We start from the raw sequence: 72089 nt of genomic DNA on the forward strand, positions 1-72089 counted from the left end.
AAGATGAACAATAACCGAAAAAAAAGAGCAACTCCAATTCAAATGGCTGAATTATTCGAAATGAAAAAAAGGTCGATTCGTTAATTCCCTTTTTCGATTTTGTGAGCTGAACAGTCTTTTAAGGTGGCTGATGAGAATTCACAGTCATTTATATACGACGAAAAATAAGTTATAAATCTTCGAAACTAATTCGAATTTGTCATTTGAGTATTTAAAACACGATATGTTTACTTGTTTATTGTTTTATGCTCATTCTTCACGAACGGATGCAGACAGACCGAAAAAATACTCTCGCACACTCTCGTTCATCCTTTGCTTGTGTGAATCTAAGTTTAAGCCAAAAGATGCGCACCACACGATACGTTTGATGTTTATTGTCAATGTGCGCGAGCGCGCTCATTCACTTCGTCTGTCTCATGTCCAATGTATGTACGTATGGTTGATTGTTGAACATTCATGTTTTAATGTCGTTCAAGTTGTCTGATAGATGAAAACATGTTGTCTGTACCATCCGATCAACGTATTCACGTACATAAAACACAGTGTGGCTCGTTTTAAATGCGTCCAATGTACGCTAGCCATTCGTTTGCGTTGATCATCGATACATTTCACAGAGTTCACTGTTTGATTTCCTTTTCGCATTAATATCTCTCTGTGTGCATCTCTTTCTCTTTCCTTCTCTCCCTTAAGACTGAGCTCTGAGAAAAGAGCCAATATTGTATAAACAAACTTGGGCTTGTTTCAAACTTTTTGTATTTAATTAATATAAATGATTTTGACTTAATGAAATTAATCTTTGGTGGGTTGATTGTTTGCCATATATGTTTGTTTCATTTTATTTCGGCATATCACGTAGAAAATGTAAAACTCAAAACTGGACCCGTTTATTTATTTTAAAAGTCCTTGATGACAATCTACATCGTCTAATGATGTCATTAAAAATGTATATACCATACCAAATTTTTTTTTTCACAAACCCGATCACATGCGACAGGTTATACCAAAATTTGGCTCTATTTTTTCTAGCTTATTGGAAGCAAAAAGTGATCGCAACAAGTCGAAATTAAAAAAAAAAGTTTGCTCGAGAGTCAATAAATTTGGTTCCAGTTAATTTACACGGTTTTTGTTTATATGATAAATGAATGTGTGAATGGAAAAGATTTCCCCTTCAAAGTCCAAAGCAGTTATTTGTTTGTAAAATGATGTACTTGTGCTAAATTCACCCTTTTTTGTTCCATTTCAAATTATTCAAATTAAAAGACTGCTCTGTTTTGCATAATTGCCTCTCGGGCTTGGCGCTTGTTAGACAGTCACTGATCTCATATATAATTGATTCGAATGCATAAATAGGCGTTGAATGTTTGACTAAATAATTGTGAGCAGTGTTGTTTTTGCTCATGATTTCACGCTCATCAAAAATGATTCGTCTGTGCGCGTTTGTTTGTCGCCAAGTAAGTTTGCTGCATTCAAAATTCGAAATCAAATATTTGTCTTCGGAAAACCACATATTGACAATTTAACGCCGAATATTAATGGTTTTTTGCGCTCTCTCACTCTCACTGGATTTTCAAAATTCAAACTTCTCGATTAATCATCAAGTGTCAACGAGCAAGCGAACGAGGGGTATTCTTCCATATGCATCAAGAAATTAATGAATAAACCAAAGAAATTCAATTAATGGTCTCGATAAAAATTGTACAGTTCAACATTGCTATCTCGTTCATTGCAACAAAATGCTTACGCAAAATATGATGGATAAATGCGAACCGATTGTTTTCAAATATATTGTGTCATAAATGAATGTAATCGATACCATTTTTTTCCTAACCTTCATTCAATTTTAAACTAAACAATGTTTTTTCTACGTTCTAATTCATATGTGGATTTTGCCAGCGGAATGCAACTTTGATTGAGTAAATAAAGTGACGGCGTTTTTTGCATTGTAAATTAATAGATCAATGGTATATTTGATCGGTTAGAGTTTATGTTTTTGGATAGTCGGGGGTAAGAAAAAAAAATCATGTCAATTGTTTGGTAACATGCAATGCGAAAACGTGCTGTACATATGTAGCAGCCCCTAAACGTAAACCAATGCACACTCACACCAATGTACAGAGACAATGTACAACAAAGCTCAGATAATAAATAAATGAAGGCTGACGTGCTATGCGGCCTATGGCACTGAATGAAAATCCATAAATACATATGAGAAATCGACAGCTGCCGGCACAATCCATTCAATTTCGAAAATGAACGAATGAAGAGAGAAATCGAATGAATTCAGAAACTATTTATCAAATGAAACAAATAAATAAATTTCTAGTGACACAACGCAAAAACCGATCACAAACACACACACACATGCGAACAAAAACGTTGTACATTTCAAGGCAAATTCTCGATTCCTGTCGACGAAAATCACATTTGAAAATTGCCAAATGAATATATTGGGCGCAATCAAACTGGATTTTGCGCGTAATGCTATTTTGAGCTCATGTCTCAAAGGAAAATATGAAAAATACCTGATTTTTTTCAAGTGACTCATTGACTTGAGTAAGTGTAAACAATATTGAAACTGAATGAGATTAAAGAATTAAAACACCAGATTAAAATGCGATCTTTTTCACCCCTTTCATCGATTTTCTTTTCGCTTTCGTACTTTCGCCCAAGAGTCATTAGTTTAATTGCGGATAAGTATCAGATTATCTTCATTAAACTGTTGTTTGGAATGATGCCGCATTTTCCTTTTTTTTAACCCATTCGTTTGCTATTTTCTTTGCCTTTCTTTCATTTTCTCATTAGAGTTTTTTTTCGCGCAGCAGACTATTTTTCAAAAATTATCCGAGAAATTAAGGTTTACCGTATTCTGTGCGATCATTTCCCGTTGCGACAAAAAATAATCGATGCTGAGATGTCCCCTAGAACTTTACTCATTGCATATTATCTCTTATGTTCACGCACTGTTGACACAAGACGCTACAAGTGCGCTTCAAAAGCAATGACCAAATCACACACAACTCAGTTGTTGTTAATTTTTTTTCCATACCTCTCACTTTTGGTATTGAGTTGGTCACTTTTCTCCCTGTCACCCGATTTCTTAAAAACCATGATAATGAAAACAAAATATGAAGAAAGGTTCAATAGTTCACGAAAAAGCATAAACACCGAACTAAAATACCATGCTGTGTGTGTTTATACGCTAGGAAAAAGAGCGTTAAGAAAGAAAAAAGAGAAAGAAAGAGAGTTGAGAATTTACTTTGATTTATTGCTCTTGCATTTCGTTCCAACTTAAACTACCAAACAATGAAATAAATGTCCCTAAACAGTGTTAATGATTTTTTACCTACTTACACTTTCAGTTTCTTCGCATCAAAATGCAAGTATATAAACAAACACTGAAACGTCTTCGGTTCAAATTCATGAAGAAAGAAAGTGAAACGAATTTCAATTTTTATTTTTTTTTATTCTCTATGACTTGAGCACTTACAAACTAAACAGTCTTTTTTGATTCTCTCCCTATATCTAAATATTTACAAAATATATTTTCTTCATTTATTTACACATTTTTTGCAATTTATAATTGAATATATGTTCTAATTACCCTAGCTTAATTCTATTTAAATTTTAGTAGTCGTATCTTACATATGGATGCATAGTTGACGGTGTTTGATATGATTGCATGTTTGGTGGTGGTGCTTGGAACTGGTTCATCGCGGTATAATTTCCAACATACGCTACAGGAGCTTGATGATATTGCGCATCACTATATTCCGATTGTGGGCTCATCGCAAGCATTGGGTCCTTTTTCGCCTTCATGCGTCGATTTTGGAACCAAATTTTAATTTGTCGCTCACTCAACTTGAGGATGTGTGAAATTTCGATGCGTCGTCGTCGTGTCAGGTAGCGATTTGTCCGAAATTCACTCTCCAATTCTAGGGTTTGTTGCCGTGTGTATGTTTGGCGTGATCGTTTCTCTTTGCATGCAACTGCTAGAAGAAGAAGGAGAAAAAAAAGCAAAATTATGATTAGTTATGAAAGTGTAAAATTGAAAAAGGGCAAGTCATATAATACAGGTAGTTGGAAGAAAAAAAGTGGAAACAAAATGTAATTCGACACTTACCATCACTTCCATTTTGTGAATCCGTTCGGGATGATGCATCACAATTATTTGACATTTGATTGACATCTTCAATGGCTGCTTCGTTCGGTGATTGTGGTGGTGTGCTAATGCCATCAAACGCAACGGAGTTTGTGATTGGCGTTGAATTTTCGCTTGTCATTCCTAATGGCATGTGACCATACTCATAGCCACTCTTCTTTGTCATTGGTTGTTGCTTTTCAAATGCAAATTCATCGAAAAAGTCCAAGTCATCGCGAAATTGATCCATTTTTGGTGATATCGTTTCAATCGGCGAAATGGTCCCATTGTCGGAGAATGAATTCTCTTGAGTTCGTTGTCGTTTCGCTGATGGTGATTGGCTATAGCTTGGTCTCTCTCTCTTCTTATTGCTAAGAAGATTACGCAACAGCGGTGAATCATCGTTTTCGGTGGTGTCGTTTTTGTTATTCACTTGTGGAAGCTGAGCATTCATGGCAGCGATAGGCACTTGCGGAATCATATTTGTTGTATTTTCCATCGGATTATACGCGTTTGGTGGTGGTTGGTACAATCCATGATTTGGCACATACGAATGGTTGACATTCATTTGTTGACGCGATCCATTGTATGACATTTGCTCAGCCGATGATTGTGCGTATGCGTAGTTACTCTGATGATACGGAACATATGAATTTGATGGTTGAGCTTGGTGTTGCTGGAGTTGTTGTTGTTGATATTGCATTGTATTTAAATTCGATGATTGCCAATTTGTATGGTCCTATAGACAAAACGTAGAAAAAAAATGAACATTAGTTTCGAGTCACACAAACATATTTCAGAACAAACTTTTTTACACATCAAAAGCACAAAATAATTGAATAGCATCCATTCAATTTTGAACAAAAAATTCTTTAAACATCGAAACTTACCATATTGTTTCCATACGATTGTGATGAATATTGTTGATTGTAGTATTGATTGTACATGCTTTCGTTTGTATTGAAATCGCCGTAGTACGTGGCTGTCATTTTGATTATGTTTGTTTTTATTTAAATTAAATTTTGCACAAAATACCGTAAATTTAATTTTTTAACAAAAAAATTCACTCGATGCACAAACCAAGGAAATGAATCTTGCACAAAACACGGAAAATGTATTTTTCTCTTAACAAAAAATTTCACTTCGGTGCACTACTGTTGACTTCCGAATTGTATCTGGCTGAAAATTGTGCTGGGACCTTCCTATATTTACGATTTTTTGAGCGGCTGCAACAATGCATCGAAGTGCGTATGTTGTTGTGAATGTATGCGTGTGCATGTATTTGTGTGTGTGCATTATGTCTAACATTGGGTCCGAAAGCAAATATTCCGTTTTTGGCACACGACCTCTGCAAAACTAACAATAGTCGCCTTTTTGTATACGTTTTATGTTGCCTGTATTTCCATTCACACCATCCCTTTCCTTTCGCCTCTGCAACACACATATTTCACTTCTTGACAATGATGCTGTTGTTTGGGGTGCACATTCTATGTACATACAGTGCAACACGAATAACGTTGCGTGAGTGAGAGAAAAATGCAGCGTACAAAGGCCAAAGAGGGCGAAAAAATATTATTTCAGTTGTTCTCTCATTTTCATTTCTTTTTCGTCAATAGTAGCATCGAATACAGTTCAAATTGGCCAATTTTGTACACACGCACACACGCATACATTGAAAATCAAATGAATATTTGTGTTTTGCATTCGAACTAACGATGGAAAAATGCGATCATATTTAAAAATAAGAAGACCTGAATGAAATGGCAGGTATAAACAAAGGACTAACTATAAAAACAATGTAAAAACTACTTTATTCCATTTTACACTTATCGCACTTCTTTTTGACTTTACCTTGTTCTGCCATAATTTATGATATGTTCATGTATTTCAACTCCTTTTCAGCTTTTTAATTTAGATATTGAACATGCAAGCTGCCATAAATCCATAAAAAATGAGTTTTTTTTGCTACTGCATACGTAAGAAATCCGCATTTTATTTCGGGGATATAAAGTTGAGTATTTGCAAAAGTTATTGCATTTGGTAAACCAAAGTTTCAGAGAAAACATTTTGAAGATTGGCCGATTCTGTTTACTTTTGTTGATCTGCTTTTATTGGTCACAATAAACATCTGTCCACAAAAATTGAATTCAAGAGCTGGAATGTTGGACTCCCTCGCATATCACACAGCTGAAAATGTCAACTGATTTTCTTTCATCAAATAAAGAGAAATCAAAATGCGTACATTTTCGAAACCTTTTTTCGCAAATGTTGTTGCTGCATCCATTGACTCTTTATCGAATTGAAACGGTGACACGTCGTCAGTGGGACAGAATTGGTGGAAATGTCAATGAAATATAGCTAATATTTCACCATTGACATCATCAACCGAAAAAAGAGCAAATGCACCATTTGGGGTGAGATTCATATAAGATGCACTCAATGCTTGCAAATGCGTGTATGTGGTGCAAATCTTCGAGATTCAACCAATATTTAGTAGTGAAATACCATGTAACCCTATGTTTCATTTGAAAATTCTCAATCAGAAATCCACATGCACACAATGAACTGAAAATTAACAAAACGGTTGGATTTGGCCGTGTACCATTCGACAATACAATCGCATGTTTTCTACGTTGCCCTTACCCTATATGTGCATTCGAAGAGTCATAAATTTATGCCATCGAGTGTCTGGATAAAAAGCCGGAGATGATCATATGAATACACACACATTCTCTCTTTCTCCCTCTTTGTCTTTCTCTCTTTCTCTATTTTCATTTCTAGTTGATTTCCTCTTAATTTTATTTATAGACTATAGTCCATATGTTCGACTTGATTTCAATTTGCGAAGTGCAAATGCAATGCGAATTGAATGTTGCGATTCGATTCAGGCGGTACTGTTGCACCGTATCGATCACCAATTCGATGCACATAGTGTGTAAAACAACGAAAAATCGACTCGTATCTGTTTAAATTGAGATATCATCACGCGAATAAAACACGAATAGAAGATTTTTCAGTCGAAATTAACCGTTGAAATTCGCAGAATTTAAGAGCAATCATTACAGTTCTCTCGATTTTTTTCCATTGCTTTCCATCAAATTTCAAAACTTTTAGAAATGGCGAAAAGATTGCCCATATATCGGCAATTGTTTCTTTGTTAAAAAGAAAAGAAAGAAAGGCGATTGTTTTCATACAGAATCAGTAGAAATAAATAGTCAAAAAGCAATATAATTGAGTTGACTACCTACTAAAGATATTAAGTCGATTGTTGAATTTAATGGTTTCAACAGAAATGCTAAAAGGTGACGAAAAAAAAACTCCGAAATGCATGGCTTTCGTTTGAACACGAAGTATCGTCTTTTGTCCAATTAAAAAATTATTGAGCGTAACGCATAGTTGTTTACGCAAATGAATCCAAATGATCGCAAAGATGAGCAACAGCAGCTTCTATTCATTTCGAGGCTAAATATTATTAGTTTTTAGCCGAACAGCAAGAACGTACAAGGTCAAACACGAACATAATTTGACCAATATTTTCTCTTCAGAATTGGACACACTTTTCTTGCGTTCTATCCATCCTTTTCTCTTTCTTCCTTATTCTCCGTTTCCACTTTACACGTTGTTGCACTGGCGTTGTTGGGCAGAGTGGCTAAAAGTGCTGTGATCCTTCTTTTAACTTGGTATCCAGTTGTGCATATTTATGTGCTTCGTTACGTTCTATTTGTGAAATGTTGCTTTCTTTTCCATGTGCCAGCAGAACGAAACAGTAACACTGCATGAAAACAAATCACAAGACATATTCATCCCGTTTTTTTTTTCTTCTCTTCAAGCAAACAGCGTCGGAAGGTTTTTCATTTAGTTTTCATACGCACTTATTATTGTGTCGATTTAATGTGTTTATTGCTCGTTCATTATTTCGTCGTATTTAGTACGCCTGCAACGATCGACACATCATCGTTATTTTCTCGCACTGTGGAAATCAGTGTTAAGGTCGTTGTAGTTAATTTCAATTTTTGTTTAAAAAAACATTCACACGTCTGCTGAAAATTTGATACGGAATATTACTAATTTGAAAATAGCTTCGTCCTCCAAAAAAGCGCTCATATTCTCGTACTCGTTCAATGCTGAAACTAATTTAATTGACATTCGAATATGTCCGTTTGACGGAAGCTCTGATGATTAGTTCCACGAAATGAGCTCATATTCTCTTCTGCCGATCGACAGTTCTTTTGCTCAAAAAACGTATCGGCCGTTCAAATAGAAATGTAAAGAAGATGCAATAGTTTACTCGATTCTAAAAAAATGAGTTGTTTTTTCTCTTTTTTTATTGATGCGCAGCATACCAATAAAAATCAAAACACTTCTCAGTGCATTTCTGCTATGCATTTCCTTCTGTTTTCTTTTCGTCAATTTTTCTTTTGCGAGCCGACAAAGTAAAAGAATCAGGCCCTTTTGAGAAATTCAACATTTTTTTTCATTTACAATTATTGGGGATCATTTCATTTTATGGTTTTATGACAGGAGAGATGTTTCGCATTTTCCATAAGCAAAATAGGCGAACAGTAGAAAACAGAAGAGATAGAGAGAGATGGAAAGAGAAAGCGAGAGAGCAAGCATGCATAGAATATTCACATTTTTTGAAGACGGGCGATAAAAGATAGCGAAAGGTAGAAAAAGTTTATTGCCAAATTGCTTTCGAAAGAAATGCTCTTTTTCCGTAGAATTTTTTTCCTTTGAAGATTTCGTTTGGTTCATATCTGACTTAGTATACTCATATCCAGTGTCTGTGATTTTTTGACGAAGAAAAAAACTTGCGATGACTAAAATTGCATAAATTCCAATAAAAAATCTATATAAAATCACAAAATCCCCAATATTTTTCACTTAAAAGCATACATTTAACTCACAATCCAAGTGAGTAGAATTTTCAATTCAATTTTCACTCAAAAAAATTTGTTCACTTGTCGAACTGAACGAAGTTGGGAAACATAAAAAAACGGACTTGACGAAAGAAAGCTTCCGAAAGGAACATTACAACAAAACAAATCTTTTCCTCTCTCTGTTGTGTTACGAACAGAGAGAACGTGGACGACGCAGTGAAATGACTGTGAGCAATAATTACGTACGAAAAGGAAACGAAAACTTGAAACTGCAAGACAATTTTCCGTGAAACTAGGCTGCAATTGACTTCTATCGACAGTACTGCTACAAAGATTCTCTCTTTTCTCTTCGCATTTTTCGTCGCATCAGTATTAGACTTAAGCTTAGTTATGCATACAATTCAGGTCATTAACTAATTTTGTAAACATTCGTAAATAAATGTTAAGCGATAGATCATAAAGCAATAAAGATACAAATGTCTGTGAACATCGGAAATGTGACGAAAAAACGATGAAGTCAACAAGAGATTTGTAGCAATGTGATAAGAAATGTATAGAGAGGAATGTATGTGAGAAAGTGAGTGTAATGTCATAAAAAATTAACAATTTCCACGATTTTTACTCTCTTTTGACTGCATTGAGTATTGTGCAAAATGCAGACGAAGGCCAGCAGTAGTACCAAGTAATTTTTTCCGTTTTATTGGTCGTCATTGAGATTTTTTCATTCTCACTTTTCCTGATGAACGAGAGAGAAAAGAGCAAGAGCCCCATTTATGACTACAGTAGAAATGTAGAACAAAACGGCTTCGGGAAATAATACAGACAAAAAAAAAATGTTCTCGACAGCAGCATATTCATGTTTATAGTGTAGTATATCGATGACAATACAATCAACTTACTGCAGATCCGAAACGGAAGGAAGTGAGAACTATACGATATGTCCTATAAAAAAAAATCATAAAATGGTTAAAGATATCGGTGCATTTGGCTCGAGTTAAATGTGTGAATTGGAAACAATAGATATTGATTCAGATGCATGCAAATTTGCATCAAAACGGTAGCAAATGACTATAACGTTGATACTCATTTATCAACATTTTTTTTTTATTTATCACAGTTTTTTTCCCTAAAAACTGTCGATTGCATACGAAAAATGTGTAACAAAATCAATCATATTTGTGGAAAAGACAGAAAAAGGCCATGGAATCAATCCATTTGCCCTACAATTATACTGAGTTCACAAAATATTCACAATTAAGACGAAAAAGTATGCACAAATGATCAAAAATTTGAGGAAAAAAGATTGTCGAAATCGATGTGGATTTCGACGTCGCCCAAATATTAATAACAATTCGATACTGCATGTCCTCCTTTTGTCCTGCTTTCGGTGTGATCATTAATTATACCGATGCGCGCATTCGTGTATATTTAAAACATTCGGAGGTCATTTTTCATTTCTGCCAACTCAAATAATACCAAACAGGGACACACAAGCGACGCTCATCTGCAGCACACGCTTTCATAAAAACGCCAATTGAGCTCGGAAATTCACAAGAAATACTGTATACGTATTGTTTTTGGAGAATCAATCGGAACATTCTGAATTGTCCCATTCATTGAGTCACGATGCACAAGTTTTTTTTCTCGTATTTTCGATAGTTTTTTTTTCTTGCATTCGTGCCACATGAATGAAACAATTCATAACAATCATTAAGAAATCATGTCATTCACTTCGCACCGCATTTCTTGCGAATTCTCTTCCGAGTTCATTTCACTTTCTCAATGCACCTCAGATGACAAATGTTTATTCGTCGTTGTGACAGCGCTGCGAGAATGACACCGTTTGATGCACTTAAGCCACATTTGGTTGTGTAATTAATTGTTCTTACATTGACTGATAAAACTTGATCATCGGTGTAAGTTTGTGTCAGTTTAGCAATGTAGGCAGAATTGCGATGCAAAATGCGCAACACATAAGTAGACATAATGGAAAATAAATGATCGTAAAAATATTTACGATAAAAATCGGCAATCATTTATTACGCGATTATGCGGAAAGTGTTTGCGTTTATTGGTTCACAATTTATTCTGAATTGACGCATGTGGCGGTGATCGCAAGCTTCACGCTGAAACAAATCATTCAAATATATCTTTTTCATCAATGTGTCACTTTGCGGCTATTTAAATGTACAACAAAGTAGCAATAAATGATCGTTTTTATTGATTTTGAAATTGAAAAAGTCGTTTAATCATTCGCAATAGCATTTACACCTTTATGAATGTTTGCCATGCATTAGGAACATCGGGAAAAGTTTTCAATGGAAAACTTTGCTTCGAAAATAAAATTATGAAGACTTTCGAAGTAACACGTGACTAATAATGGGACCGGTAACGCTAAAACATTTAACTTCAATTTGCAAAGTTTTCCACAAACCGGAAGGATAAAGTCATGGGCAAATTACTCATGAGCACGACAACTAAAATCCAAAGACCTTCTTTGTAGGGGGAAACATTGAGTTCATTTCTAAGTAAGTTGTCATTCGATATTGCCAATCAGAAACGTTTGTGTGCATAACGAGACAAATGGGTATTTTAAAAAAAGCAAAAGTTTTTGCTTCTACTGTGACGGGGTTTTGTGCCTCATGTGCTACATTGATGACACAAATTCTCTTTATAGTTTTAATTACATCGAATGATTATTTTTAAACAACAGATTGCCTTATTATATGTGATGTTTTTCTAAAAAAAAATTTGATTTGATTTTAATGAGCAAGAAATTGTTGGCATCAAAATGTTACTATGAGCGCAACAATGTTTCACATATTCGAAGGTAATTAAGACGACCAACTGAAAACATCAACAACATACTACACAAAACTATGCCAAATGTGGGTGGAATATGATCGCGCAACATTGTTGTACGTTATCTCTACTTTAAATCAGACAAAAACCTATTTCGGACTCTGATTCGGTTTAAAAAAACTTTTTCATACAACAAAACTTCTTTACAAATGCAGAACTGGACTAATTTTATTAGAACAAATCTAGTGGAACGAAAATAAGCAATCGGTTTGATAGAATTTTTTTTCAATTTTTACAACCGCATACACACGCTCATGAGCAATTTTTTTACAAACATTTTATCGGATAATTTTCTGACCAGAAATAAAAAGAACAACAAAACCGAATTGAACCAAACAAATGGCATACAAAATAACCAAGAATTATGCGATATTCACTCAGCTGTGTAAGTTGGACCGAATGTGGTGTTCATGTGAAGACAGAATGATAAATGATATTCGGTGTTCAAGCAGCAGAAAGTCATAGGTAGATGCACCCTCTAAAATGTTCTTCAACAGCTTCGAAATTTCAATAATAAAAACACAACAAAATTAAAATAAAAGTGTGCTTTAAAACACACCGTTTTCTCAATTTACCAGACTCAGGCGCAGTCCAACCAGTAAAAACGAGACAGCAATAGTTGCTTCAACACTGTTGGCTTCAAATGCACAAAAAATTTGTAAAAATGAAATACACCAAGTGAATATAGAAAATGCTCTGACATTTTTACGAGTGTAATTGCTCGCAATAAAACAATATATTCTCGGCGTTTACTTTGCGACAAGCATTTTACCTCTTGCATCTCGTCTCATTTCTATTGAATTCACAACAATTACCGTTTGTTCGTGTGGTTGTCGTTGTTCTTTTGAAATGGAAAGACAATTGTGTAGTGTCTTTTATTTTAGTTTTCGGTTATGATTCAGTTGACAAAAATGAAATAAGAATTTTTCTGGTGTTATTTATGTGGTCTGGTCGCAATCAAAACTTCTTTATTTATAATCACTACCTGTTATTATATAAACGAAACGATCAAATGCACTCGAAAACAAAACCAAACAAAAGCAATCGTATAACGTTTAAAAAGTCGAACAGCCAGTTATGCTCAACATGATATTAATATTGATCTTGAAAATTCACAAAGATAAATAAAAAGAAAGATGAAAACTTGATGGGCCCTATATATTTTGTGGTCACTAATTGATTTAAATTGATGTTATGTAGCAATAAAAATGATTTACAGCAATATGATCGCATGAAATACGTAAAGCACACATACACATGGGCATGTATTGCCATAGAATTTTGGTGTGTGCTACAAAATCTGGTACTGTTAGCAATTGAATAACTGCCAAATATAATAACAGAGAGACGAATATCGCCAGAGACGTAAAACATAGAGTCAGTGACATGCTTGCCCTAGTTGTTTGGAACCATTAGAGAGACATTCCATTTGTCGATGCAGGGAGAGAGGCAATATGATTTGGTTTCGCTTGAGACATCTATGTGCAAATAGAAAAATGAAATGTTATCCTGGATTTTTGCCTTTTTTTTCTCTTTTCTCCCAGGATACATTCAATTGCAGTATAGCTTTTGCAATGAAATCAGGATTGACGAAAATACATGTATGAAATTGTAGTTTAGATACTTTGCGCTGAGCGCATACTTAAAAGTACGGCTTATTTTCATAAAAGATTTCATGAATGGAAAAACGCTTTCAAAAGTGAGGGAAGTGCTTTGAATTATCGAAGAAACTATAAATAGTGTATTTTTTCAATTAAAAATAATAATAAATGAGAATTGTTATTTAATTATCAAGAAGCTCAGTCCTGAAAATTGGTAAAAGTCATAAAATTCAATTCGGAAGAATTTCAAAGGGTAAAAAGAGGTATTTTTAGCTCAACTGGTCATTTATTGGGGTTTAGTTTAAAATTCCATAAGTGAGGATTTGCATCGACTTAAAAACAATTATCCGAGACTAAATTTGAAAATGTCATTGATGGAAAATTGGATAAATTCCCAAAATGTGCCTAATCTTGTTTGCACATACTGTGTCAATGCGTACTCTGAAAGCAATAGGTGAAAGATAAACTCTTTTCAAAATAAACGCTCTTGTTTTAATATTCAATTGAATTTAATCCAATTCTGCAAATAAATCGCTTAGGTTTTTACCATCTTTACCATTTATGGTCATTTCATAGCACACAATCTCTGTACTATTTTCGCAGCGTGTGTTTCTTTTTTGAAAAATTGAATTGTTGCCATTCATGACATTTGTACACCTTTGATTTTTACCTCTTTCTTCAAAAAAAGTAGACATATGCAAACGAAAGGCTTGTCGTGAACAGAAATAACCCATTTTGTTCAAGGTCAAAGCAACAGTGTTTTTTTTGTCGAAGACATTCTTTTTATTTAGAAAAAGTTCCCTTTTTATCACACAACAATTCGAAACAAAAAGTATTCCATGTATTCAAAAATGGCTCTTCGCAAAAATTCATTTGCGCACAGCTAGACATTGCAGATTTTGGCACATTAGCAATTAAGAATAACTATAATATCACCTCAATGACTTTCGACTAGCAAATCGGCTTGACAGACACATGCTCTGGTTCACACTGTGCAAATGCATTCGATTCAGTTTGTAAGTGATTTTCAAAACCAAAACACATACTTTAAACTAACTTAACGTTTGGAGTTTTTTTTTTCTTATTGATTTCGATTGAAAAGTGTACGACTCGTATAAGGCCCTATAGTAATTGCATTAAGTCAATGACAAATAAAATGATATCTAGCACAAAAACCTACGTAAAATTTCAAAGTCAATAAAATACAATAAAACCAATGACATTTCCTAAGAAAAATTCAATTAAAACTTATGTGACTCTTTTCTTTCCCTCCGCGGTTTGAACTAAACAAATATATGCCAAAGTGAAATTCCAAAATACTTACATGGTTAAAATGACATCACACGCACACACAGTTTGAGTTGTTGATTTTTTCTCTTTCGTTCAATTTGAATGAATTCGTAATTAATTCAACTTAATCAATTTTAATCAAGTTCGTGCTTTTTTGGGGAGAAAATGAGTGGAAAAAAAAACTTTGGTGTCTTCTTAATTAAAACACAACAACAAAAACCACTACAGTCCACTTTTTCGATTCGAAAATAATATGTAATCAAAAGGAAAACGTCGAGTAACGGCAGACCGAGCAGATCGACAAACGAAAAACGGGCCGCATTTTTTTCTTCATCTTCTTCTTCATTACAGAAATGGAAAAATCCAAAAGAAAATAAACACAAAAGTCAAGTAAAAGAGATAAAGAAGGAACAGAAAAAAACAATAAAAATCGAAAATTTTTAAAAAGTGTCTACTGGCTACTGGCTATAATCAAAACTTCTCACACACAAGGCACACACAAAGAGTTGTTCAGTGAATATATTCTCGAGTGAGTTTTTTTTTTCATTACGCTTCAAAATAAAAACGATCAAAAAGAATTTCAGTGAAGAAAAGAGCATAAAGATAATATTTAAATGAACGAACGACCAAATGAAACGATAGAAGAAAAAAAAAGTTCGTATCAAATTCTTGATGACGGAAAGCGCGCACATGTTTCAAAGTAAAGGCGGTAACAAAATGATTGAGACGCCGCCCATTATCGTATAAAACCAAAATTTATGGCTTTTAAATGAAAATATGTGCTGCTGCGCACAGCGAACATAAACCGAAGTGTGGCAAAGCAGGCAGAACGAACGCTAGTACGCAACTCATGTATGCACACATACGGGACGAACAGAGATAGGGAACGAAAGAATGACGATAGAAAATACGCAACACAAGGCAATTGGAATGAGATAGCAGTGTTTTATGTGGTTTTCATATGTGTTTCGTCTTTTCATTTCTTCTATTCGTCGTCGTGCGATTACTTTGAATTTTTGAAATTTTAACGTACGTTGATGATGTTTTTGTTGAGAGTTTTTTGAGATATTATGATTTTTTATCTTTAAAATAACAAAGAATGATAAAAATTTGCTGATATTTGACAATTTTGCTTTTAAAAAATTCATTCATGATCGATAAAATGCATTGAATTCTTAAGGAATAGCATAGATTGTCTACCATCTCATTTCAACTCACACGCTTTGTCTATATTTTATCCTTTGCGCGGCGAAACAGCATGATCTGTCTGTTTCACATTTACGTCGACACATGGCCGTATATGCGACCGATCAACGAGTGAAACGACTGCTGGTGAAACGATTCGAGGTGATTGTGTGCGAGACAAGGCCAAACGATAATTGCCTCTTTATTGCTCGTATGATTTACGGCATTCAGTCATTTCACTTGCTCTTACCGCATCAAGATTTATGGTCGTGTATTGATGTATATTCAAATATTTAAACGGAAATTTATGGTGTGCAGCACAGCTATTGCTGTTGGTTGAAGAAAGGCCGATTATGCACACATACGCATTGAATTTTCTTAAAATAGTATGGTATCGTTGCCATTGGCAGTACGTTTGTGTACATGTGTATTTCTTATGCGCAATAGTCGAGCAATCATCGGTGTGGCATCGAAATACAATACAACCTCATAATCGAAGCCCGTTCGTTCATAACGGATGTGTGGTAGTGTCTCTCTTTCGGCATTTGTCTGTTGACTGTGTAGCTTACTAGCATATGTTGGATATATCATACACACACACATCGTGTCGTCGTGGAGGATACAGATACGAATGAAATAAAAAAACTCTCGCACATCGTAAATTGAAGTATATTTTTGTGCGCCGTCACATCTCTCGCTCTCTCGCTGGCCTCTCCATCTCAAAAACTTTGGTGTATTGTACGATTCAAATGAAACATTAAGTATTAATCGTGCGCCGCATGTGCATCGAATCGCACACTCGCAGAGACCAAACACAAAAATACCAGCGAAACCGAAACAGTGAACAAATATATATATTTATCGTGGGCAAATGGAACAATTTATATACATCGGAATCAAGAAAACATTACACATTTTATCATCATCATTCGTAATTATTGATATAAAATAAAACAACACCATCGTATTCTTGTTTCAACCACGAACGACGACGGCAACGTGAAACTGAACGAGCGCAATATTCTTTGCTAAGAAGTTTTCGTTTTTTATTTAACGCGGTGGTTTATATATTTACACGATTTTGTTCAAACAAACAAACAAACAAAAAAAACTATTCTTTTTTTGGTGTTTTTAAATCAGTGATTTATTTTATCTTATGTGCTATTGTACACTCTTCAATTGTACCGGTGTAATTGTTCTTTTTCAGTTCAATTTGTTTCGTTTATTTACTCAGTAAAATTACTGTGTGCAGTTTTTTTTAAATCATTAAATTTTGAGGCGAAAAAAAAAACAGAAAAAAATACGGAGATGATTTGCAATTAAAAAAACATTTAAAAACATTTTGCATCTGATTTAGATGAGAATCAAAACAGGATCATTTATTTTAATTGCTTTAACTACGAAACATAAGTGGAAAATCTCATTTTATATGATTACTCTTCCGTAAAAAAAATTACAATTTGGAACGATGTAAAATAGTTTGAAAGAGAAGAATAAAAAAAACATCACAGTGTGGGAAATTGAATATTTATTGAACGTTCAGTGCTCTTGTCAGCTTTTAACTTTGAACACGACGAGTGGAGTGTGATCGTATGATACAGAAAATTTGGACAACATATTTTTTGGAGTTTGTGAATTTAAATCGCAGGTGTGACACAAAGTAAAAAAAAGATACTTTTTTTGAATAAAAAAGAAAAGCGAAGAAAATCAACGGAAATCTCAATTTTGAAAAAAAGGTAGGCTGTGAAAAGCTCAATTTTTACACCTTTAAATTTTTGGCAAAAAATGGAAAAATAAAAAAATCAACAACTTTTTCCTCAAAAATGAAGATATTCCATTGAATTTAAAAAAAAGTAAAAAAAAAATGTGTGAATATTGAATATTTGCGCGACCGAATGAAAAAAAAAATATCTCCGCATTTAAAATGGCATAAATCATTCGAGAGAGCTAAATAAAAATCAACAGCGGATTGTGCCTGTGTATTGTTTCCATTATTTTATGAGGTGCTTACAAATTTTACGACTTTTTAATAGCTTCAATTTACTTCGCCTTGTTCACATTGTTAGGGAGTGCGCTCGAATTGCATTTCTTCTTCATTTTTGTTTGTTATCTTTTCCTCTCTGTCTCTCGCTCGGTTTTTCACATCGTTCTATAAAATCGTTGGAACTCATAATCACACACAACAGTAAGCACATGAAAAAGCGCAACCAACCGCACAGCATCTCTCTTTCTCTTATTCAATCTGACAAATCCATAAATGTAATTTCTGTGTGTATGTGTTTTTTTTTCTACACACAACGAGTAGGGTTTGAGTGTGGCAATAATGCAAAACGTTTGCATTAGTCACAATTTTAAATTCAAATCGGTTGTTGGTTTCGAAGCGAATGCAAAGAGAATGGGATTTAATTTGGTATGTAAAATAATTCGTCTGGTTCCAATTTTGAACAAACAAAAAAAGGTTTAAATTGAAATCACACAAATTATGAATATTTAATTCAATTTTTCCTTTTGTTTCGTCACTCTGAATGTCATGCATATTTCTTAAAGAGATACTCTTCCTTAATTCTGCTGAGATTTAATGTTAAGCAAAATTTGATCATGCCCCGAAATTGGTTCACCATATGTGAAAGGAAATCCAAATATTAGACAAAGGACGTACACAGAGAGAAAGAATAAGTAACCTTTTTACCACCAGCCCGTAGAGCTCTTCACAAAAACGATTTTCACGGTGCGTTTACCATCGACCGAACGGAGACAAATTCAAACAAAGAGAACCAGAGAAACAAAAGCGGAAAAATCAAGTCAAAATGTGTTGTTGTTTGTTGCGTATATATCGTGTGTATGTTTATCGTGCGAAATGATTTATATGACATCTCTCCGGCTTTTTTTGCTTTCTTCTTATAGTATTTTTAATCGACAAATTGAATAAAACGGATGTTTTTCAACCTGAAAATCATTTTTGTTGATCTTTTGTGGTTTTTGATGATCATAGCATTTATTAGGCTTCTGATTTCAACATATTATTTATTTCATTTGTTAATAAACAAGATATTCGAACGAAGTTTTTTTTTCTGCAGAAAAACTTCCTCGAATAAGAAATAAATTCAGACTTAACAATGAAATAATTTCACTTTAATTGAAATAAAATTCAAATTTCTATCGTCGATCTAATCTAAATCTACAGAGCAAATTTAAATCAAGTTAGACTTTGTAAGAAAAACCACAACATAACAAATAATAGATGCTTTTGCAAATGTGCATTATCGGTTTAAAAATCCGAAATCTCAAGAAAATCTCTCGAATTCCACAGACAATGTTGTCTTCCCCCCAAATTGAATGTTAAACGAAATAAAGAACGGTTACCAACAGAAAAAAACTTGAAAGTTCATGGGTACTTTATTGGATTATACGATTGCCATATTCAAATCTTGATTCAAATTCTATTCTTGAAGTTCGAAATAATTGTTGGTGTTTCATAACAATTGAATTTCGTTCCCTTTATTTTACTTTCTCGTTCCATTCAATGTGTTTGTACTAGATACGGTTCATCGTTTTTTTTAAATTGCCTACAAGAAAGTGTTCTCCACCCTTTTTTTCGTAAAGCTTAATCTCGCCATGCATCGAGAAGCTATTGATTATTTTCACATTAAATTGATTTCGCCGTCTTAAATGTTATTTAAATAAATTATATACCTGTAAATCGAATAACGGCACAATCATATGATTGTTGTGATTCGTTCGCGCGCGAAACAAAGACTTTATTTCAAGTGCATGAAAACATTGCGCTCACCATAAATCTGATAATGTTGATACAGCGCGATATTATGTGGAAATCACTTTATTGCGACCCATTTCTTTTTCGTTACTTTTTTGCCTTCTTTGCTGTTCGGCATGAGTTCGTAAAATGGACAAAACGTTTATTGATCGATATATTGCAGCGACTTTATCCACGATTCAAGTGAACTTGATTAAGTCATTATTATCGATTACCCGTTAACAATGGCAGTGTTTCATTCGATTACTTCTTTACGTTGAAAAAAAAAAAAACATTACGAAAATTATGCCCCATTGAAAATGTGATGAAAGAAACCATTTGATAAAAAAAATGCAGATCGGAAGCGCAATGAAGAATATGGAGAATTTTTTTTTTTTGAACGGATGAAAAGATGTGATTTTCAAATGAAATTGAAATAAATCGATACTGAACTGCACGAACACAAAGGTTAATGAACAATGTTTTAGCAGAGGAAAAGGGTTATTTCGAAATGAGTTTTGCGCTTCTTCCTTTGCACGCATTGCATAGCATGAATTTATACGTCACACTGAAAACTTTGGATTCCCGTTGTTTTTTTTATTTGTGTGAACATAACTGGTTCGGTTCGAGTGAAACTTCATCGCGTTTTCGTTTTGCTTATAGTAAACACTCCATTAAATTACGTTGAAAGAATAGTTTCCAATAAATGCAAAAAAAGGAAACCGAAGGGAAAAAATCAAGAATAAGATAAAACAAAAATATATAAAAAGGAGAAACATGAATGCGAAACTGGTCAAACCTATAATTTTAAGCCAATGGGCAATCTTGTGTGTGATTAACACACGATCGTCAATACAACAACAATTATATTCCTTTTCAAGCTTGGATGACCGAATGACTTGTGCGAAAAATGTTTTTTTGACTTGTGCGAAACAAAATAAAACATATACATACAACGAGAGAGCGAAAAAAAATCAGCAATTTGAAGATGATCGAAATCATACTGAACGAGTAAAAAAAAATATCATGCTTGAGCACGATGGAATGACCGATCAAAAATGAGAATAAAAGCGACCGGAATGAGTAGAGAAACGGCAAAAATTCAACCGAAAAAATTTCTTTTTTTCCATGTTTTTTTCTTTTCTTTTCATTTGCTTGTGCTCCTTTGTATGTCGAATATTTTGTTGCGTGCTGATATTTGTTAATACGCGATCAAAAATACGACCTCTAACGTTTGGTTCGTAAAATGCATCGTGTGTTCATGTTTGATTAAATGGCCGACATTTTTCGCCGTTTGCAAACTTTTATTCGGTACTTTTCTTGTTCATTTTGTTCCACCTGAATGTTGTGAACATTTTCGCGCATAATATAATTTAAAATACATAAAACGTAATTAAAATGAAATGGAAGTTCTTCAAACATTTTCACTTGTAAACCATAAAACAAGTGGAAATTACCCTTTCATATTTTGTGAAATTAATTATTTTTTTTATCTATTTTGTTTGTTTTGTTTTCTAGACAAGTGTAAGACCCAGTGTGCAATAAAACAAAGAAAAAAATAATTTGAGAAAAAGAAGAAGAAAAAGTACGACTTACTCTTCCACTCCAAAATCAATCAACATCAACGGTATCCAAAATGAATCCAGAGAATTTTGCAATGTCTTCATATCAATTTGTCAATTCGTTGGCATCTTGTTATCCACAATCGCAACTAGGACAACACGGTGGAAATAATACAAGTAACAATACATCTACCTCATCGGGCAATAATCAGGCATCAGCAAATAATGATTATTTTCCACCATCGGCCTATACGCCAAATTTATATTCGAATACACCGCAAGCGCACTATGCAAATCAAGCGTACAATTTGGGTGGACAACAAAATCCAAATGATATGGTCGACTATACACAATTGCAACCACAACCACAACGATTAATGCTGCCGAATCAACAGCAACAGCCTGCAATGAATCCAAATAGTTGTAAATATGATCCGGACGCGGTTAAAATCAGTGCAACAAACAACAATAATAACAATAATAATACAACATCGCTCATATCAAGTCCACAAGATTTGACAACTGGACGTGATATTTCACCGAAATTATCGCCGACGGTTGTTGAAAATGTGGCCCGTTCGCTGAACAAGAATAGCGGCGGTGGTGCAGGCGGTGGCGGCAATGTCTCATCAACAAATCAAAACAATCCATTAGGTTTAAACAACAATAATAATAATGTGAATCATACAAATGTACCGATGTCAATGCACAGCCCAAATGGCGGCGACTCGGACACGGACAGTGAAAGCGGCAACGAAGCAGGTGGCAGTCAAAATGGATCAGGCAAAAAAGGTACACCACCACAAATCTATCCGTGGATGAAACGCGTACATATCGGCACAAGTAAGTTATAAATCACTTTTACTACTACCACTACCACTACCACTTTTTCAATTTTCAATTCTTATTCCATTTCGGTTACACAAGTAGAATATAGTATAGATTTCAATGTGTCCATCTTTGATTGATTCAAGACAAGTACAAGTGAATGTGAATGTATGAGCGTGTATGCGGGCATGTTTTATTGTAGGCACGAGCATTATAAATGATATGTTGAACATTCTCAGACAGATCGACCAGCGACAGTTAATGCCTAGAAACGCATGAACAACATTTAGCCACACTGAATACCAATTACTGTCGATTTACAACGATATAATTATCATCGGACCAAATACAACCACACACATATAATTATGTTGTTTCTACCAATCTCAATTATTGTTACAGCTTATTTCATTGTAGCGGCTTGTTTTTTCTCTCATTTGGTCAAGTGGTCAAGATTAAGAAGAATTCATTTTCTTTTCGTTCCCGATAATTTCGTTTTTAAATTGAAATTGTTTCCGATTTGAAGATGTAACATTTTCTTTGAAACTCAACATTTTTTTGCAAACCTTCGATGATTTTCACTGTTTGTTGATCTCCTTGAAGCTTTTTTTCGAAAAAAATCCTTTAAAAAATAACTAATGCACGTTTCCAAATGAATTACAAGCGAGTAAAGCGTTTGAAATATTTAATTTTCACACTTCGCACGTCCAAATGATTTTCGGTTCCTTTTTTTTCAAAAGAATTTTTTAACTGTTTGGCATTTTCGTGCCCTACATTTATTTTGAGCGGTTGCTTTCAAACCATGCACTGCGCATATATTTCAATTGTAGCCCGTCTGCTAGTTTGAATGACAGAAAGGAATTTGATGAATGATACTTTTGAACATGAAGCGTTTCGTTTTCATCTCTATTTTTTTTTTTTAATTTTAAACGAACATTGCGGAATTTTACTCGTCTGTATGAAGAGCTGGATACGTTTGTTTCGTATATCAAAATAAAAAAAAATCGATGAGAGACTTAATGGAATTTGCCATTCCATTGAGTATATGTGCTTGTGGGGAAACAATGGAAGGGAATAATCATTATTATAATGTGTTGTCGGGTAAAATGTCGAAGTAGACAATGCGTTGACTTTGTTGACATTCTCCCTGTGTAATAATTGGTGTTATTTGTTTCATCTCGTTAACGGTGTTTGTTGCGCGCATTTTCGTTTTCGCAGGAAATATAATGTGTCGAAAATACCATTAATGAAACTGTTAATTTTCATTTGCACGCTTTTACTTACGCCAAAAGTGCAGTCAAGAACATAAGTGTTCGATTTTAAGTGGCAATTCGCTGATCGAAAGAAACAGACTCTATGTTTTTCAAAATGATTAATATTCATTTTTATTTGGGTGCAATACATCACACCGGTGGAACTATTTTCTGGCAGTTACTTTGCCATTTGGCTTTGTTTAGATCAATCGGACTCGTGGCCAATTGTACTTATTAGCTTATTATTAATACCTATTCATTACACTTTTTTTTACAGTAATGTTACACTGTGAAACTGACTTACACACTTGGAATATATACTAGAAATCGTTACTAAATTCAAATCAACCTACAGATAGAGAGAGAAAAATAGAAATCAATTAACATTGTTATTCGAACTGACACATGAATTTTCATCATTGTATCTCGGAATGTACGCCGTATATTATGCGCGATCTAGTTTTTTTATGTTCAATCAAACACCGAAGAAATGAAAAAAAAAATCTTTACTGAACACAAAAGTGAATGAGAATCAATTTACACGCGGCGCAATCACTTTTCTCTCTCGCACTAGCGGCGTGTCGCTTGCTCTTTGTTTATTGCCAATTAATTTCAATGTAGCGAGAAAAATAAAAAGGAAAACCCATGTACTTTGATTCAATTAAAAGATTATTATTCTGAAGTTAAATTTTCATTTATCATTTTTGCGCAGTTAAAACGCCATACACATTATTCGGTTGCATACTGCATTTCAAGTAAAAAAATATATGTTAAATTTTCCTTATAATTTTCTGTTCATAAATTTTTAAAGAAATAAATTTTCTTCGCAATTATTCGAATAATATGTAGAGAACACTCTCTCTCTCTCTCTTGTCGTCATTTTATGCTGTAGACTCTCTATTGATTTAATTATATTTTGGTCACGACACTTAAATTATTTTCGTTACATTAAATTAAGCAGAGAATATGAACGACCAAAAAGCATAACAATGATTGGATGCAATTTTTAATGCCATCTTTTCATTGTTGTTGTTTTCGATAATCAACGAAAAAAAAAAATATAATATAAAAATGATTGGACGGGGAGAGAGCGAAAACATATTTTTTTAAAAATATTTTTGTGAAAATTTGCTTCAAGGCAAAGCTGTTTTTATCTTCTCGTTCGAGCAATTGAAATTTGACGAGCAACGAAACTTGGCAGGATCATTTTCACTGGCTGCTGTTCACAATGAAATTTTATTTTCGTGCATCTTATTTGAATGCAACCGAAAATTATTATGTGCAAATTTATTTTTGATGAATTTTCACGAACACAAAATATGTATTTTCATCAAACGTGACATAAAACGGTTAAGCCACTGCATGACAGAGCACGCAAACTGCGTGCCGGGGTTCTCATTTTTTTTCATCGACAATTATTTGAAGCAACATAATTGTGTTGAACGCTTAGGCGAGCCAATGCGTAAACGTTTTCTTTTTTTCATTTGTGCAAACATGAAGAACGAAAACCTTATATGTCCATGGCAATGGTGCAACAACCAATATCTAAATTACATGTTTACTTCAGAAGCCTTTCTGTCTAATTTGCAGCTAATAAATACTTCCCCGGCCATTTATGATGAAATTAAATTACCAATTGGAGCAAAAGGAAAGGAAAAACACGGCCAAAGCTCATGGTAGAAAAATGCAAACATGAAATAGTCATTTACATTAGCAGACTTTTTATCGCATTGAAATCAATCTGGAAAATAGAAGGTTGTTGCAATCGCATATGCAATTTTCCAGTTGTTGTTTTTTTTTTGTAATGAATTGTATGGTTTTTTTAAGAGCCAAAGACTAACCATGGTTGTAGACAGCCGACGCTGTAATTGAATATACACATTCAATTAAACAGTAAAATTTAATCGATTTTCAATTTAAATTGATGGATTTCAATTTAAAGGTGCTTTTTTGTTATTGTCGTTTCTTTCTCTACGGGTATCATTTCATTCACTTGAATTTGATGGCACAGGTGTTAAATTGAACACCATTTTGATTTGATTTAAATTCAACCACCTAATTCAACTCGTGTTGATTCCATGATAACGAGTCATTATAAAAATCAATGTGATTTCAACAACTTTTGAAAATCTGTGCCAAGATTGATAAAAAACAAAAATATTTTTTGGTTTCAAATACATTGTTTAGATTGAACGACCAGTCAGTTTTCACCATTAATTGAACATTAGAAAAAGTATGGCCGATGAAAAATACAATTTGCATAAATGTTACCTTGAAATTCACGTTCGAAATGTTATCGTTTTTGCAAGTTGTTGTTTTTTTTTTTTGTTTACGCTAAAATTAGCATAAAATGCGTGTTTGTTTGTTGCACAAGAAATTTAAAGAGAAGAAAAAATATTCGATATAAAATGGTGTCCAAGGTATTTCCCTCCTCAAAAAAACCTACATGTATCTGATTTACATATCAAGTGAAATCATTTCGGATGAATCGAAAGCCCATTTAATTTGTTCTGTTACCAACGGCCATATTTGGTGTGTACAACGAAAATTCGCTGCGAAACAAACAAACACGAAAAGAGTCCACTCGTGAAAAAAAAATGTAAAATGAAAATGAAGATGCGGCATAATGATTTCACTAATTGTTAATTTCCAGTTAAAAAAAACTCGGTTCGATGGAATATAATCAGCATAATTTCCATGAGACAAAAGTGGGCAATTTCAGTGAAATGCAGGCATGTAAATGGCATCACAAAAATTATGTATATATTTCTCATTTCGAAACATATTATAAATATATTTTTTTTGCTTAATAAAGCAATTTTACCGAAATTTAATTTTGGTATTTAAAAGTCAACGAAAATTATTACGATTTACGTGATTGTAATATATTTTTTCCATATAAATTTTTTTTTTGATTTACACCCAAAAGCAATGCATAGCAATTATTGAGCCACATTGATTTAGTTGTTCCGTTTCACATTGCATGCCGGAAAATTTGTTCATTTTGAACAATATAATTGCACTTGTTCGTTGGCCATAACCAGCCAGCGCCATTACAAAAGTAATTCGATTTCTCGAAGCAACCAATTCAAAAAAGCCAGTTCCATGAAGTTTCAATTTTTTTTTTTTGTACTTTCTGGAGAAAACATGTTTTTCTGGCTTCTTTCTGGTGGATCTTGACATCGAAAATTTGGTAAAATAATGTCTCCCCATTGGCAAATAACGGTTTCGTTGCCAATGTTTTACGAAATAAAGTCATTTCCATTTGTGGCTTATTTAAAGAATGTTTTTTTCTACCTCTCATCAAGCAATTATTGTAATTATAAACAAGTTGAATAAAACACGATCATACAATTATTAATTGCGTCTACAACAATATTATTTACGACATTTTTCGATATTCGTTGTTTTCCTCCTTTTATTCTGAATGAACGATGGAATAACGGAATAGTCAAGCGTGTGTTTTCATTCTGCATTGACACTATGATCACCTTTTGATTTTGAGTATATGCAGATGAATTTGCGTTGCTCTATCATTGTACCTCATTTGTTGATGTTATTCTTGTATTTTTTTATCGAATCAGTTATCGAATACATTACATTCATTAATCAAAAGGGTAATTTGTAGAAGAAAAACATACACGTCAAAGATCGATATGTCGCATACTGATAGATTGCTATCGATTACTGATGCAAAAATGCAATTCGCGACAAATGATGAACATAATCACGCTTTTTGACTTCCACCCAATTCCAATAACACTGAATGAATATAACAAGAGAGTTAGCACAAGGCAAACGTGAGGCGCGTCGCACAAAACCTAACACACACTTACCTAATTCGCAGTAAAATGAACAATAAGTGTTGTAAAGCTCATTATGTTCCTATTAATAGCTAATAGGCAATAGTTGTTCAACAATTTAGCATAATTATAGTTATTTGCTGCTGTGAAAATCATTATAATTAAATTTATATGATAATTTTCTACCGTTTTCGTTTCACGTGCGTACCATTTTCCCAATGCACATTGTGGAGTCGTGGTCGTGAGCAAATCGATTTCATAAATAAATGGTTGGTAATATCAAGAGTAGGTGATTTCTGACATTGATTTTATTGATGATCTGTTTACGTTTTATCGGTGGTAATAAATGCATGGTAAACAAACGAGAACGAATACATAATAATGCATGTAAAAGATCCAATGCTAAGGTCGTAACGAGTCAACGATATTATGTGCGGTTACATTCATTGGGAAGACGTGCTTTGAAAATGAGATTTGATTCATCTTATTTTTTCCTTTAATCTTCTTGTGTTGATGCCATTCATAATTTCACCGATAAGAATGCCGTTTTCCATTTACACTTATGCCAATAAATTTTCTTTTTAATTTTCTCGAACACTTTTTCTTTCTCGCGAGAAGTTATCAAGATCGTGAAGAAGCATCTTTAACAAGTATACAAACGATAGCCTTTGAATTTAAATTTAAATTAATTTTAAATGATGTGAATGTGCGTTTCAATCGCAAGCAATAGCATTCTTATTTAGAAAATGCATTTGTTTGTATTCTGTTTCCTTTGTGCATGTGCCATTGCAACAGAAAATACCATGTATGTTGTTTGCAATGGCCGGGATTGTTTTTGTTTTTATAGAATTGCACGATTCTCGTGCGCGTTTAGATTGTTTCCACCATCAGCATTGATATACACTTCATTTTGACGCTTTATTCCTTTTTCTGTGGTGTTCCTCTTCTTCTTATTCTTCATCTGGTTCTGGACAAAAACGAAGAAAACGTTTTACAAAATGAAATTCGTTTTTAATTTATAAACGAAGCGAATTGCCATTTAGAAGCAAGCACGACGAAGCATTTGCAGCGGCGAAGCGGTAACAGCAGCCACAGAGAGAAAGAGAAAAAGACAAAAAAAAAAACATAAAATAATCAAGCGCACAAATAGCATTGGCCATGAAGAAAAAGGAAATGAAAACACAAGCCGACTATGCCGAACTGATGAACAACGAATATATTCTTGTTTTTCAATTGTGTATTCCTCTTATTTTATTTTCATTTTCATAAAATGATTGCATTTTTCGCTCGTTGTTCTCCCGTCGCAACCACCTTTTTTCCCATCGTACATACAATTTTATTTATTTCGAATTCAATGCTTTCAGTGCATTTTTGACAATAACATATTTGTTCTTTCATTTGTGGAAAATTAAAAGTCGAATAATAAATTGAAAAATCAGTTCTCGTTTGAGCATTCACAAAACATAAACATTTACTCATACACACTTACACTCGTTTGAACAATCGCACTTATACATTTATAGACTGTGTGTGTATGTTCGCTTGAGAAGAACATATGTTTTATTCCTTTGGCAAAGTCTGATACCGAATTTCAAGTGCATTACGTTTGCGGTTTGATCCAAATAGTGAAATAGCATTCGACCAAATCGGCCCCAGTTTGAAGCAAATGAGCATTTTTGCCGTTGGTCGCTTGGACTTGAACGAATTTTCGTTCGTTCGTTTCGTTCTTATTTCAAATCGTTCTCGCTTATTACAATTTACTACAAATCCTTATAGTTATCACAAATCCGTTGAGGTTAATGGCAAAAATTTAAATTCAATACTTTTGCATTTGTGGATTTTGCGCGCGCTGTGCTCGTTCCGTTTTTTTTTTATTTTGCATGCTTATGCATCACAAGTATATAGCGTGTTCAGCATAAGCTAGAATTTTTCATGCTTGTTTTCTCATTTCATGTTGGTGTTTATATATGTGCTTCTTTTTCGGCATTTCATGTGCACCGTGTATAACCGACAAACCATGGCATGTTCATTCGGCAATTTGCACACGTGAACACACGACACACGAATGTGTGAGCGCTCGCGCGCACATTTGGAGAGCGAACAGCGCAAAAAAAGCAGTCTATGTATTTCGGATAGATATCCATCCGAGATATTTTAGAATATCTGGATATTCAACGCAACTGCACAGTGCCAGAGCTGTTTGCATCGCAAATAGAATCTACGGTAGGTCGCTACGTATATGTGTATCAACTTGATACTATCAAGTGCCGCACGTACACAGTCACACTTTGTCTGTATTTTTCGTGTAGCGACATAACGTAGGTTATATGTGAGACGTACACAGCTCTGGCCCTGTGCAGTTGCGTTAAATATCCAGATATTCTAAAATATCTCGGATGGATATCTATCCAAAATACATAGACTGAAAAAAAGTGTATAACGAATGCAATTCATTTAGTTATTATTGCTTATATCGCTTCAAACGCTGTTGTTGTTGTTGCTTTTTTCATCGTCGCCGAACGGAGGAGAGAGAGAACGGGTACGAATAAGAGATGAAAAAGGAACACTTCAGCACCAACCATAACAATCTTGGCTTTCGTTGTTGTGTCATGTTCCTTTGTACAGTCAATTTATCAACAGCGCATATTTCCACTTTAATGTTGGCGATAATGAGTTTTAAAGCAACCAATCGATTCACATTATGCACGCACATAATATACTCCAAAAAATATACCAATTCTTTGTGCCAAAAGCACAGCAGTCACTACATTACCGTTCGCTCTCATTTACTTAACAGCTCTTGCTCGAATGTAACAATTATTTTTTCTCTCTCTCTCGCTCTCTCTATATGGCAATGTGTAGCGAGTGAATGTGAAAAGCGCGCCTGTGTGCGACTAATGAAGAAATATTTCCATAATTCTCGAGCAAAAACTGATATTTTCACTTCCATTTGAAGGAAGTACTTTTTGCTTAATATATACGAATTCATCTCGATAAAAGTGTTAAAAAATATTACGTACACGAGTTCACACACATTTAATCAATGTAAAACCCCGAACATCGACATAATTTAGATTTACAAAATCGCTGCTTTTATCACAAATCACACAAAATAGCATTTTTATCGTCTCCGCTAACATATGAAACGCACATATGAACTCTGTTCTATTCAAAATTGGAACTGGTACCCCGAAGTAAATAACGAACGAAAATCATATGATGGGAATTAGTGAATTATTCATTTCGATAAGAGCGTTCCATTTTGGTTTCCATAAGAAGAAAATATGCATAATTCAAAACAAATCTAAATGTTCATGTTACGTTTATCAAACACTTTTAATAAATTCAAAAAAACATCGTGTTTGAAGCTAATGTGTGGCATTCAAATGTTGAAAATAAGAAGAATTTTGACCTCGTAAATCTAGGAATAAATGCCTTATTAGTGGTTTGACCAGCTTGTTAATTACATATCGCCATTGGTCTCGGCACATCATAAATATCAATTCGACTTCTTTGTTTCGTTTTTCGTCTTTTTTCTCTTCTATTCCGGTTGGTCTGTGACCAAGAATATTCCATCTAGACTGGAATTCAACACATCATAAGTCAATGCAATATTTTTCAGAAAATATCACTGTAATATTATCACACAAAAATTAAATGAACGATTTCTGTATTTTCATCTGCTGACTGCCTTGATTGAAAACAATAGGAAACAAATTGCGCTTTAATTGCATCGTTTCTTCTTCAAAAGAGGAGATCCGAATCTGGCGTGACTTTTGCTGGTGTGTTTAAATAATTTTCCGGTAAAACATGTTTTATTTTCTCTGTTGGCCCTTAAAATTTCTTGAGCAATGTGCAGTGGATACATAATTTATTTACACGAAACACTTTTTGTTGTTGTTGCTGTTGTTATATGGATTGACGCGCGCGCGGTAGGTATACTGTGTGAGAACGAAAAAGCGAATTTCGATAAAGAGCATTACAAAGATGATGATGAAGAAGAAAACAGATTCGAAATGTGTAAATTCAAATATAGTTATTTATTTGGAATGAAATGAAACACATACACGTACAGTGAGAGAATTGAAGCAGCAGCATTTCGAGTATAAATAAAAAAAGATTCTAAATTTATACGCAGCACAGCCTAAGCACATATTCACAGAAAGAATAAGAGATGAGAAGAAAAGAGAATCTCAAAATAAGAATCTGTTTGTATGATTTAAGAGATTACGAAACAAATTTACGCGAATTTAATAGAGTGTCTAATTTATGTACTCCTATAAAACATAAACCAATTTGTTTTCTATGCATGCTTTTGTGTGTGAGTCTCTTCTCTCTATCTTACTCTACCCGGTATTTTCAATCGTATTGGCATTTCATTGAGTTCCACCGAAAATATTTGCTTGGAAGCACACTTGTAAAAATCCATGTTAAAATGCAAAGGTTGTAGCTTCTCTATTTCGAAAAATTTCGCCGGCAGGTATGTTGACGAGAAATGTGTGGAAAAAAAATGTGAACACCGTTCGAGATGAGATGAAAACACTTCAAATAAAAAAAGAGAACGGAGTAAATAAATCATTGTTACTCGCACATACTCCATACATCTTCGATAATTGGCCAAGAGGTGATGTATTCTCTACGGATATGGTTGTGACACCGTCAAAATATTCTCCATTTTACGGTGCTGCTGGAACGCATTGAACCAGTTTTGATGTGAGAATGTGATCGATTTTCGATTACTTGCATGTGTGCATGAAGTTTCGATGTTTGGCTTCAACCGGAATCGTTCTGAATATGATTTAAGCACGTGTTTCAATCGAATAATCTCCCCCAATTCAATACTTAAAAGTAAATGATTGAAAAATGGCGCCGGAAAACATGCAAAATGTCAATATAAATTTGCAAGCGATTAAAATGTGTGTGTGGTTTATAAATAATTCGGAAGCCACTTTGCGCAATGTAATTTGAATCTGATGCCAATTGCGAAATGTTGCCACAATACGGCAGGTAAAAGTTTCACTTGAAATCACAAATATTGTCCGATGTGCGTGCTTCTCTTTTTTTTTTCTTCTTCGTCATTTTATTCACACAAACGGATTGTGAATATCGTCTAGTGTCTGCTCTCATTTGATGTTTATTTATATCGCTTCGTGTTTCACATTAAAGCTATCAGATGAGGAGAGCACACGTAGCACGTATTTGGATTTGCCTGACCGAAAATGAAAATTTATGAGCTATGAGCTTAAATCACATAATACTCCTCACCGACTTCGACTATATCATATCAAAGTAATCCAATGCCAAATGAAAATGCATGCACCGAAGAGTATCGAGAGAGATTGAGAGAGATTGAGAGAGAGAGAGAGAAGGAGAGATAGAGAGCAGAGATGACCGAAACCAGAAAAGAGTTCAAATAATTCATTATTTATTTATAATGCGGGTCACCTTCGTCTTTTTCACGAAGAAGAAGTCAAATTCACCTAAAAAAGAATTCACCGTGTGGCTTTTCCGACTGTCTCGCCGTAATCATATGTTTTTAGTATAAACACTATATTGTTATTTTCGGCCGGTTTAACATACATGTGCATACACATTCACAGCAATTCACAGTTATGCATCTCGATATCCAATGTGATGAATTTATGAACATTGAATAGACGGCAATCTCGCATGGATGAATGTGAAATGAAACTCTTCCGAAAAAGATTTATGGATTTTCACAAATAAATAAACTCTCGCAATAACATTGTTGCAAAGTACACACACACACGCACACACACACACATACATGCTTGTGGAATGCGCACATTTGCTGAATGCAAGTCAAGTGTCTCATAATGAAATTTATGACAATAAAAAGTGCCATTTGGTCACACAATACGTGCAACTTTATTTCATATTTCCGAATAATTAAATCGAAATAGAGTAAACATAAAAATTATGCAATTAAAAAGTCAGCCACGACAAACAGTACAATGCAATTTTCTATAATGGCTTAAAGGGTAAAAACCGCATCTTATTGGCAACGAATGAATTGAAGCAGCATTTTTATTGCGATTATGTTTAAAGAAGCGAGAAAAAACGTGCATCAAAAGAAAGAACTTGAAATTTCAATGGTTCGAAACCGGTTTTTTCGTCGAAATTCGCCAAGAATACCGAAACAAAAATGAAATTAAAATGGCTCACAATTCAATGTAGAATGCAAACATACACACACACACACTCACGCACATCATACAGGATAATCACGAATGAGGCGAATAAAAGGAGCTGAAAATTAATATTCGTAAGAGAAAAAAGAGCCATGCACACCAAAAACAACAGCAACAACAACCGCACGCCAATAACAAATTCATATTATAAAAGATCATGGTTTGGAATATGTATGTGGTTAAATACACAAACAAGATTTTCTAAAATGATGTGCGAAGTGCATTCCAACCAAGTCTCGTCATAGAAAGGCAAGTGCTCTTCTACCACATTGCTCCGCCGATGACCGAATGAGTTGTGCGCAAAAGATTTGCAGGCAATTTTCTTATCTATATCACATTAACTCATCCTCCGAGTTCATCGCTCAACTATACTGTTCGAATGTGATGAAATGGCGTAGGTAGAAGATATTGCATGCTAAAATGAACAAAAAAATAAATTATTAATAAAATGCATTGCAACATCAAAGGCATAGATTGAGTGTAACATATGCCTTCGATTAAGAATGTTTAACAACGAAAAAGAAAAACTTAAGCGAAAATTTGCACTCATTTAGAACAATGTTGACTTTGATTTGATTGCATAGCATGCGGTGTCTGTGGTTATTGTACCGCATTGTTCATCTCCAATAAATCTCCACATACATTTCATTGTAATAACAAATATTTGACAAAAGAAACACGGCCCCATCTATTCTCGTTGTGCAAAATGCGAATGTGAGGTTTTGCCGCGCACACATTTTGTACACACTTGCAATGGAGATTGATGGATTTTTAAGTGAACATATTCATATTTGAATGCATTATTCATGCATATTCACAAAACACCCAAGCACAATAATTGAAACGTTACCCAATGTTTATGGGCGGAGTGTGTACGGTTGTTGTCTCTCTAGTGCGTCATAGTGCATCGATTAGCCCCCGTCATCAACATTATCATACACCTGACAACTTTTATGCGATCATTTGCACTGATAAAATACTACTTGTTTTTACAATTTTGATTTTATCTACTGATATATACCAAGAAATACATCTCACTCTCTCACTAAACAAATGCACATTTTTCCACGTCTTTTTCGAGATTTGCATTTGACCGATGCATATTTTTCCATTTCAATTCCATCCTGACGATATATAAATTTGCAACATAATGGATCGCCTTTCATCTTGGAGAGGAAAAAAAATAACTTAATTTTCGTGCAACGATAAATTATTGATATGAGAATTGTCTCTGACGAACAAAATCACATAATAAATAATTCAACGAAATTTAACATTTTGAATAGCTCAATAAAATCAAAATTTCAATAACAAATTTTGTCATCATTGAATCATGCAGAATAATTTATGATAAAACATATTCGCTTTTGTCAAATCAAATGAAATATACAATTGCTATGGTCAACCGACTTAATCTCTTGTACAGTTTGAGTTTCGAGATTGAAATCGAGTTAAAAAAAAATTCAATGAAAAGAATATGGATGTCTTACATTCAAGGTAATTTGAATAAAGTCTAACACTTGCTGTGACATTTTTTTTCTTTATTCAATGCTTGCTTCTGCTGTTTTTATTTTCTGCCGTGGACAGCTTAACCAAATCCCAACGAAAACCGGCATGTTATATGTCATTTATGTATGCAATAACATTATATTTTACTTTATTTGTAACAGTATATTATTTTAAAAGCTAGTCACATCAACTCGATATTGTTGTTTTGTTTTTGTTCATGTGATCAGCCGCTGGTCTCGTACAAATGGAATTTCATTGTTGCAAACACTTTTGCGCGCCACTCACTCACTTACTCATACGCTGATTTTGTGTTGTTGCTGTGAATACAATACCTCACAATCTTGTGTCCGATACGAGATAGAGTGAGAGGAAGAGAGATAGAGAAAAGGCAACGACATCGATCGATCCACAAAACACAGCAAATACGATGCTGACCTGTAAAAAAATGTATTATTTATATTGTGATGGCATCACAATGTGAAATGAAAAATGCATGTTCAAAGACAGAAAAGAACAACAATCGTCCGAGAGTAAAAGGATCGAGACGAGAGGCCGTTGATCGATTCAAAGTGATTGAAATGAGCGAATGAACGAACAAACGAACGTAGAGAAATATGTAAATTTCTTTTGGATGATACACGGTGAATGAGGTGTCCTCTACTCTCATGCCATGTATTGTATATACGCACATTCGTGGTGCGTGAGTTGAAAATTGGCCAGTAGAATAAGAATAACATAGCAGAAATTTTTTGATAAAAATAAAACGAAATCGAATTTTACATTGACTATAATCCACATTTTAAATTCAAAACGAACACTGACACTGTCAAAACCAATTTTGTGGCTGAAATGCGCACGTCAGGTGGAAACAACAGCCAAATGTAAGCGATTCTCACATGTCTGTCTATGAACCGAAGATGCTCATTCTTCTTCGTCGTTTACAATGAATAATAAAGAAAAAAAACCCAAACAACAGCAACATTCATCCTTGTGTTCTATTTTATCGACGTAGACAATTTTACTTGTCGCATATATGTGTGTGTGTGTGTGAATCTCAAAAATCTTTACGAAATAATGTAAACAAAATGATATTCACATTTATAAAAAAGAGAGAAAAAACAACAACATCGAAATACATCGATTTTCTGAATCAAACTGAGACACATCGATTTTAAAAAATGCAAGGCGAATGGCTAATACCCGATCGCACTGTGGCTCATGTACACATTTAAGCATATTTCGCATTACAATGCGATGTCATACAAATTGAAAAATGCCTGAAATGTCGCTGCTGAACTCAAGAATTTTCATATGGGTCTATTATTAAAAATACACACAGCCCATGTCCGTGCACGTATGTGTGTCTGTATATTTTGTTAATTTCAATTTTGTGTCTCTCATAGTACGGCGCACGTTCACAGCTCACTTTTGCATCCGCTGTCATGTTGACATCGTTTTTTTTTTCTTTCGAATAGCTAAAGCGACATGCTATTTTCACAGTTTCATTGTGCAGAAACTGAATATTTTTTCCTGTCTTTCAATGCAAACAAGAAAATCCTGTGTAATAGAAGAGCGCATATGCGCTACCGATGATGACACTGTGACAGAAAGCAAAATATTGAGACATTCGCGTTGCAATCAGATCGTATGCTAATTGAATATGTCATTTAATGTGCATTGCTATGTCATTTTTGGAGATTTGTTGAGATGAACGACAATTACATGTTACATGCAATCTACATGCATTTTCAATCGGCCGTGAAATTTTGAAAACGAGATGAAATCGCCTGATTCTTCGACTTCTGCGCTTAGAATTGTGCGTATTTGAAATTATTTCTCTCTCAATTTTTCTATGTGTGTGCGTGCGCATTTATGTGAATGACAACTTGTATAACCGAATGTGATTTCAATCTAGTGAAATGATGAACGACAATGTTCCACTATGTTTTCACAAGTAATTTCCAATTATGATCTCATTCACTCATTCACACAATCCGTTATTATGATGATTGTTGATGTTGTCAATGTGACCGTGCGCGCATTCGCATCCGATGGCAGATTACAATAATAATTATATATTTAGAAATCAAAATAAGCTTCGAGGCGATACAATGTTGCTGACAATTCTATATATGCAATAAGAAAGAAATTTTCTTGTCAAGATGTACAACGGCATTTTATTACAGGCAGCCACTTAGTTGTCAGCACATTTAGAAAATATGTTCAATTTTCTCTTTCTTTTCTCTCCTGCTTCCTCTTTTTCGATCTCTCGGACTCATTTCACATGCACTATAAATGTCAAGTTAAAATGCGTATTTAGTTTGAATCGGTCGTGTCGATTTTGAATTTATAAATGAAATTATATCCGTCAATGTAGTACTTGCTCAATCACATTCGGTTCGCTGAACGGCATATATTTTGTTTTGACGTTGTCAAGTGCAAAAAAAATCGATGAAAAAACCATTTTTGTTTCTTCGCATTGAAAAATCAATAAATAGTTTGAACAAGTGTAAAAGAGATACAGAACAAGAATGAAAACAAAGATGAGAAAAAATAAGGCACTGACCTAGCCTGATACTGAGTGTGTGTATGTCATAAAAGATGGGAAAAACAATAAACGTTCACATTTGACAGATACGAAAATTGAATTTGAAAGAGAGACAGAGAAAACATTTCAGAGACCACTGACACTCATCCAAAACAATCCATAATTTATCAGTTTATGGTCAAAAACCATTAATAACCGAAGAGAGAAGAAAAACAGGCAACGGGAGCAGCAACAACAACCAACGCGTTCCATTCCGTTAAAAAAACATATTCGTACCAAATTTGTTCTTTCGCTTCCGTGGTTTTGGGAGAGATTGCATCACGATATTTCGGTGTCTGTGAAAAAAAAAAACAAAGTGAACGAATTGCTTTCGACATATGGAAAGGACTCCCTTTTATAAGATGTGAATTGAAAAACGACGGCGGGTCACACACAAACACAAAAGACTCAAATAAACACATTCAACAAATAGAAAAGTGCACACACAATATGCCAAGTTAACCAACACATTACCCGATTGCCTAATAGCATTACAATATCAACTTTGGAAAATGAAATCTAAAGCGAATACACACAACGGTTGGAATAAGTCGAATGAATTTCGATCTGGCATCAAACAACAGTATCAATAGCACGAAATGTTTTGTGTGCCAAGCTCAATATACACATCATTTGTTTTTTTTTCTTTGCTTGTGTATCCTATGTCGTAGAGCATTCCACCGACCAAGGAAAAATCAACAACAACAAAAAAGTAGGAAAATTTGTTGAATTCCTTACACATTTTTTTCACGAATGGAAATTGCGACTTAAATCGTATTTTAACATTGTAGCGCTTCAAATTTAATGCACAAATTTTAAGTGAACTTATTGTTTCCGTTCTTTTTTCCTTCATTTATTCTTTTGCTTGCGATTTACTTTATATTATTTTAAACAGTTTTGTGGTGTACACGGTGCACGGGTGTTGTTTGGGTGTGTTTTTTCATTCTTCAAAAAACCATTCGTCGCATAATGTAATGCTGCCAATGAACTCGTGTGCTGTGGGTTTTCGTTTGGTTTGTGTGTTTCTTTGCATAGCGCAGTGGTGGAATGAAAGAAGGCAAAATTTGATTGATGAATGTCGTATTCTTTGCTGTCGAACTGAATGTAATATCCTCTTTATTTTGAATATTCTACATACAACCAATAACACCGGTGGCGGTGGTCGTAACATGGAAAATGTGTTACATTTGACAGAATTACATACATTTTCAAAGATATTTGCATATGGGTTTTTTTTCTCTCGTTGAAACTGCAATCGAAATTTCATTTAAAACATTTCACTGGAACCATTGGCATCCGTTTGCTTTCTACTGTTTCATTTTCCGAAATGAAATGAAATGGAATTTATTAATTTTGTATGTGTGTGCTTATGTGTATATATTGTTCAAAGCGCCACTTGGTTGTTTTTTCTACTCCGTTTTGAACTTGGAACATGGAATGCTGCACAATCTGGCCCCGATCGAGAGAGTGAATGGAAATCGATACCGAAACCGATTTTAAATGTATTTGCGATTACCATTGTAAATTGTCGCTTCATTCTTTCAAATGTGTACGAAATCCATTAATTTTGTATGCGACTCTGACGCATCGACCTTCTTTCAAAACTGAATTCCAAACTCGGATTTGATTAATCATTTCTTCTTCGTTTTGGCTCTCTTTCTCTCTTCCTCTCATTTCATTCAGACGTGGTATGATTCAATAATAACAAGTGACGTAGATGAGAAATAAAATGACTGTTATTGAATTAAATTGAATGGATAAACACAATCAGATGTGGAGCATTATTCGATTGAAACTGGAAACGGTAAGGCATTGATTATGCCAGAACACAGTATATTGAACAATTGAATTGAAGAGAATCAGTTGGAAGAATTGGCAAAAATCGATTGATCTACGTCGACACGCGGTATACAAAAGGTGTTCATTAGCGATTCTCGCAAATTCGAATGGATTTTTAAAAAAACACCACAGCCAAAGGTCGAATTGATTTAAATTCTATTCCAAACTTTGTGGAATCGGCGTATCTATCTCTGTGTGAAAGAGTCGAAATGTCCAGAGTTGTTCAGAGTTCAGTGAGTCAATTACATTTCAAAGACAGCCGCGACAAACACTTGTTTCACAACGTCATCGTGACTCCAATGCAACGAATTCGGCGGCTCTCGCAATCTGTGCGTGTGGGGAATCGTGTCAAAAGATTGAAAGGAACGCGTGCGAATGATATATAAACAAAACGAATCACATTCAAATTCATCGGCTGAGAATTCAAATGTTTGTTTCGCGCCTGTCTCTTGCATCAAAGACGCATCGATGAAAGCATTTGTATACTCAACCGACATTCGAACGAATTCATTTGATTTGCATTGTACGTTTGTCGTATTCAAGTGTGCACATTTGCTTGGTGCTCTTTTTTCTTATTTTCGATGATGGATCCGATCTACATGTTAAAAAATTGTAATGAATATAGTATAAGAACTATATACAGACGAAGAAAAGAAACGAGCAAACCATTAATCTTCTTTATGAATACAACATACAATTTCGATGGCAAGTGTAAGTTGTGTGCAGTCAATTCATATAAATGCTTGAGCTTAAGTATAAACAGAAAATGAGAAGAGCATGGAGAGCACTTTGTAATAAACACAATATTCTGCTGTCCCTTGAGAACTAACGCAGCTATCATCACACACACAAATTCAGGCACGAAAAATAATATTTATCAAATTGAAGAAATAAACCATCTTACGTGAAACACAAAAACAAAGCGCGTGCGGTCGATTTGTAGGCAACACATTTTAAGCTGCGAAAAGCGAATGCAAGAGAAAGAAAAGAAAAAATTTATATACAAAACTATTAAGTTGCTTGACATTTTGTGGTTGCATACGGTCGCAAGGTGTGCGATGTGTGATATTTTCCAACATTTAACAGATACCAATTACAAATCCATCAACGGCCAGTCACATCAAAATGTTCACTAAGCGATTCTTTTCGGTCGTTTTCTTTTAATTAACTCAACAGATATTTATCGGAAACAAAAGCGTGGAAATTTGTTTGTAATAAGTGAAAATCTCCCGGCGATCGGTATAACGCATTGAACACCGATGTTGAAGATTAAATATGTTAAAATGGTTGCATTTTTTCATAAATCGACTCCCGGAATGCTTTTGAAGTGAAAAAAAAATGATTTCGATTCAAGACTTTGATCCGATATCCCATTTGAGAATTTTCAACCATTTCTTGTTATTTTCAAATGAAATGAAAACTTTGTTACGCAAAATGTGACTGTCTTTGCGAAAACCAATTTAAGGGATTAAAACAAAATCTAATAAATCATAGTAGAAAAAAAACTCGTAAATTTCGGTGACAACAACCAAAAAGATGATATGTTTGATGAGAGTGCCAGAGCTCACTACTTGTTTATAAAAAATGAATTTGAAATGATGTTTGGAACGTGGTCGGTTTGTGGTTTTTCATTTGACACATATATATTTATTAAATCGATGTGAAACGAGTCAAAAAACATGTGTTCCTTTTGTTTAAATATCATGCCAAAGTTTTAGAATCTTTATGTTTAAAATATCATTAATAAATTTGTCACCACATCCACAGATGAGTTGGTTGACATATCGCACACAAAGCGTGCACAAGAGAGATCAGACGTTGTCGAGAGAAGAGAAAAAAAATTATTTTTGAAATCCATCGGCAGACATATTATGAACTGTGTGTAGAGAAAAAAAGCGTCAGTCACATGGATTAAGTCAAAAAAGAGATAATTTGTGACAAAATGCAGGAAAGACGCAATGAGAAAAAATTGCCGGGCATTTTAAGCGTGTTAAAGTCATTTTCGATTTGCTTGTCTTGAAACGGAAGTGAGTTGGTGTTCAACGGACGCCTGATGCAATCGTAATTTAAAGTAAATGGCGCAGCAAAGAGAGTCAATAGCCAAACGCAAATCGACACGATATAAATCTATCGACAAACCACAACATTTACAATGCAATGGACAATAAATTTCAAATGACAGTGACTATTAATTAGTCGTAATTAAGAGGGATTAGAAACGCGTAATACATGAACATGTTCGGATTTCAGTTGACCGAATCCGTTTAAATATATATTTTTTTTGTACAATTTGCAGACAAAACAAAGGCCAGTCGCAAAATTCGCTTTTTCAACTTGATACACTTAAAACACTAATCATTTATGATTGAATATGTGTAATATGCGCAAGCAACGGCATCACATGTGGAACAGATATTAATGACTTTTCATGGCTGTTGAATATGAGAAGGGATTATAAGAATGTGCTCAAATTAACTCCTCATTTCGAAAAATGTATCAGGTCACTTCTAGGAGTTTTAAAAAAAAAAATCGTCTTAAAAACGAATTCACTTTCGATCGTCATAGATTCAATCTTATTTCAATGTTACATGCGATTCATCTTTTTCCACGTCATTTTAATTGAAGCGATCGTTATGTAGTACACGCATAATTATAAACAATCTGTATGATGAAAAGTGGTTGAAATATTATGTCAGCTGAGAAGAGACGAGGGGGACAAATTCAATCTTATGACGGAGAGTAATTCTCCCGAAACTGAAGATATTCGTCAAATATTTTCCATAATTTTCGATGTAAAAATCGAATCATAATGGGGGGTAGACTGTAGACTGTAGTGTCTTTGGCTCGAAAATGGTTGTAAGAGACTTCTTGACTTTTAAGTTTCAATTGCATTAATTAAAGCGGTACATTGACACGCGAAATACTGTTTCCAAAAGTAATAAATCATCGTTGTTTCATATTTTTTTCGCGCATATATATAAACATTACAGCATCTATGATTAACTTTATTAATGTCTCCTTTTCAATTGTTTCATTTTTTTCTGTCTATTTTTTTCATTGTCTACATTTTAGGTACAGTAAATGCAAATGGTGAAACAAAACGGCAACGAACATCGTATACGCGCTATCAAACGCTCGAATTGGAAAAGGAATTTCATTTCAATCGTTACCTGACCCGTCGACGACGCATCGAAATCGCCCATGCCCTGTGTCTCACCGAGCGTCAAATTAAAATTTGGTTTCAGAATCGTCGCATGAAATGGAAAAAAGAGCATAAAATGGCATCGATGAACATTGTACCTTATCATATGTCACCGTACGGTCATCCATACCAATTCGATATTCATCCGTCACAATTTGCTCATTTGAGCGCATAGGACGCGTGGCACTTTTCGAGTACTGGTTAGAGACTCAATCAGCTGTATCAACAGGAACCATATCAAGGCTACCAGAATAATCAGGATAGTTCGAATAATACGATATTCAATCATTCTGATTCTTCTAAGTATCCACAAGAGTTCTGATCAGACGACACAGTATAGAAAGAAATTCGATGCGTACACAGCATTGGGCTATGACTATATTGTGCTCGGCACCACAATCAGCTGCTATTGGGCGTGCATCCATTGAAAATGACGATGCACACAATTGCAAAGACACACAGTGCCAATGTGCGCACCGTCATTTTGAACGAATGCAATTTGATTTATATCACTGGCAAAGTACACGAGTTGCTATCGCTGAAAATCCTATTTATTCTTTTCGTTTAGTTTTTCTTTTTCATTTTACACACAATATTTGCAATTAGCTATTCCGTTTCCAACATTTTTTGGTCTTAATTTTAATTACGATTATTAAATGTATAATTTTTAGTTTTGCCACACAAAAAATCAATCAATCATAATATTCCAAATAAACAATGAATAAAAAAAAAACAAATTCAAATTTATGTTCCCGCACATCCTCCAGCGAACATAACAGTTCGTGTACTTTTCTGTAAATAGCCTGTTCGTAGTTTAGGAAGTCATTTGCAAAATCGTCGAAAAACTGAATAAATCCGATGTGACACATCAATCATATGTTCATGCTTTTCGAGCGATTTTGATGATGACGAATGTTTTCGTTTGTTCGAAGCCAGTGTTTGAATCATTTTCTCCAAATCAGTATTCGAAAAGCATTTAGTATGTAAGACATTTTAGTTTTTGTAAGATGAAAATGACTTAAAAAAACAAATCCTTTTTCTCTTTTTAACGATATATTTGATTGCCCGAGAATGAAAGCGAGACTTCTATTCACAACTTATTGAATTGTAACACCACACTGACAGTCAGCACTTTTTGTATGGCGGTGTTACATTTAAATAAGTTGTGAATAGAAGTCTCGCTTTCATTCTCGGACATTCATATATGAAAATGCATTCATTGTAAGATGTGCAACACAGTGACACTAAGGAAAATAGAGAGCGAAAGAGAGTGTGTGTGTATAAATTCATCATCATTTGTTACATTTGCATATAATAACCGAGTTTTCACAACTGAATGATTTCTATATCATATCGAGATATCATTTAATTGTAAAATCAATTTAACTATGTTTTTTCATTCATTTTTTTTAATTTCTTGTTGCTATTACATATTTGCATATTTACATAGCCTGACGCCGACTTCTAGATCCATCGAATTTATTATTTTTTTACATTTTGTTCCGTTCAATTTACAATAATTTTGTTATTAAGATTTTACAATTATTTTTTGCTCCGTTTTTTTTTAATGTTTTATTTGTAAATATTATATAATTTTTTAATGTGGTTCGAAATCGTTGCAAGTAACAACAAAAAAAAAAAAGATTTGAAAAACCTTTTGCTTATACATAAAATAGATTAAATAGTAATTTAAACGAAAAAAAAACTATACCGACAACAAATTCGGATGTCACAGGGCTTATTTTATTTGATTTTCTTTACGTTCAACTGACAGTATTGTAATACATTGATTTTCGACCGTTTCTTTTTTGCTTTCTTCTGATTCGTTCGACGAACATAAAAAAAACACGCGCAATATAGTTGCTGAACAATAACAGAAACACACGTCAAGATATAAAAAAAAAGAAATCATATAGAATTGAAATGTTTAGTATTTAAATGAAAATGGCAAATTGCAAAGTACTTCGTAATTAATGGCATATTATTTATAGATTGATGTAAATAGGAAGCTAAAATGGATCGTCTACCGTGATGATTTCATCAAGAAACAATTGTGTAAATTAGACATGTTTATTTTGTGTTCTTTAATCTAAATCGAATGCTCAAAAAAACCACATGAGACGAACAAAAAAAAAATGAACAAAATTTTTTTTTGCCAGTGACGACCGATTTACAATTTGATGAGAAAAAAATGCAATAAATGAAATCACCTGATGTTTATGTCCCCTCACTTTATTTCTGACTTGGTCAAACCACCGATAGAAATAAACATACAATGTTTGAACGAGAGAAATGACACACACGCAATGTGAACATCACTAATGAATTCAGTTGATTTACTATAAGTTTTGAATATTGTTTTAAATATTTAACATTAATGAACAACAAAATGAATGAATAACGCACCTGATTTAAAGTACGTCTTGACCGAAAGTGATTTTTTTTCTGTTTGTTTGTCCTTTAAGTAAAAGTGTACATGTAACGTAATTTAATAATAATAATCACTGTAATTAAATCAGAGAGCGTGTTTGAAAGATAGAATGCAAAGCTGGAGATATAAATCCGTTAAAAAAAAATAATATAAATGAAATGCACTGTATAGAGAATAAGCTGAATTAAAATAAGAAATTTTGTTGGTCGTGATCTCACGAAAAAAGAAATCTCTAATTATATTTTAAAAAAACCACACACACTGTCGAACAAAAAAAACTTTTTTTATTTGCATTTGTCAACGCAATGTGTGTATGTGAGACAGTATTTTGTATTTGACTCTTGGTGTCAATGTTGACAAATGAATAGCAATAATAAAGCGAGTATTTTCATTGATGGATGATTGAACACAATACACATATATTAAATAATTTTTAGTAAAGATTTTTAGAATTGAGAGAACAAATGCTATGGATTTAGATTCATATATATAAATGAATGCTACAAAATAACTACACTTAAAAAAAACTCTATATCTTATATATATAATCTAATAAAACAAAATGAAGAACAAAAACACTTAACGATAAGACTATTTGATAGGATTTTAGTTTGTCCTTTGAAGAATATGAAAATGAAAGAAAACAATTAGTTAAGGCTCTCTATGTGTAATGTGTATTTTTGAATACTGTATCAAAAAAAGGACAAGATTTAAGAACAACAACAACAAAATGACAACTAAATAAAATTATTTGACATTAAATAACAATGGAAAAATATATAGTTATTTTAAGCAAACTCAGACGGATTGGAACAAAACAATCTCTACTACAAATTTAAAAAATAAATAAATCTTTTAATAGAACAATTTTAATTGTAATTCTCGAAATGTAAAACTTTATTACAACATGGTAATCCACAATTTTAGAATGGAAATCCACATTCACTATAATATATTATAGAATGAAGACGCTGATTCAAAGACCACTTTCTTCAATGAAAATTGTGAACTATTTTTGATCGAAAAAATAGATACATTTTGACTTTGGTGGTCTTTTTCATCTCACCAAAGAGTCATTCGCTTTTTCTTTGTTTGGAAAATGATGTCTTCTATCACACAAAATACACGTTTGATTGCTCGAAATTACTTTTTTTGATACAGTTGCAGTTGGGTTTTGGATAAAAAATGTTTGAATTGATTAACATGTACTATTTTCACCCTGATAAAAATAAGAATGATTTATTAAATTCAAATTAGTTAAATGCATGAAAAAACTCAGATTTCACTGTGAGTTTTATAAAAACACATAAACAAAAACTCAAATCAAGATTATGTAAACTGCATTCCATGTGTATACTCAAAAACTCAAAAATAAATTATGTAACAAATAAAATGTAAAAAGTGCGTATTTCACTCTCTCTTTCTCTCTCTCTCTCTCTCTCTCTCTCTCTCTCTCTCTCTCTCTCTGTATGTGCTTCCGTTATCAGATTTATGGACACTAGAAAATATAGGTAATCTGATTGACATAGCATATGTTCTTTATATACAAACTTAAAATCTACCCATTGAGTTGTTTCACATTTGAAAAGTACGCTTTTTTCGACGTGTCCATCTATCGTAAGACACTTGAAACCGACCAGTTCTACTACTGCAGTTGAATGTGTGCTTCTAAAAGCAACGGCAAAAGCTGCTGAAAGCGATCGGAACAGGTTTGACATTTTCTCATCCAGCTTTCGGTAGCGCTGCATATTTTCGATTTTCGGCGAACAATCGTTTAATACTGAATTCAATCATACTAACATTGAAAGAATATTATAGTTTTTTCTATGCCCAATTTTTAATTTCTCATTTAAAATCCGAAGCAAAGTCAAAGTACGAATGCATCATATAGTGATTCATTTTTACTAGATAATGTTTGAAGAGAGAAAGAAGTCAATAATGTTGAAAGTCTGCAAAAAGCCATTATCATGCGCATTGTTTTCGTTTGCATAGTAAATTCCATTTGAGAATGTGTCGCCGTTGAATAGAAAAGTGAAGCAGTGAACGACAAGAGAGCGCGCGGATACATATAAACTTTTCAATATATATATTTTTTTGTGTGTTTCTCTCATTTCGCTGTGCTCATTTATGTGTGCATTGCACATGGAAGCGCGATTTTTAACTCTGAAGTTCACATGCTCTGCTGATAGCAGGGCGTCAGTATGAACAATACGTGCAAATGAAAGAGACACTCGTATATTGTTTTCCGGCGTTTTCTAAAACGAAGTTTTGGACACAAATAAAAACTGCTCTGAATACATGTAATGTGTTGAGGCGCAAAAGTATTTTTGTTCGATGAAGCAATGCTTGGTGTCGATGTTCAATCGGCAATTTGTTCATGTTGTCGTCACCGTTCATTGTACCAATCCCAATTGAATTTAGAATAACAAAGTCAACTTTACTTCTGATTCATTGTATATGGTCTATATCGAATGCATGACCGTATTCGGTATGTGTATGTGCCTTTGCTGTGTATGTGTGTTATTCATGCTTATAATCGTTTCTGTTTCGCTCACGCTTGGTGGTAAAATGTGAAAGAAAAAGCAGCGCAAACAACATAGCGCGGCGAATATCTGAGACACATTCAACTTTTTTCCATATACAAAACGGTTTCAGTTGAAAAGTTGACTTCTCGACATTCACACACAACATCGGGGCGCACACAGAAGACGAGCACACCACAGAAGATACACAATCAACATCATCGAATCGAAGACTTAAAAATATATATACCAATACACAAAATCGAGACACACAATGTATAAAATACAATCATCACATTGTCCACAATATACGTGAAACTAAATGTTTTTTTTTTCATTTCGTTTTGTTGCTGTTCTTTCATTCTCTTTTCACTCGCGACATTGAATTGCGACGTGTTTATGTTCATTTTGATTTTGCACTTAATTGTTTGTAAATCATAAAAAAGACGAGCAACAGCGCAAACAAACAACGGTTTTCTTCAATTTTTATTATATTGTGATCCGCATACGAGAAAAACGGTGAGGCGTCAGGACACCAACCATGATGATTGACTGAAAAGTGGCTCGTAAACATAAAAATCAAGTAAGTTCACGCTCTTTTATACCTCTTTCAAATAGACATAATTTTCAATGTGTATTTTTAAACGTAAGCGCTTGTCGCTGATGTTCGTTAATGTCGTTCGGTTTTTTTTGCTTTTTGTTTCAAAATTTTCATGAAAATACTTATTGTAAATTGCAAACACACCTTTTGAAAGTTTTTGATGACTTTGCGTACATAAGCAGCACCAGCATCCAAGTCCATAAGCATTCACAAAGTTAATCATTATTTTATGAAGATAATTTTTGTTGTTGTTGTTTGCCGTTGAGCACCTGTGCCCAAACCAAAAAAGCAAAAATTATTTCCGAAAATATACACAATCACCATTTTATGGCCTCAAAATCGAGCATGAGTCAGATAGGAGCAAATGAAGAAAAATGAGCAATATCGTGATTCTTGTGCTGCTTACGCATGTTTACGATCAAACAACCGAACGTGAACGACACACATTTTTGCCAGAACAAGAGCCACAGTTCTTTTGATTTTGGTTGCCTTTGGGCAATAAAAGTTAATCTTATATAAATTCTTTTTAATTGCCGACATACAATACAGATAATAAATTACAATAGGATAATTTATGGTTTTTTTTTCTCGTTTGTTCGTTTGTTTCTCGTAACTTTGTTTCCAAAACTAAACTATATACATTAAAAAAAAGGCACAACGAAAATTGTTCGGTGCCTGAAAACTGGCTGGCATAAATATGTGACGCAGTGTGTGTAGTGAAAGAATTTCGTTTTTTGTTGTTGTTGTTATTTTGTTGTTAGAATCTCTGTTCTTCGTCTTTCAAATTTGTTGGTCGTCCTTGTTCTTCATAGTTTTCTTCTTTTTTTCCTTGTTTTAAGACAAAAACCATGTTCACAATCACCAAATTCAAACTGCTTTATGAACATGAAGAATGAATGCTTTTATATTTAACGGAAATCGAGTCTTCGAAACATCCTGAAAATTCAATTTAATTTCATCCGAAAGTTCTCCGTAAAATTCTCTACGCTATTGGGCAAATAGATGGAGAAATGATTCTAATTGATTTAATTTATTTCAACCCTGTGTTTGGTGTGGTTGGTCGGTTATTGCAATCTAACCGAAAATAGCAACAACAACAGGATGTGCATTTGTAAATGAGCTCGATGGCTGCATTTATCAAAATAAAGTTATGCATAACCAAAAATATTTCTCTTCCTTGCGACACAAAATGTTGCCATTATCGCTGTAACTGCAGCATTACCCAAATAGTGTATCTATTTGTTGGGAAATATTGGTATATATGTATATTTATAAAGCGGCATATCGAATCGGTGACTGTTCGGCCGTTCAACGCATTCTATTGTCCTGAATTATATAATGTAGAGGCAACCAAATAGAAATATGGTATCTGTGTATGAGTGTGCATAGGCGGTAAATGGTCTGACATTTTTGGTAACAAATTTTCCTTTTTTTTTGAATTGTGTGGTGTTTTTTATTTTCTATCTAAAAAATACATTGAACAAGAACCATTTAAACTGTTTTAAAGAACATGCTTTAAAAAGAGAAAAAGGTGTATGTAGGTAATCGAATAAAAAAAAAACTAGTGGCAAAGAGATAGAAAAAAGGCATGTGATGAAGGTAGAGCGTAGAACAACATCCACCTATACTGTACATGTAGAAGCTGAAATGCGAGCTCTTATGTATTGACACACAAATGTACACACTCACTTTGTCTCTCACTCACTCACTCGTTCGCTCGCTCTAGCTATATCGAGTGTGTGCTTGAATATACGCATACAGAACCAAAATGGCAGGGATAAGTACGCATACACGCGCATCAAATAGGATACTACTCTACATGTTTATAGAGCGCGCTCCTCGTACATTTGCCGAAAGGTACTACTATATATATAGACTATAGAGCATACATATACTTTTTCCCATCATTGTTGTTCTGCTTCTTCTTCTCTCCCTCTCTCTCTCTCAACCATTGTATTCGACTGTGCAGCACAGCAAGGGGACGTTTCATATGCAATAAAATATTTTATGTGACGTCACAAACCGTACTTTGATACCAGCAATTTTGAGTCAGTTGTTAAAGCAATATTCTCGCTTTTTTATCGTTTTTCTTTATTTCATTCGTTTTGTTCGTCGTTTTTATCGACATTCGAAATTGGATGAATGAAAAATTGAAGAAAAAAAATTAAGCCATTTCCATGCAACTTACTAATGGCCCCGTCAAATGTTGAATGAAATTGAAGGAAATTATAAAATCAAATAAATTAGATTGAAAATTGGCCGATTTCAATTTTGCTGACACCATCGAAATTGAAATAGTAGAAAACCCCTTGGTGGCAACATTAACAACGGCTGCAGAGTCCTCAGCAGTGCGTTTGGTTACTCGTTTTGTTACCGCTTCGTATTTGTTGTTTGATGCTCTTTTTTGCTCGCATTTTATTTCACATTATGTGTTTTTTTTGCTGTGCATTTATTCGTTATCACCATCTCGTTCATCATTTGGCTGATGCAGCCACTGCTGCTGTTGCCCTTGTTGTTGTTGTTGTTGATTTTGATTATTTGTGCTCGACTTGCCAATATATTGCGCATGTCATCAAAAATATTATTTCATCCATTTTGATCTGTGCTCTTTTTGAAGCGTGATTTTTCGAAAGCACAAATACACATAGAGCGAAACCCGCACAGAGCCACACCAACAATGTTATATGTGCATGGGATGCGGACAAGCCAAATGTACGAGGGAGCATAAAGCAAGAACACAGGGAATATAGCAAACTGAAAGAAAGAACGAAAAAAAATATGAAACGATTTTCATATATATATATGTATATTTAGTATTCAGAATATTATGTATATTTTCTTCATATAATATGTATTACCAACGAAACGGTTGTTTCACCGCATACACAATCGCAAAATTTAAAATGTTTATAATATTATATAGCATTTTTTTTCGTGTATTTCTCTCTCTTTTTTCCCCCATTCATTCGCTCTATATCTCTTTTCCTTCCTCTGACTCTCTCGTTTCGTTTCGTTTATTTGACATGCAGAACATGAAGTGTATTCTGAATACACGCATATAATAAATCACACACATATACATTATTATTCCGAAAGAAACGGCTCTGATCGTACTGTATAATTTGTAACATTTTTGTAAGAAAACCACGAAAAAATATAAACGTACGTGTGTTGCCTGGTGCCGTCGTCGCATTTTGGATATTGATATTGTTGCTTTTGTTTTATGATTTTTTTTTTCGTTTTTCGTTAAGCATTTGTAATTTCGGCGAGAGAGTGAAAAAGAGCGAGTACAATATGAAATAAGTCCCAAAAGTAATTCTTATATGGAAATGAATTCGTGTAAATTTATTGAAAATTGAGACGTTTAAGAGATGTTTTTTTGTATTTCATTGCTTTTATCGAACATTCAAAAAGCGCATCTCGAACAACCGCGCCCATCAAACCGATGAATGCTTTCCCTTTTTTGAAATTATACTTAAAACACCTAACACAAAAAAAGTCGAACTGAAAAATTGTAAGAAAAAACAGAGAAATAACACAACTCATACTCACGATGTTCTTGTGATGGTTCAAAGATTTCTTCCAGAAACGGAGAAACAAACAAATTGCAATGCTTACCTAAAGAAGAAAAATAACACGATTGCATCTCCCCTCGTGCTACTCATTTTCTTCTCATTAAATTGATACGCATAATACGTGCTCGTATTTCGTTTACTATTTGATTTTCTGATATGATTGCGCGATTTTTGCTTGAATTGCGGCCGACCAAATAGCCAAAGTAAGATTCTTCTTCTTCTTTTTTTTACCGTTTTGCGTACACGGTATGCAAACATTTCCCATCGCGCACACAAAGAAAACAAACACATACCATCACCGATTTATTTCGTTTGATGATCAGAGCAAAAATTCAATATGAAAATGGCAATTTGCCTTAATAATAATTAAAATCATCAATTTATCGAGCGTGAAATATATTAATAAATTCTTTGTAATTTCGAACTGTAAAAATTGATGAGCATTCTCGTCATAAGCATTTTTCCCGCTTTACATAACGCAATTAGTCGATGACTCGTTGAGGTTTGTTTTTTTTTTTAAATATTGTTGTTGGCGTTGCCACTTTTTTTAGTGTGTACTTTACGCTTCGGTTTCATTACAATTGTGCGCATTTCACTCACGTGTGTGCATTTCCACATTTGAAACCAGCACTGAAGTTCCGATACAATGCCGAGCACAAGTCACGTTTAAACTTGTTTTTTTCCTGTTAATTCTTCGACAAAAGAAAAAGCAGTAAAAAAAACAAAATCCGCGTGGTTTTTCCTCTCTTTCGTCGGCGGCATGTTAATGCGAGGAAATTAACTTTAAATAGGAAATTTTATGGATAATAAATATTTGAACATTGAAATTACGAAAAAAAAACCGAAAAACAGTCTCGAATTCATCATTTTTAAACAGAAAACATTTTACCGGGTAAGATTGTTCAATTATCAGCTTCTTTCCGTTGCGCGCCAACGACACACAATTCTTAAGAAAAGTGACAATTTCAACGGAGGAGCAAGAGTGTAATAGGACGTAATAAAGAATAATTAAAAATTGTCTCGTCTTTCTTTCGAATTTCATTCAAATGTTTTGGGCTTATTGTTCTGTATTCGTATGAACTGAGAAAGAATGAGAGATGAAAGAGAGGGATCTGTGGTTCTTTTTAACACAAGTATCTTGTTTAATCTAAAACATTCGACGGAATGCCAGCACGACAAATGCACAACTGAATACAGAAGAAGAGCATTCTTCCCGATGACAGCTGATGTTTATTTTTATTTTCATTTGGAAATATTTAATTACCAGTTAATTATAATTGCGTTGACAACATTTTTTTTCGCTTCACTTCTGGATTCTTTGAACGATTTGACTTGTTCAGTCGCTCCTATCGTTTTATTCATGTTGCTATCGTGTGACGTTTCACATGAAATTCAACCACCTTATCGAAACTATTTACATTATTTACAATGTCAATTAACTCATGATATATTTAAGAGAGTTGACTATAATGATGCCGGTAGCTTCGGCCGAGTGTCCATATTAAAGCAATTTTAACAACGATGACCATTTCCACTCACTCATTCGCTCTGTAGATTGAACAAATAAATGACAGCAACATTTGTAGAAAACGGACATGAGAGAGAGAAAACATTGAATAAACATTTACCACATCGCACTTGTGGCCATGATACGCTTGTTTAGCTATTAACACTGGGCGCCTTGAACAAATATTTTCGTATGTAATTCTCGCTTGTCATCACTTGATCAAATACAAACATAACTGTTCCAATCAAATAGTTTCGACTTACTTATTTGTGTATTTTACGCGATTAATATTTTCGTATGACCTTTTCGAAGTCGAAGTCAAAAATAAAATTAAAATGCAATTTTCGCTGAATATCAAACGAATCAAAGTTTTATTATGTTACAGAAGGAAGACGATTAAATGCATCGCATCAGCATAAAAAGTGTTGCATGAAGTTTTCAATAGAAGATTCTGATCAAGTGCACTTTTTGAAACAACTTAAACTACCATTTTTTTATGTCCAATTCCATCGATACGATCCGAGAGCGAGAGCGATGAACACATACAGTTAGTTTATTCTTATTTTTTTTTGGAATATTTCGGTTGATGCGCAACACGAAATTCTCGAAACATAAAGAAAAACATAACAGCAGACAGTGTAGATGGGCAGCTTGATACATAAGTTTTAAATCATCGAAGTTGATTCAATTCTTCTTGTATTTTTTGTTGCTTTCTTACCAGGGGAACCACAAATACTTTCTACGAAAATGTTTGTTAAAAGATATACCCAATGCGCACAAACGATACGAATGTTTCTTCGTTTGCTGTTATTGTCATTTTTTTGCTTCTTTTTCGTCGTTTGGCCGTGTTCATTTTTTTTTCTTTCGGTTTTTATCTGCGATGTATGTTCGTTCGCCACCAAGCTTACCTGACGAATTTAGCATCGCTATTTGCGTCTCGTCATCATTTGTTCATTCCACCGTCTTTTTTTTTCGCTTTCCTTCGTTTTCGTCGTATTCGCAGTCTTTTTTTTTGTTGTCTGCAAACCGTTTTGTTGTGATAAAATTCAGGCAATCATGAATCGACCATTCGCCATTTGATGAGATATTTGTGCGTTGACGCTGTTTGGCGATTATGTCGGCACTGGAATGAAAAATGATTCAATGAATTATCTTGAACTCTCTCACTTTATCTCGGTCGTAATAAACGCAGCATCAGAATTATTATCAGCAGTTTTCAAAAACAAGTCTTCTTCTGTCGAAATCTGCTCGTATAATTTCATTTTAGATATGTTGATACGCAGATCTTTTTCGTGATATCGTTCGATTTCGCAATGAGTCAGTGACACATTTCACTGTAAACCGGTTTAGATATTGTCACTTGTGACAAAACGACGAGAGAACAGGAGAAAGAAACAAGAACCGGCAATGTTCTAAAATTGATTGCAGTGTTGGCGCTCCCGTATTGAAATCTTGTTATATTGTGCAGCAGTTTGTTTGGTAATTGGGTTAGGCGATTTTAATTATAATAACTTTTTGAATAAGAGGAAATGTCGTGCCATGATGGCGGCACCGCATTTATTTTTATTCCTTTCTTATGGCTTTTTTTTCAAATGGGTATTGAAAATCACACATATGGCGAAGAAAAAAGCGTTCCTAATCAAGCCATGCATTTTATATATTCTCAGTGCGCGCGCATTGTTTTTTTTTCTCTAATCCAAATCATGTTTGGTGGGTTGAATTAATGGTGGGTTTTTTTTCTTCATTTCTTGCATGCCATTTTGTAATGCTGTGTGCATCAATTTCCCTAGCTAGTCGTCATCGTTGACCGATTTCCTTATAATTTTAATTTTTCTATTTTACTTCCACTCAACCGATCGCTTATATGCTCAAATAAAGACCAAAACGCAAATGAATTTCGTAACTGTTCGCAAATGACGCGCACAAATGCATTTATGCTCAATATGTCGGTCGATTAATTTTCAAAACAGTTGTTAATGGAAATGGTTTTCCAACGAGAAGGTAATTTTCAATGACCATCAGCATCAACTTGTACGTTTCGATGCATCTCATTACGGTTTCGGATAATAAAATACGGCATTATTTCAATTTCGATTTTCTTAATCATCGAATGCGTTAATTTCGTATTTTCTATCAATTTTTGTGCGTACGCAAAATGTGTATGTTTTTGAAATTATAATTTTGAAATTCCATCGAAATGATTTCGTTTCCATTTTGTTTCTCATGATCAGACCGAAAGAAAAATTAACCATAAAATCGTTCTCATTATGCATTCAAGAAAATCGTGTACATGTAATTTTATGCACAATTTGAGCGACCCTTCTTATGTTTCCCCATTGGTTTCGATCGACTGTTTTTTTTTTTCGTTGGAAAGTCGAACATGATCAATTCCAAGCATTTGAAACAATTTCGCAGCTCATGAAATATTACTGTTGGTTATTTCTTTTTTCGCTCTCTCTCTCCCCAAAACGATCCGATTATTTACCATGAATTTTCATTTAAATGCTTCGAACAGCAACAACAAGAAAACTAATTGTTGTCAACTATAATTTGTGATTCTGAATTATGTCCTGTAGTTCGAAAATGTTTGGAAAATTAAGAGAAAACCACCAAACCAAATTGTATATATTTTCGGTGGTTTCGGAAGGAGTCGAAAAGTTTGTTTATTCGATAATTCAACGTTGCCAACGTAAATCCCAAAATGAAACTCTCATCATAAAAAAAAACTGTAAATGACATACAAAAACATTTGGTATTGAAAATTTGCTCGGTACCTCGTCACACATCTCTATATAAAAAGAGAAGAAGTAAAAAAACAGTGTGTTTATCGTTATTTCATGCATAACAGCGATTCGATTTAATAAATTCGTTTGTTGGCTCCGAAAAATTCTTGTTTTTTTGACTGAAATGATTTATGTGAGTTGCGATCGACTTAGTATACGTTAAAATATAATGGTAAAATTGGTGCTCTATGCCATTTCACGATTAACAGATTTATTGATAAAAGAACAAAATTGAATGGGAGCAAGTGCAAACAGCAGTAGTTAAGAACCGAGCGAAATATGTTAAATGGTCGACTTACGGCCCATAAATAGCAAAGCGCTCGCACGCGAACAAAACCAATAATAGAGAGACAGGCATAAAGAAAAAGCAAACAAAGAAAAAGAGAGAATCTGCCCTTCTACAACTAAAAATATAATCGAATGAGTGAAATGGATAGGAAAATCCTTCGAAAATATGCAAAATTTCTGTCACAACTTTTTTTTTTGTTTATACTTTTTGTTTCGTCGTCGACGACAAATGTTACATTGAATTACACTTAGCGATATACTCAGAATGACATATAAAAATGCCATAAATGACAATATTATACAATATCTTTTTGTTCTGATTGTTGTTGTATTTTTATGCGACCCTAGATTATGTCATACATAGAACTCATCGCCGATCGTAAAACGCTAAAAGCATAAACGCATGCGAAAATTGTCCATTGAAACCATAAAAAAGAAATATTTGAAGAAAGAAAAGAAAAATGAGCAAAAATCACAAGGAAACAAAACTTTTTACCTGTGACTCAATAAATGTATTTAATATGTAAACCATTTATGATAATGAAGTTTTACGTATTACTTTTGGCGCTCTGTTGCAAAACAATTTGAATACAGCATAATCGAAGACGGATCAGTCTCAGTCGAATCAAATGAAAATGATATGCCAGTTGTTATTGTTGTTTCGAAAACTGGAATATGTTTTCGGTTTCTGTCGAAGAATGTTTCAAATGTTGATGCCAACTCAATATTGCTATTATATTGTCTTTGTGCATTTTTGTATCTGTTATTTTCAAAAAGCATTTGTTTAGAAATCAGCAAAAAAAACACACAACTGTGTGTGTATATTTTAAAAATGGAAAACGACGACATATCGACAGAAAACCAGTTGCATATAGAAATCAGTAACTAGCTGAACACACTTTGGCTTTCATTCAATGAATTCGAAATGCATATACAATGTGAATGGTTTGTATGCTGTCGTTAGCCTTTTTTTATTTTCAATTCGTCTCATTCATATAAATAACACCGACGCTTGTAAAACTGTCTTGGCTTGTGTTTTCTTTCTAAAGAATTCCTTGAATGTGACACAAATGCTTGTCTGTTTTATCGCAATACGTAACCATTTTTTTTTTCAATTTTAAAAAGTATTATGACTATGCACGGGCGGTGGTTTCGTTTTTACTCTTCAGCCTTCGCCAAAATGAAATAAGCAAGAACCATTTCACATTGAAAAATGTTATGAAATCCATATTCATAAATTTGTACGAAAATGTGTGTCGAATGAATTCCAGTGAAAATAAGAAAGAAAAACAAAACAGACAAAAGGGAAATTTTACTGCAAAATTTCTTCAATGAAAGTAACGGGAGGTGAATTCCTTTGAAATGGAGAGAGAAAAACAAACAAGTCACAATTCGGACAAGAAGTGTGCTATGATTCTTCTTGTTTTTATCATTCTGTATAAAAATACATGGTGTCGCTTTTTTTTCTCAAGAAGTATCAAGGTAAACATGCACTTTATTTATTTTTATGGCTTACAGTCAATAAAATTTGACTTTTATGGTTGCATAAAATCAACACCAGACACACACACACACAGACATTCTCACACGTGAGCCGAGTGCGATATGTATGTGCAACGCGCATAACCAGGAGCGAGAGAGGAAAGGAGAAAATGCATAAAAATGATGCATTGAACGGGCCGCCAAATATGCGATGGATATAAAAATTTTAACGGAGAGAAAGAGCAACAAATTAAAAATGAATAAACGCAACATCGTTCTAAACGAAAACAAATTGTTTTAAACGTTGACGTATTTCATTTGTAAAATGTAACCGTAAACAGATCTGTTCGTCATGTTTGTTCGGTTCAACTTTGTTTTTTTTTTTTGCCTCTCGCTTTTCACATGTTGCTGTCGTCGGTTTTTTTTCTTGTTCATCTTAAATTTGCTCAACTAAATGCAACATTAAAGAAATAATTTTCTTTGCGTAGTTTGTGCTACGTTTTACGATTTTATTATGTGTTTTACGGTGGCCTTGTCTTTACTTCTACCACATCGTGAGATGCACATTTTCTACGTATTTTGTTTTTTTTGTAGTTACGTGATGTTTGGTCGTATGCAATTTTTATTGCTGTTGTTCGTTTGGACTGACTTTTTTCAAGGCGGAATGGAACTACCTGTTCACGACTTTCGTACGATGTTGGCTTGTTATAGAGCGGCTGCTGCTGCTGTTGTTGGTGGTATCGGTTTCGTTCTCTCGCTCGGCCGCTTTCAAACAGCTATTTGACTCGGGCCATGTAAAGGAGGCAGAGGGAGAGAGCCATGCACACACACACACACGAATACTCCGCATACGCACACAAACACTTTCGAATGGCAAACGAAAATCAATAGAGTGTGTATAGTTCTCGTTCGGTTGTGCAAAGCCAAGTTGTCGCTGAAGCCGCATACCAATTCAGTTCCATTTTACATTTCATAGCATGAACATCGTAATTCGTTTCACTCTCTATACTTTTTACAGTATATATATCGTGCGCTTTATCATTTCATTCGCTGGTGTTCAGTGATGATACTGAGTTTGGTCTTCTTCATATTTTGTTGTTTTTTTTTCTCGATCGTGTGTTGTTGATTTCGAGTTAGTTAATCGTGCCCATTTTAGAAATTAAATAAACAGACGTTTGCATTCCGCATTTGAGAGAAGATCGAACTGAAAAAGAAAGACAAGGGAAAGCGAAAACTAGGTAAAAAACCATATATATATATTTTTTTTTCTTCATCTTTTTCATTCGAAATCGAAGAAAACAAAATACAAAGACAAATTGATGTGTTTATTCAACACAAAAGACGAAAAATATTTGACAAAGAGGCGAATTTATTACATAGCCGTTTGGATGGCTTTTTCTCTGAATACGTTTTTGATTTTCTCTTAAATTTCGGATCGCGTTTGAGTTTTATTTGCCAGATATCTCATCTCGTTTCGTATCACAATTTTTATCTAACAAATTGTTTCATACAACCGATTTTTTTTCGTATTTTATCATCCGGTTGATATCCACACAAGAGTGACTAAGCCTCGAAAATGGTCCAGCCCAAGAGTAAAGAAATAAATAATAAAATCGATTGTTTTGCCAAAGAGAGAAAAAAAGCTTATTAGTTGATTTTCTCATCCGATATATATTACACAAAAAGCCATGAAATAAAAATCAAAGTTGAACGAATGTTACGCACGATAAAAAATGATGGAGCGAAAGAAAGCCCATAGATTTTGTCTCCGATTTGATGCGTGTTCGATAGCAGTAGTGGTAATGGCCGTGGTGATGGCAAAAATTGAGGCGATTGTCATCGTCAAATGTCGTACATCTATCGATTAAATCATAAACAACAAAAAATTGTTTGCAAGTAAGCGAAAAAACTATAAAAAAGCGAAACGAATGGGTATGTGCGAGCGTGTATTTGTGTAGTTCAAGAATCCAAATGGCATCGTCCGAGAAAAAAAATACAAATTTGTAATAGAATGGTTTTATCATCATACACACTTGATGTAGGAGATGATGTGTGCACAACAACTGTATCGCACAGATTGCACAAAATAACAATCTTAATAATGTATCGCTCGAAGCAACGACCAAAGCCGAAACGAAAAGATGAAGGAAATTCCATCTTCGATTACTTCTCTCCCCCGGCATCATATCTTGTCGATATGGTTGAGTTGAGCAAGAAATGATGGCAGCAAGAGAGAGAGAAAGAGCGAAAGAGTACACTGTATCAAGTCAAGTCGTTGATGCCAGAGACAGCAGCAGAAGCAGTGGCAAAAAGCAATTGAGATATATTGCTGAATGTGGCAGAAAATAACAATCCGAATTTTCTTTATTCATCTAATCGAGAAAGTGCCCACACACTCACACGCATTCAGTCGCTCGCTCGATCTTTCTCTTCGTTCTCATCAGGGCCAATGAGCTTGGGTTCAATTCAACATCACCATAAATACACATACATTTACATTTCTTCTTAGCTCCATTTATTTCCTTTTCCAATTGTTATTCGGATTTCCCTTTTTATTATTTTTTGCTTTTTCTTTTTGTCGGTATATATTGCCATTATGGTATATCCAAAAGATCCAAGAAGGAATGAGTGAACGAACCGAATCAACCGATGGGTTTTCAAAGCCATTTACTCTGTTATATTGCCAAACGACACAAGTGGCACAGCCGATATGAAGAGCGAGAGAGAAAGAGAGAGAAAGATTTTGAGTGAAAAAAACCAAACAAACAATTTGAACTATATAGCTCGTGCACACATTTCGAAATCGTTTCAGGGCATTAAAAATAAATAAATTGGTATGTGTAGATTTTCGGCATGAAAGGTCCAGAAATGAACAGAAAAGCGAGAAGGGAGAGAGAGAGAAAAAATAGCAGAACAATCGTGTGAAATTTCAGCGTATCTCCATTTGAACGCGAGAAAAAAAGCGAAGAGAGCAAAATGGTCCTTTTTTCCATTTTTAGTTGAAGAATATGGCCATTGAAATGCTTCTACATTGCTTTCGATGCAATTTTTTATCCGATATGTGTGTGTGTTTTGTTGTTCCTTTTTGGGGTCTCCAAACAAATAGCCAAATCGTTTCAATTCCAACATGAATTTTTCAACACAAAATCCATGTTATTTCTGAACCTGGTGATAAATGAACAAATAGTCGCATGTTAGACAAATTTCAAACACTTTCGGATGCCTTTCTGGGGAGGGTTACATTGTGCAAGCATATAATGACATACTCTCTCGTCGCACCTCGCGCAATGAACATATAGTCACTTTGCTTACTTTCCAATTAAATTTAATTCAACATCATTAATCAATACACTCCCACCACATTGCAAACGATTACGTAATTTTTATTTTATTTGCTCATCACTAATGTCTTATTTTTATATTCTTTTCGTATTTATTTTTGTTGCAGATCGCAGAGCCAAACAGCTGATTTGCTCGATGTCATCGTTTCATCAAAATGAATCAGCATTTTTCCTTATTACTAACGCAATTTCTATTCCAACGTTCATAAATAATCAAATTACCAGAAGCTTTTTTCGGTAACATTAGCAATATCATGCATTCAAAATGAACTAATGTTCTAATTTCCAAATAAAATAATTTTTCTTGTTCGCTCATAAAATGAATATATTGACTGAACGTCATCAATTTGAATCGGTTAATCCAAATCATTGGTTTTATTAAATAAAGCAATATATTCAAAATCGTCGTCACGATTTCAATGCTCATCACACAGGAATTCGCACCTTTTCTCCGCAAATGCCATCACCGAACAGCAATATTGTGCTGGGTAATGCAGCGGTTAACGCCGGTCACACTGCTGTTTTCCATCGTATCATCGTGAGCAAGCAGAAAATAAGGTGAGATATTGTTATAAATGTATATGGTGAAAAGTATCAACATCACACAAAAATATTGAATTTCCTCTTGATTGAGCAAGACGAGAGAATTGTGCAAAATGAAATGCGCACATCAGCATATTTTGTTTTGATCGTTTCTTTTCTTTGGGTTCTTTTCTTTTTCTTTTTTTTTTCTTCTCGTTCATATGATGAACGAGAAAAAGAGAAAAAGTGCCACTATTAAATTGTATATTCAACACAATCTACCGCACGCACTGTTAACAATGATAAATCGTAACCGAAAATCCTTTGAGTACACAAAAAAGCATCAAAAAGATTACGATTATAAACTGTTTGTCAAACTGAATTACAGGTTTTCATTTTGGTTTTTTCGTAAACGATGTGCGGTACATCTACAATCTACATATTGAAGAGGTTTCTGCTGGGCTCAAGCTTTAGCTTAGCTCGTTCAGTTTTCTCTCCACTTTGAATGCAAAATGGCTGCTGTTTGCGAACATCATGTTTTCAGAAGATTACAAATGGCATTTTGTGTGCACGAGAGGAATACAGCACAGTGGTTGCACGTTTTGAGGCGTGTGCGCGCGCTTATACCTCTTCTCTCTTATGAAGTACGATTTTGGAAGATTTTTCACTCGTTTTCATTTCGCCTCGAAACGAGAGCGCCTCAAACTTTAATACAATATCATAAATTTTCTCTCTCTCGCTCGCTACTTGTGAACGCACACGGTGGCAAATAAACGAGCATCTTGTTCGTTGCCACTAATCGCCTTTGTCTTTGTCATTTTCTCTTTTCATTCACAATCCCCCCGCGTATGGTGTTTAGTTAGAGTGGTGCGAAAATGAAGTTTCCCATTTGGAAAATGTCTCTTTTAGGACACAAAACAATTCAAACATATTCTATTGTTTGTTTTCGTGTGCTCAACGACAAATTCACACGATTGAATGGCATAAAAGATAAACCGTTCTAACTCTCTATGCTATATATACACACACACATGGAACATATATCTGCCGAGAGTAAAATCACAAAAACTGACTTTTCTCTCGCTTAGTAGTCTCATTATGATTTTGCCAAAAGGGAAAAACGTATCAAATATATTGAACATAAGATTTAATGGTCGCCATGACACCAACCAAAGCGCGCGTATCAAAGTTTTTTTTTTCGCTTCTTCTTCTTTTTCTCTCATTTCATTTACCGAACCATTTCTGGTGATGCATGTAATCGTTTAATACAATAGATTAAGCAGCTTTACTAAAATATATATACACACAAACATTGGCCGTTGAATTATGTCAGGCAATTGGGACGAAGTGAAGAGAAAATTATTTTTATCTTGGCATTCGTTTGCACACGATATTTCTATTAGGTATATGTGTATATTAGAGGCTTGATGTGCGTGCAAAATGTGTTTGTGTTCACTTTTCGACAATGAAGTGAAGCCAAGGAAAAGGGAGATGAGATCAATTTGAACTAAAGCCTGCTTCGACTGATAATGAAGCGAATGCATCAAATAATGGCAGTTTGGGCTTATGTCAAAGACATTTCTTCAATTACTCTCCCGATTCATAATCATTGAAGCAGGACCTAATTAACATAAAAAATGGCTTGGGAAAAATGAACGAATGATAGAGTGAAAAAGACAAAGAGCAAACGGGCAATCAAGGGAGAATGCGACGCCAAAGAAATAAGAACCCCGCCGCACACACAATTGAACACTTAAAGATAAAAACTGGTATCTCGTCGATAAGAGCCAAGAAAATGGGAGAAAATAAACACATAAGGATTGACAATGAAAATGCAAGAAATGGCTTTTTCCAATGGTCGTATTTTTCTATTGTGTAACAATATTTTCTTTCTTTACTTTCTTTTTTTTGTGTGTGTGTTATCTTTGCCAGTGAAATTTATATGATTTTTTCTTCTCTTCCATTGGAACTCGTATCTCTTTACATTTTCGTTGAAATTCTTTCTCTTTTTCTGACCATTTTACTGTTTTATGAGTTACATTTGTCCTTTGTCTTTGCCGTTGTTGTCATCAATATGTTTGTCTCTTGGTTTCCGTTCATGTGCGTTTTTTTGTGTGTTCATTAATTTTTTAAGAGAACAGAAAAGCAAGAGAAATTGTTTCGTTTCTGTGTTTTGAGGCAGTTTTAACATTTTCCAACATTTCATATGCATATAAACACACATGTAATGGTGAATTGGTGTCAAATACGTACAGTAAATATGGTAGTTGCTTGGGTAAATGAACGCTTACACATTTGAGCGGCTCTTCGGTTGCCCTGACAGATGTTTGAAAGTCATAAAACTTTATTAAAATATATTTGTTGTTTTTTTTTTTTGCTGTTGCTGTTGTTGTGTTCTGCTCTGTTCGGCTGCTTCTTGCGTTGCTCGCTCTTGTAGTACACGCATTTGCAACATTGTTATTTGGTGGTGAATATGTGTATAAATGTGTTGTTGTGTAAGTGCAAATGATCAGAAACAACAGCACTACCACCATTGTGTATGGTTTTTCGTATGGAATTCCTCATTTTAACGTGCACTGCTTGGTTAGGGCGATTGATTGCACACCGTAGCAATTGTGGCCTCAACTTTTAGCGTTGAATGTGACTAGCGCTAGTATTTATACGCTCATTTAGAATTATGTGCTGTATATGCTTGTTTGTAGCGAAGAGTGGCACCATTCCAATTTTGTTGCTGCTAGCCGCTCATGAACAAGACCACGAAGACAGGAGAGAGAGAGAGAGAGAGAAAACGGAAAAACGCACAACAGCAGCGAATATATATGTATAAATTAAAAGATTCGTTATACAATACAGATAATATCATTCTGTTCCATTTAACATTTATATTCCATAAAAATGTGTTGAATGGATAGAAACCTTGCGTTAGAGGGTTTATGTGTATCGTTGTACATGTGCCTCACATTTTTAACGGCACCACGAGACACCATCATTCACAACATTGACGACGACGATGATGATGATAAAAATTCCAAGTCGTATCCTGTGCACGTTTTGCCTTTCGAGAAATAAAAGTCGAAAAAAAGAACTTTTTCAGAAGGCTCACTTCGTACATGACAAAACACGGCAATTTCTTTGGCGCCCAAAAGATAGAAATTCAACATTTAATGCATTCATTGCAAATAACAACTAAGAAAAGCTTATTGTTATTGAAGCAAACGAGAGAGAAAAGGGCAACAACGGGCAACAGCAAAAAAAAAAATCATAATTACGTAAATTAAAATGGCAGTTCTTAAAGTGTAACATTCAATAAATTAAAACGAGAACAAAAAAACGAGATAGAGGACGCAACCATGTAAATTAGAATGTTGCGATGTTGTTGATGAGAAGAACCTTGAGTCCTTTGCTCCGAACAAAAAATAAACATTTTTCCATTCTCGTCTAATTTTCAATTCAGTGAACATACATTGCGTGATGTAAGAGACAAGCATATCAAAATTCGAATCAGCCAAAACCATTTGAATATATTACGAATAAAGTGGAATCACTTTTTCGCTTTCTATCCCTCTCTCTCTCATTTTTTTATGTGCGTAAACGCAAAGCTAACGCTTCAAACACAAAAATTAGCCTCTAGATCCATTGCTGGATGGCTCTCGATACAAGATGAATACGATTTTGTACACACCATTTTCTCTCTTTCATTTTCATTTTTATGTTAACTATTGTGTGCGCATTTTGGTGATGTGTCTCTTTTTTTCGGGGAAAAATTATGTATCCGGCCGTTGAAGACCGCACATGAATTGGCGTTGCTATCTGCAAAACCATTTTCGTCGTAAGTTGACGATTTTTATGGCATATATATATTTTTTCTCTAGTACAGTAGAGATTCGCTCGCAAGATATACGCATTGTGGGATAACAAAAACAGTTATTACTGGGCTGCATAGATTACATTTTCTCTATCTCTCTCCTTTCTCTACATTTCACTCGATCTCTCTGTCTCTCTTTCTCTTCATAGCTGCTAGTCGACTATGTGTCTTTTCGGTTACGATACTCAATGTGCGTACATCTCCAAATATAGATTTTTTTTTTCGAAAAAAATAAAACTTTCATTGGCAGCCGCTTAGCATGGCAAATCTCTTTGGCTCAGCATCGTCTCTAATAATTCAGTGTTTGAAAATATTCGTTGTCTCTTTCTCTCCCTATCACTTTGTTGAATGAGAAATGTTTCGTTCATTCACTTATCATTTCATAAGCCGCTCGGTAAAACGAGCCCCGAAAAAGTGAGTATTAATGAAAGGCAGCAAGATGAGAGCAGAAAAACGTAGCGGCAATAGCTGCCGATAAAAAAAAACATCAACAACAAATAGCAGCCACCATAAAGAACACAACACCATTATATACAATACGCGTGCACACACAGATGTCGATGATATGTGTTTGAAGGAAGTTTCAACCCTAGGCGCACAATACACTTACACTCACACAGTTACACACTCGCTCACTCACTCGTTGCTGTCGTAATATCGGCACTTTTGCCTCGTTATTGTTGGCTTGGTTCATAAAGAAGGGGTGGCAAAATGACACAAGCAATACACTGAAAAGAGCAGATGAAGAATAGAGAGCATAAATAACAACAACAGCGGCAGTGATGTTGAACAAAAAAATATCCGAAAAGAATCAAATTGACAGACATTGATGGTGGTGAAAGTTGTGTGTGACTTTCACTCCCGGCCGAACAATTGATTCCTTGTTTCTCTGCCATTTGTCGTTTTGAGTGCATGAGTGTATGTGTGTGTTAAATGTCAAGCATTTGAATCGATTGCCAGTACACACGTACATACCGAGTAAGTATTAAAAAAAAAAACAAATTTAAATTCAGGGGAGCGGCGAGGATTGACGAAAGGACTTCATTTCTTGAAATCACCGAGATTTAATATACACAAATACACATGTATATTTTCTAGCTGACGATTAAACGGAAAGCCAAAGCAGCACGCATAACTAGTTAGTTTTATAAAGTTTTGTCGTGAACTGTTCCGTGACATTTAGTAGTTGAAAAGTTTTTTAATTGGTTTAACTGTGGGAAATTACATGAAAATTGCAATTTTAAGTAGGCACTAATAATTATTTTCATTTCGTTTTCGCTCTTTTACCTCTTTATAATAATATAATTTTTTATAAAAACAAAACTAATGAATTTGAACCGTTTTTTTTCTCTCTTGTATTCACAGTAAAATGCCGTGCAGCTGAAAGTCATGAATTCATATCCTACACGTATCAAAACCACCCTGTAGATCCGAATTTGTTTTGTTTTGATTTGTACGACAAATTCGGTTCTAGAGAGGTTTTTTTGGTGCATATGATGCAACATGTACATGTACTCAACAAACGACACTTTGAACTGGAGCAACAACCAATAGTATCTCAACCGATTGGCGCCAACAATTAAATCGACATTCGTTTTTTTTATTTATTTCAATTTCTAGGTCGTCTCAAGCTGAGGAGTGTGCTACAGAATATATTAAGAATGAAAAAAAAGAAGAAAACCCAAGGATACGATTTGGCAACAATTGAACGAACATATGGAGAATTAATGTTGCCATCAATATTTTTACACTTATTTTACCATGAACCGATGACTTTTATAATTTTATTACAATTATTTGTTCAGAACAATCGAATCAACACATTTTTAAAAGGTTCAATTAAATAAAATTATTTCAGCCATTAAAATTGACTAAACTTTTTTTTTTCAACCAAAAAATAAATGTAGTTTTAATGTATTTTTCGTTATTGTCATAAACTTGAATATTTCAGCTGCAATTTTTCAATGCTCAAAATAGTTAGTTTCTGATGTTTTGAAACATATAATGCAGAAACAACCACTTATGCGGACCTATTTATGCTAACCGAATAGCGATTGTATCAGCTTGAACTCAATTCGTACATCATTATAATCAATTCCAATGTTGAATTCGACAACATTTAATGCGGATGATTTGAATTTTGGCTAAAACATGATTCCTGACACGAATTGCTTTCTGCATAATAATTACGACAAGCCAAAATTAGTTTCGAAACGTTGGAATATGGAAATGGTAGGTTTGCACCATCGAAACTTATAATGAATTTTATGTACAATTGCAGTTGTGTTTCATTATTTGTACAAGAAGCATTTAAATGGTAAATTGAATTCGACAAATGAAATACATACAAACACAATTGAAAACTATTTTCTCGAATCATAATAACAAGTTTGCATAGAAATTTAATTTAATTAAACATTTTATGTGGAACAAATGTGAATAAAATTGTCGTTTCAACCACTTCAAGCATACTCTATGCCTAAAACAGCGAGTTTATTGATGATGGGCACATTGCCAATAGTCATATTCATCGCATACAACATTTAATAGAACGAATAAAATGTTAATTTAAATGAATCTGTGAGAGCGAATGTGTGCGCAGTATGCATGGCAAACAATATTTGTAATATATATCGAATGGCCTTTGATAAGAGCACTAAACGAAAAGACTTTTCTGTTTGTATTTTGTCAATATGCAAAAGGAGTAAACAAAATTGTTCACAATAGTAATTTTTGGTGATAAGAAAGGTTTTTGAAAAGTGCTCCCACATGAAATGAAATGTGATTGGGATAGAATTTAATTAAAGTTAGAAATAATGTCAAGAATGTGCCACATAATGGCAATTACTATAAAAGCTAGCACGAATAAGTGATAAAAATGACTCACACCCACCAAAATGAAATTGAAACGCAACTTTGTTTTTTTTTTCTACGAAATTGGTGACGAAAAAAGTCACACCATCAAAATAATTTGAAAAGAGACAAAACAACAAAAATATGCGACCGGGCGAGTTTCAATTTCTGCACCAATTTCTTGTTTTGCTTTGTTTTCAGTTGAAAATCGGAAATGCAAACTAACAAGAGACGCAGTTAAGCTTTTCATTTGTCATAGTTATAGAATGAAGTCAGTGCTTCAAGTGACTGCCGGATGAGAAAGCATAATTTACATTAGAGATTGAATTGTATATGCGTGTGAGTGTGTCGGTGTATGTTTGCTTGTTTCAAATTCAACGCACAGTAATGAAATGTGTGATGCATGCATGGAAGATACATTGCCCTTTTATAATGTCTCCGAAATGTCTTTTCATATTTGATTTTGAAAAGTAAATTTACCCTCGGAATTTTCGTCTCACATCAACAGCAGCACAGGGGCAGTGATATCAACACTACACTATATATTATTTCAAAAATTCGTACGCATTTCGACATAAAATGGAACGCATTAAAAATGAAAAACACGGTAAATCCTTTTCAAGCTTAATTAAACAATATTCAACACATTTTCGCTCTTTCATTCATTTGAATGCGTCTTCATATGGGACACACATAGGAGCATATCAGATGTATGCTATTTTTTTTCTCTTCGGGCTCGAAAGAGACTTGAATGTGTTATATGTGACTATGCACTATATCATTAACACAACGAGGAGCCGAGATTTAATAAATGCGTTTACGTGTATCATCTTTGAGCCACTGTCACAAACACCCACACACACACGCCCACTCGATAGATGCGTGTGTGTATCTCATTTAAGGTTTACAAACCAAAGCACATTAATGTAAAGTACATTATTATACATATTAATTTAACATCAGTGCCATTTTCTCTAGGTTTAGAATGTAAACAAATAACATGATATTAACAGAGATTAAAGTCACTTTGGAGCTAATTAGATTGGCATTTAATCAATTTATGCCCCTTTTCCGCACGAATTCAAGGAACTGACGATTGTAAATGGTTTCATTTTCTTCATAACATTCACCCGAAAATACCATCCATCTTTAACTATATTCGACAATGGTACATCCAAAACTGTACGCCATTTGATAAGGTGCACTCGATGTGCAAATTAATTTTATCATTTTAGTGAACACAAAATTAAGCGACGATTAAAATTAGGTTTCAGTTTATGTTTATTTGGCAGAAAAACCATTTTTTTTCTTCAGCTTCAAATACCATTTATATATCACACATTTCGATCGCAATTTCATTTTCATAAATAGACGAATTTTTGGTTGGCAACACACGATTCGCATGTAAATTAGATAGAAACATTTTTCCGGGGAAAGTTTATTTTTTGAGTGTGTAGTTCACTGGCGAATGTTGCTGCCTCAATGAGAATGGGCTGCGCTGTTTTAGTACAGAAATGAAAAAAGCATGTCGTCGACTGAAGTGAGTATTAGCTTGGTGGATGTCACGGATACTAAATATAATCACAAGCAGATGGCGCCTGTATTCACTGAATTTCAAAACTGAGAACGATACAAACATGCTAAATTTAATTACGTTTTTTATTTAATTTTGTTTAAAAAAAAAATTAAGATTTTCTGATTTTAAGAGTTAAATTCTTTTTATTCATTTATTTTATCGATTGAACCATTATTTTTTTTTTTTTTTTGAAGAAAAAAAATTGGCTCGTCATTCCACTTAAAAGTCTATAAATCTTTTCTTTTTGTTTTTAAATTGCCTAATCATTCAAGCGGCGGCGACTTGTACATTGATGCATCATATGTAATACGTCAGTCACATAAAAATGCATATATATATATACCATTCGCTTGACGAAAAACACCGTACACCTTTAAATTTGCTTTCGATGCACTTGACCTGAGAGAATGCCAAAACTCTAGCAAAAATAAATCATTACCATAGTTTGCCATTTCTCTTATTCTATTGTTTTCGATTGTGTGCAGTAGCTGTGGAAATCGGAACTGCGAACGTTACATGCAAAAGGGTTACGAAAAGAAAAGACAAGAAGTGATTTGAATAGAATATGCATAAAAATGTCATTTGTTCATTTCTTTTTGAGCAGCGTGCAAATTTTTGTTTTGTTGCCAATTTATTTTTTTGTATTGTTTTGACCCATTTCACTCTTTCATTTGATTCATGGAATTGAAGATGAAAAGTCATTTAAACGAAATTTACTAGCTGTGCTCTAGACTGCATTTGCACATTGTAATGCCTTTCTCTTTCAGCTGTGCACAAATCAATGCGTGTGTGGGCTACGTTTTTTTGCACACATTTTTTGTCCATAATTCTCGTGTCATGACGACATTTGATTTCTGATTAACATGAAAAGAATCTTTCTTTAGCAGAAAGAATGAGAATAAAGAAAAACACACAAGCCTTTATAACAAAATCGGCATCGCATTTGTTTGGAAACAGCAATAAAGTCAGCGACATGCTGGCACATGAATAATTAATTATTCCATCGAATGCGAAAAAAGGAGAAGTAAATAGATTGCAAAATTGAATGGCTTGAATGGGCTTTTGTTCAGATTCATTGAATCCACGACATTCCAATTTCATATAGTAAGTTTCGGAATTCTTTTTATTTTGTTTATTATTGTTTTTATTTTATTTTATTTTTTGTCAATGTTTTGAATCCATTCACCTTTGCTGTCTTTCTTTCAAAGATGAGCAATAGCTCAGAAGCACTGAACGTATAAACAACTATCCCCATTTTCATTAACTTAATCCAAAAGACTCGATTATATAAGAGAGTCTGTTTCCAAATGTTTGTGGCACTTCGTGTTTGTAATTAAACGGATCTCATGTTTATCCTCTCTGGTTGAGGTGTTGAATACTAATTTATTTAAGTTTCACCATTTTAAGCTACACTGGTCAAATGTGCCTGTCAATGTTCATTTATTTGCGAGTGTCCATTTTCCCTCTTATCATTTACGATGGCCACTCATGAATTTCGGTCGCCATACACGCACGCCATTTGCAGATAGGTAAATTGGTTTTGATTTGAGCATTATTCTTTGAGCATGGAGCGGTGGTAGAAGATGAGCTGTTGATAGGGGACGAATGTGGATTAAATGAGGCTTTGTACAATCGATAATAGATTTGTTTTTGACCAAAATAGCAAATTAAAATCCTGGATTTATCACGAATCGAACATCAAGGAAAATTAAATTTTTTATTACGAAGAAACTCAAGAGGGAAGAGAAGAGGATCTAGAAATGAAAAATTGATTTTATTACGGTCTTTAAATTTTGTAAATTTTGAGTTTTGCCATTTTGTGAGTATTAGAACTGTGAGATCGCTAAACATTCGAACATTATTAAAATTTAATCATATTTTCTTTCTTCGTTGTGGAGCCATCAAAATATATGTGATTGATTTGATTTATATGCTGAACAGAAGTTATAGTGGTTCATGAAGGAAGTATATTCATATATATTTTTTCCTTCGAGTATGGAGAGTCGCACTGAGTGAGAAAAATAGCCCAAGAAGAATGCTATTGAATGTTTATCGACCAATCGAAAACGGTAGAATTAAATAATGGTTTTTCATGTTGATGGATTTCGCTTTTTTTCTCTTTTCTTTCGCTCGCTTGCTGCTCATTATGAAAAGATGATGTCAAAACCACCAACAGATGCGATCACCGACACATCATTCGAACAAAAATTACACCAAAATAAACTTGAACTGACAGTC

The 72089-nt window shown here is 34.0% G+C and overlaps 2 protein-coding genes across 3 annotated transcripts; one reads left to right on the plus strand and one right to left on the minus strand.

Moving 5' to 3' along the window:
* Positions 1 to 3517: 3517 nt before the first annotated feature.
* LOC116337953 (homeobox protein SMOX-1) lies at positions 3518 to 5897 on the minus strand. 2 transcript variants are annotated; one of them, XM_031762947.1, is made up of 3 exons: positions 5029 to 5897; positions 4121 to 4877; positions 3518 to 3986 (listed from the first exon to the last, which is right to left on the minus strand). In XM_031762947.1, exons 1-3 carry the CDS (start codon positions 5125 to 5127, stop codon positions 3625 to 3627), a joined length of 1218 nt encoding a protein of 405 aa, XP_031618807.1. In that variant the 5' UTR covers positions 5128 to 5897; the 3' UTR covers positions 3518 to 3624. The 2 variants fall into 2 exon arrangements, with proteins under 2 accessions (XP_031618807.1, XP_031618806.1); XM_031762946.1 differs by having other exon boundaries at positions 3518 to 3989; positions 5029 to 5894.
* A 10841-nt stretch (positions 5898 to 16738) lies between these two features.
* Positions 16739 to 45081, plus strand: LOC116337990 (homeotic protein Sex combs reduced). The gene is made up of 3 exons (XM_031762999.1): positions 16739 to 17692; positions 21229 to 22115; positions 42376 to 45081. Exons 2-3 carry the CDS (start codon positions 21347 to 21349, stop codon positions 42678 to 42680), a joined length of 1074 nt encoding a protein of 357 aa, XP_031618859.1. The 5' UTR covers positions 16739 to 17692; positions 21229 to 21346; the 3' UTR covers positions 42681 to 45081.
* Positions 45082 to 72089: the final 27008 nt, after the last annotated feature.

Source organism: Contarinia nasturtii, unplaced genomic scaffold (genome assembly GCF_009176525.2).
Source record: "Contarinia nasturtii isolate CC-2019 unplaced genomic scaffold, AAFC_CNas_1.1 Cnas_scaffold_350, whole genome shotgun sequence".
In the NCBI taxonomy this organism is placed as follows: domain Eukaryota; kingdom Metazoa; phylum Arthropoda; class Insecta; order Diptera; family Cecidomyiidae; genus Contarinia; species Contarinia nasturtii.

What these genes read in the sequence shown, in the direction of transcription:
- LOC116337953 (XM_031762946.1), bottom strand. Translation starts at nt 5,127, where the DNA reads ATGACAGCCACGTACTACGGCGATTTCAATACAAACGAAAGCATGTAC. An exon ending in AATCGTATGGAAACAATATG is followed by an intron (nt 4,878 to 5,028) that starts GTAAGTTTCGAT and finishes TTTTGTCTATAG; the next exon opens with GACCATACAAATTGGCAATC. An exon ending in TTCACAAAATGGAAGTGATG is followed by an intron (nt 3,990 to 4,120) that starts GTAAGTGTCGAA and finishes TTCTTCTTCTAG; the next exon opens with CAGTTGCATGCAAAGAGAAA.
- LOC116337990 (XM_031762999.1), top strand. Translation starts at nt 21,347, where the DNA reads ATGAATCCAGAGAATTTTGCAATGTCTTCATATCAATTTGTCAATTCG. An exon ending in ACGCGTACATATCGGCACAA is followed by an intron (nt 22,116 to 42,375) that starts GTAAGTTATAAA and finishes TCTACATTTTAG; the next exon opens with GTACAGTAAATGCAAATGGT.